Source organism: Physeter macrocephalus, chromosome 6 (genome assembly GCF_002837175.3).
Source record: "Physeter macrocephalus isolate SW-GA chromosome 6, ASM283717v5, whole genome shotgun sequence".
NCBI classification, from domain to species: Eukaryota; Metazoa; Chordata; class Mammalia; order Artiodactyla; family Physeteridae; genus Physeter; species Physeter macrocephalus.
This window is the reverse complement of record NC_041219.1, coordinates 4,762,855-4,834,943: the sequence shown is the minus strand read 5'-3', so window position 1 is coordinate 4,834,943 and position 72,089 is coordinate 4,762,855. Positions and strand designations below refer to the sequence as shown.

Below are 72,089 nucleotides of genomic sequence, written 5' to 3'. Positions count from 1 at the left end.
CCTTGATTTAGGACATTCCTCCATTGCTCCTTGTGCTGTATTTGGAAATTGAGCGTTCATTACCGCCCTATAGCTTGTTTGGTGCTAGTCTGCCAGAACTGATTCATGGGAGATAAATACTAATATTTCAGGCTGAACTCTGTCATGATTTTGGTTTTTCAAAACAACATTTTGACTTCTTGCTGGTAAAAGTGAAATGTGTTTATCATTGGAAATTTGACAAATAACAGAGTAGCAGACAGAGAAAATAACAGTCCATGATCTCATCATTCCTGGGTGACTTTTAATATTTTGGTTATGGATTTCTTGCCTTTGATCTGATTTATTATTTTTAAATGATCATTGGTTGCTGTATGGAGAACGGATTGTAGGCAGGCAGTGTGGATGCAGAGAGACCAATTGGGAGGCTCTTACAAAAGTCTAGGGAAGAGATGCTGGTGTCCTGGGCTGAGAGCTGAGTGTGGAGGTGGTGAAAGGTTACTGGATTGAGCATATATTTTGAACACAGGGGCAAGGGGACTTGCTGATGGATTGGATGTAAGGAAGGAAGGCAGGAAAAGGACGACGTTCAGATTTCTAGTCCCATTTCTGGTGAAATGATGATCCAGTTACAGAGGTGGAAAACAATGGGAGAGAAGTGTGTGTGTGGTAGTGGAAATCAAGAGTTTAATTTTGGATATGAGAAGCCTGAATGGAAATTTCACACCCCAGTGAAGATTTTGAGTAGGCAGTTGGATATATGGTGAGAGCTCCGGGCAAGAGGATGGGACTGGGCATTTTAACCTGAGGATCATCAGCATAGAGAGGATGAAAAAGAGATGACTGGTCTAGGGAAGTTAAATGCAGATGGAGAGGAAGACTGAGCACCGAGACCTAAGGCCCTCCAAAATGTATCTGTTGGAAAGAGGAGGAGGATGCAGCATAAGAGACCAGCCAGTGACCAGTAAGAAGTCCAGGAGAGGGGGCAGCGGTTGGTACCAAGGATAGAGGGTAGTTCAAGAGAATGAAAGTGCTCCCTCTCTCTTTGCACATGTAACACTTACATACAGATACTACATGTATGTACACATGCATATTTTTCACCAACTATGTATATTTTTACATAAATATAGGGCTTTTTTCATTTATCATGAGCATTTCCTCATGCCCTTAAAAAACCTTCTAAAATATTATTTAAAGTATTCCATCCCTACGGATGTAACCTTCAAAGAAACATCCTTATATGTTCATCTTGCATTCCTTTAGATTCAATTCCCTGAAGTGGAATTACTGGTGGATATAAACATCTTTAAGGCCTTTGATCCATGCTGTCAAATTACCTTTCAGAAAGGTTGTACCAAGGCTGTATACTCCAACCGCAGTTAGCTGAAACCAAGTATTTGGCAATAACTGTTACCATCAGAAAAAAAAGAAAAAATATATAATGCGATCTAATTTTTTCCCCAGTTGCGTGACCTGATTAATGGGGGTTGAGCACGCTTCAATGTAAGGCTTCTGTGTGCAGTCTGATGGTGAGCAACTTGATCCCTGTACCCAAACCTTAAGTATGAAAAAACAATGTAAACCTCACCCAAGTCAGCCATTCAGGGCAAGAGGGCTGGGGAGGAGGAGCAAATGGTTCCAGGATAGTTTCTCTGGTGAGGGGTGAGTAGATCTTGGTCAGCAGTACGGGAGATTGTGTGGTTCCCACAGCTCAAAAGGCTTCCTTCCCTCCCGGCCTGACTTCCTGTGGCCCAGCCTGGGAAAGGGCGTGGTCACTGACAGGCAGAAGTAACTCATAAGCCAGGCAGTGACGGCCCAGATGTGATAGGGGGTGGAGTCCCTGTTGCCCTGAGAACAATTGCCCAAATTGCCCAACTAAACAACAAACAGAGGGATGCAGGCAGCCTGCCCCACAGAGTGTCCCTTGCTGACTGGGTGGAGCCATTTCAGTTCCAACAGGCCTGGTCTCTGTGTAGAGACCTAAAGAATACCCCGCCCAGCCTGTCTGGGCATCTGTCCAGCTGAAGTGGAAAGACCCTCTGTGTTGTGAAACTGCCATAGGCCTCGGCATCTTTCTGTTGTTCTGCTGCATTGCAAAGGACAATTGCGCCATGCTGTTATGCTCTCGGTGTGGAAATTACAGATACTGAGGTGACAGGAATCCTTGAAGAACGTGTGGGACACGAAGATAGGTCAAAAATGGCGATTGTGGCAATCCAGTGTGCAATATCTCTCATTTTGTAACCATGCCAATAAGAACAGGAAATCTTAAAAAAAAAATGCAACCCAAAGGAAAAAAAGAAAGATCACAGTCCTTTGCTTTCTGGACGGCACTGACACTTGTAATCTTTTCTATAGTAGCCAAGAAAGAATTCCTGAGACAGAACAACCTTGGAAGTTAGCACATGCCCCAAATCCAAAGGAAATCATTCTGTGAGAAGTTAAAAATGAAAATGGAAAGTTTTCAATGGAAATAAGACTGGTACCCAGTTTCTTCGGATGTTTTTCTTTTTAAATTATAAAATAATACATATCATTATAAATCAACTCCTGGAGAAGTATATAAAGTAAAGCTGGTCTTTCCTTGCTCCCTCAAATGTCACTTCTACTTTCCAATACTTTGGTGTGTATTTCCCAGAGCTTTGTTCATGCCATTACAAGCGTTTATATAAGAGTATATTATATGGGGCTTCCCTGGTGGCACAGTGGTTGAGAACCTGCCTGCCAATGCAGGGGACATGGGTTCAAGCCCTGGTCTGGGAAGATCCCACATGCCACGGAGAAACTAGGCCCGTGCACCACAGCTACTGAGCCTGCGCATCTGGAGCCTGTGCTCCGCAGCAAGAGAGGCCGCGACAGTGAGAGGCCCGCGCACCGCGATGAACAGTGGTCCCCGCTCGCCGCAACTGAGAAAGCCCTCGCACAGAAACAAAGACCCAACACAGCCAAAAAATAAAGAAAGAAAGAAAGAAAGAAAGAAGCTTCCATTAAAAAAAAAAAGAGTATATTATATGGCTTATGTAGAGTATATTTACCAAACTGCCAGCATATAATTAGTGTTCCATAATATATACCCAAGCATATAATTTTGAAAATGAAATTATACTATACAAATTCTAAAACTTGTTTTAAATGCAATTTCTTTTTGCCTCTTAGCAGGTGGTTTACTTTGATCCATGCTTTATAAAAACAAAACAAAAACTTTTTGAGCCAAAGATTACCAGATTCATTCATTCAACTATTTGTTGCCTGCCAACTATGTATCAGGCACTGTTCAAGTTGCTAGGAGTACATGAAATGATAAAGAGCATTGCCCTCGTGAAACTTACCTTTTAGTGGAGGGAGGTCGACAATGAACAAGTAGAATACATGGTGATGTCAGATGTTGCTAGCAGGGCATGTCAGGCTTTGCAAGGCTAGGACAGGCCTCAGTGAAAAAGTGACATTTGAGCTGAGATCTGAAGGTGGGTGGGGTGATGCCAGGTGGATGTCTGGAGGAAGGGTATCCCAGGAAGAAGGAAGAGAAGGAAGGTTATCTGAGGAAGAAGGTGCGTGGCTTGCTCAGACAGTAAAGAGGCAAGTGTGGCTGGGGAATGGTGAGGGCAGGGAGAATAGAGGAGGTGGTTCGAAAGGATTGTGAGGGCCTTGTAGGCCAGCTGGGCCTTGGGCTTTTACTCTGAGTGGGACAAGATGTCACTCCGGGTTTTGAGCAGAGTACTCTCATGATCTGATGTAGGTTAAAATATGATCCCTCCGGGCTTCCCTGGTGGCGCACTGGTTAAGAATCCGCCTGCCAATGCAGGGAACACAGGTTCGTGCCCTGGTCCGGGAAGATCCCACATGCCGTGAAGCAACTAAGCCCATGCACCACAACTACTGAGCCTGTGCTCCAGAGCCCGTGAGCCCCAACTACTGAAGCCCGCACGCCTAGAGCCCGTGCTCCACAACAAGAGAAGCCACCGCAATGAGAAGCCCGCGCACCACACTGAAGAGTAGCCCCCGCCGGCCGCAACTAGAGAAAGCCCGCACACAGCAACAAAGACACGATGTGGCCAAAAATAAATAAATAAAATAAATAAATAAATAAAAATATATATGATCCCTCCAGCTGCTGTTGAGAGTAGACTCTAGGGAGCAAGGGCAGAAGCAGGGAGACCAGTGAGGAAGCTAGTGCAAACAAGGGGAATGAAGATGAGCTTTGGGTCAAGGTGTTGGCAGTGGAGATGGTGGCATTGTTGGATTCTGGGTCCATTTCCAAGGTAGAATCAACAGGATTTGCTGATGGATCTGATGTGGGATATGAGACAGTGCAAAATCAAAGATGACCTATCAGGACAAAGCAACACATGAAGTATTCCTAATGAGAGAGTTACTCGTCAGTACAAGAAATAAAAAACAAGAGAGTATGGATGACAAGGGAGACCAGAACATGGAGACCTGGAGGAGCATTACGGATCCTTCCTCCTTCACCTTTTGCCTCCACAATATCATGTGCTATGCCATGTATGTGTCTTGTCCATACTAGCATTTCTCAACCCTTACCCTAAGACCCCCAAAGGCAGAGAAGAGTAACCAATCATTCCCAGCTGTCTGAGCCAGAGCCCAAAACTTGTGATGCCTCCCACTACAAGTAAGGCATCGCATTATTGTCTTATATTTTCAAAAGAATTGTCAGTGTTGGATTCTACTCCAAAATATCTGTGTTTCTTTCAATATATTCATTACTTATAATCAAGTTAAATTGCTAGTCTTGTATAATGGGTCCCTGACATACACCAAGAACCCCTAAGGAGATATATAAGGTTTTAAGATGCCATTCCCAGTGTATGCCCAGGGGGACCTCCTTCTAAGAAGTGCTCACTTATTCATTAATTGACTGGTCCCAGAAGCACCTACATGCTCTTGGGACCACGCTGTATACCTGTGCTGAGAAGAGCAGGTAACAGGTATGGGCACACCACCCAGTATTCTTCTCACCAGCTTGGGCTTTTTCATCTCTACACCACAGTACAGGCCCTTCTTTACAAATAGAAATATATCTTTCTTCCTTTCTTTTACCTGACAACATTCTACCCATCTTTGGCTTTTTAACCTTTTAGAGCCTTACTCAAATTTCACATCCTATTCATGATGCCTTATGTTACCATCAAAGTGATAACTCACTCCAGTGAATTCTTACAGTGCTTATTTTCTATGCAGAGGTATTATACACACTGGGAAGAGCAAAGTTTTGGAGTCAGAAGAGCAGAGCTTTGAAATCAGATTTACTGAAATTTTAATGCAGGTGCTGCCATTACCTATCTGTGATTTTAGGCAACTTTCTTCATCTCGCAGTCTGTAAAATGGAGTTAAAAGCAGGGCAGGATGATTAAGTGAAAAGCACATGTGAAGCCCTAGCGCAATGTATAGGCATTTGGTAAATGTTAGCTCCCTTTCCCCCTTCACCTCTTAATTTGTCACTTTTAATATTCTACCATCTACGATTCTACCTTTTGAATTGTTACATGTTGTCTCTTGAACTAGACAATAAACGCTTATAGGTTAGAAACTACATCTATTTCTTGACATTCCCAAGAGCATCCATCATGGTGCCTTGAACGTGGGAAATGATTAATAAATTTTTGCTGATAGATTGATTGATGGTTTCTTGGCAAGGTTAAAGCTGAAGGACATATTGCTCTCTGGAGTCAAGCACATAGCAATGAGCTTCAAAGAAGAAAATGAGCCTCAGCGTTCGTGGGGGAAGGTCATTGCCTAGCGCCTCCGGGAGACACGCTGCTGATGGATGAGGAGGATGCTGGACCGGCTCTGCTGTGCAGGTTGCAGATCCTGCTGGCCACTACGGAATGGTTACCCAGCCACACAGGGAGATCCTGATCACCCCACCACGACCAAATTCTTTTGGCCAAGCATTTCGACAGGCTGTCATGGTGGTACATGGATTGACTGATTGCACAGCTGTTATTGTGTGCTTACAAGGGAAGTTAGGAGTAATTAATGGGCTGGGGATCAATAGCAGTACTATATCGCAGGGGACGATTTAATTTTCTTTCTGCACTAAGAGGGAAGTGCAAAGATCTCACATAGTTAGAAGAGATGGATCAGAGTCATAGATATGAGCTGCTAAATTTCTTGGCTTATATAAAAGTTTAAATTTTTAGTTTCTATTTACTTTTTTAAAAGGTAATGAATGCAAGCACATGGGAAGTCAATACAAAATGGTATAAAATGGTTGCTCCCTAGAAGCAACCATTGCTAGTGTCTTGGGTGTTCGTCTATAAATGATGCCGTGTGTGTGTGTGTGTGTGTGTGTGTGTGTGTGTGTGTCTGCGCGCACGCACGCGTGTCCCTTAGATAGAAGGATTTTCAAGAATCCAAGAACTTCCTGCAGGTCTGCTATGTCTTTTTGGTTCATCCCTATATCTCTGGTGACTAGCACAGGGGCCAGCCCGTACGGTCCAAAATTCATCATCAATAATTATCTGTTGACTGACTAGGTCTATTTTAATCTATGACTGACTAGATCTATTTTAATCAGTGACTGACTAGATCTATTTTAGTTTTTAAGTGATTTGCATTAGCTTGGTACATCTTGTGAATTAACAAAAGACATACAATTTGACATGTCTAGAGAATAGAGCATCTTAATTAATTCGAATGTATTGGTACAATAATTTAAAACCACTGATGCAGAAACTGCCTGTTTGAATATTCTCCACTGACTGGAGGAGCTCTTTGGAAAATATCTACCACCTGAGTTTAAATAAGGATTGGCTAATAAGCAAAAAAGAACATTAAAAAATATGTCAGAACACATGCAAATTAGTGTGCTTATTGCAAGTTGTTACTTTAGGAGACTGTATACTTTAATTGCCTCTGAGTTCATAAACCACATGTTACTATGGCTGCTGCTACATCTATTATTGCTATTGGTACTACTACCAATATTACTATTTATTTAGTAAATAGTATGTACCAGCACCATGGAAGTATTTTACGCATACTATCTCATCACATAGCAACATTATCAGGTAGGAATTATTATCACCTGCATTTTATAGATGAGGAAACTGAGGCACAGTTGATTTCACAACTTGCTTATATTCACAAAGCTAATAAAATAGTGGAATGGGGATTGGGGTGCGGCTTGATATCAGAGCACAAACCTCTGATCAATACTTCAAAGTCACATCTCATTTTTGACTAGCAATGGAGCATTCTTATTGATCAAACTTCCTATTTGCCAGATTTAGCTCCAAATGATGTTTGATTCTATCAACAAATGAAATCTGTCTTCAAAAAGAATGATGTTTTGTTAGCACTGTGGCTTTTCAAAAGATATGTTATCAGTTGCTAAAATCAATTCAAAAAGAGGAACTCCCAAAATGGTTTGCATCATTAAAATAAGTGATCAGCTTCCTAAGTTTTCTACTTTGAAATGGGTAATACCCATTTGTGTGTATATACATGCGTGTTTGTGTTTTAAAAAATCTGTCCTTATATTTATTGTCACATCTCATATATTTATTTAAATAACAGGGAATTTGGGGAGTTTCCTGTCAGAGTTTTATAATCAGAAAATACCAAACTGCTTGTATTTCTTCCATTTCATCATTGGGGCTTTATGATCCAGACAGTCCTAGGCAAATCTGCAAATTATGCAAGATGTGTCTTGCCGCATCCCCTTTTTTCAGCACTTCCCTTTAATTATTTCTCCATCTACTCTCTCCTTTCCTCACTCAAAAATGCCAAGGGTTCAGAGAGCCTCAGCAACCACGTGTAGAGCAAGTTCAAGGTCCCACCCTGTCCTATCCTTTCTGGGTGCTCCTTTCATGTGCTGCAAAATTATTCTTCTTTTTAGCTATCTGACCAAAATTCTATTCTGACAGGATAACCAATAGCATGTAATTTTTAGGAGAAAAGACAGCAGAGGAAAATGAATCCACAGCAAGGTGTGAATGACTGATAACTCTAGCTAAATATAGAGGTCCTGGCACTAGCACTGGTATTCAGAAAGAGAAATTTATTAGGCCAAAAGGAGTATATTCATTCTGGGCTGAATACCATTCTTGTCCTTCCTCAATTGTAACAGATCCTACATGGGGACCTTTCTTGTCCTCCCTCAACTAAAGCTTATCTTACATCAATGGTTGGACATTAGTCTAAGATGACACTAGATACCTGCTTCCATTTTTGGAGTATTGTGGGAGCACTTACTTATTTTGGTTGGCAAAGAACGGGGAGGAGGAGGTGGGGGGAGGCAAGTCTTCCAAGGAGACCTTCAGGTGTGTCCATAAGAAATGCACTGAATTTATTATTCTGGAGAGGATTGTTTGTTGTGGTGGTGGTGATTGTTTTTTGTTTGTTTTTAATAGGAAGAAACTGAAAACCTTAACTGGTCTTTACCTTGTTGCCTCTAACTATGCTTTTGACTTACAGGGTGTCTGTGGTTCCCTGACACACCAACTTTTCTGCCACTTTCAAAGTGAAATAGTATTGGGGGCATGCCACCTAGTGGCGATAGCTTTTGGTTTATTCCTCATTGGAAGAAAGTAAACCAAGTCCTAGTAAATCAGTCTCCTAGGCTTGAAAGCCACACAGAGGCCATCTGGGTCATCCTTTAGCTTTTACGTAAGCAGGCAAGTACATCACCTTTTTTGTGGACCCGAGACAGAAAAGACAGGCAGTTCAAAGCCGCTGGGGCTCAGAAACCCACTGACTCCCAATTCCCTGGTGAAATTTGAACTTCAGCGGCCTGCCTGCCTGGGTACACAACCCTGTATCCCCATAGGCTTTCTGGCAGTCCCAGCAACAAATGTTTGGAAGACGACAAGGTTCTTTCTGGGTCCTGGCCTCGACTTACTGCCTGTCCTCTCTCTGACCTCTTTTCTTCCCTTTCCCTCCACCCATAGCCCCCTTTCTCGGCTGCTGCTGGCTTGCTCCACATTCCCTTCTGCGTTTACTGCTTTTCTTCCACGGTCATTCTTTATGTCCCTAAGAATCACCATATAATTCTTCTAAAAACTTGCCACAATTTCCTTTTTAAATTTCATTTTTACTTTTTCTCCCGAAAAGGAAAAGGATTTATTCTTAATGCGGAACACTTAGAAAATGGAGAAAATCACACACAGACACCACACCACCATCATCTAGAGATAATTACTGTTAACATTTTGGCAAAAATCCTTACTGCCCCTTTTCCCTTATTTGTGTGTGCCTGTAGTTTTTAAAAAACAAAGAACAAAAATGATATAAAATACTTCTAACTTAGTGATAGATCATGAGCATTTTCTCATGTCAAAAAATGTTCTTCTATTACATGATTTTAGTAACTGCATCATAGGATACACCAGAAGGTACTTAATTACTGTTAAATTCCAGGAAAGTGAGAATGGTGGGGAATATTTTAAATTCATAGTCACATTCAGTTCATACTCTATTGCACATCTGTTGTGTGCTATGCTCCCGCACAAGGCAATTTTCATATTCATAATTACATTTAACCTTCACAGGGTCCCTATGACCACCTACGAAGCACTGCGATGCCATTTTGCAGAAGAGGAAATTGAAGGTCTGAGAAGTTAAGTAGCTTGCCGTGGATCACACAATCTGTAAGGGGGACACAGAGAAAGAAATCTTTGGTCCTTGGATCCACAGGCCCTCAGCCACTTCCTGAGGTCTCAGTAGATCCTAAGCATGAACATAGCTTCTCTGAGATTCTCTCTTTGTTCTCGTGATATGACTAGAGAGAACCCCCCACAAGGAGGCTAGCGTCAAAAGGCCTTAGAGCGAAGGTGGGGAATGTGAAATAGAGTATGAGAAAGTGGAAGGAGAGCCACCTAGGAAAGGACTCCTGGGTTTTCATAGCCCCCAGAATAATAATTGCTAAGTGCTCTGCATACATTCTCCAGTTTTATTCTCACAAAACATACTAATATAATCTTATTTTAAGGTTAGAGCAGTAGTTGGTCCAAGGTCACCCTGCTGGTAGGTGGCAGAGGCAGAATTAGAACCCAGTTTGTCTGACTCCAAAGCTTTCTCAACTGCTATACAAACTTCCTCTCCATGTCAACTAGTTCTAAGAATTTTATAGTGATATGGACACAGGTCTTATTACCCCTGGTTTTGAAGGTGTATTTGAAGGGAGCTATAGGACAGATGAATGAAGAGGAAGAGAGTGAGACAGAAGACTAAAGTGAAACAAAGCCCAGAAAAAATATAAAAAGCCTGAAAAAATGCCATTTGCAATGAAAGTAACCTATGGGTAACATGGACTGGTAATCTTCGACACAAAGTTTGGAAGGCAATGCTGACCCGCTGAAAAGGCTAAAATTTTGGCTTTTCTTGTTTTGTAAGCAAAGGCGAAACATGTGAAAAGTAGTTAGAAATGGTTTTCCCTCCATTCAATGCTAGTACATTTTTCAAAAATGATTAGCTCAAAATACTCATATTACTTATCATGAAACCAATGAAATAGTCTTTCATACTGATTATTTCACAAATTTATACTGTAGAATGAAAGATGAGCAGAAATACTACTTTTCAGGCATTGTGCCCATTTGGACTGCTCCTGTCTTGGTTTTTTAATCTCTGAAATAAAATCGAAAATATTCTCTACTTCACAGGCGTTGTGAAAATTAAAGAATAAATACTAAGAGCTTGGGGAGGGATTAAAGGGGTATGTTAGCATATGCTATCATTATATCCTCATTCCTATTCTGAAGTCATAATGCTCTGATGGTGACATGGTTAGTCATCACCATGGAAACCAATGATATATGCTATCTTTTGCTCTGGGGCCTCTCTCCATCCTCCAGGCAGTTGCAGAGACTGCCGCAAAAATAAGATTAACTCCCTCTTCTTACCGTTTTTAAGTTCTTTCACTGGTTTACAAATGCCTTCTCTACTAAACTTTTCCTTGAATGCATTCCTATACCTCCACCACCATCTTTCTTCTCTTGATTATCCCCTACTCATTTCCATAGGCATGATTCTGGGCAGCATTTTTTTTTCGATTCCTTTGTTCTCTTTTACCTTGTTCTTCTTTTCCTCCTTCTAGGTGGGAACAATCTTTGTTGATTCACCAAGTTGTTCCTTATCGCTCTTAATGTTTGCATGGAGAAGCCAAGCTTAATGTTATGAACTTTGTTATTGCAGCCAATTGCTGCGATTTCAATGTCTGTGCGGTGTTTTGCTTTTCCCATCCTGCAAATAATCCCCTTTAAAACATTCTCTCACTTTGGTTTCTCATTCCCAGCAGGAGGCTAGCATCTAAGCGGCTGACATCTTGCTGCAGAGTGGCTGCGAGTATGTGAAAAGCACTACAAAGCTGCAGGAGCGGCTGGCTAAGCCTCTGACGGGGAGGAAGAACTGGGAGCTTGGCTGTAAAGTGGGTGCCCTGAGGACACGTTTTCCTGTCTCTCAAATCTCTGTACCTGGCCTGGTTCTAACTCAAGTTCAGGCCCGAGTAAAAGCAGGCCTGTGTATCTCCTGAAGTTCTGGGCAGCGCCCAGTGCAGGGGGCCAGTGGGGGCTGTGGGGCAGGACTGAGGGGCCAACTTCCCTGAGCCTGCCAGTCTGGGGCTGGGAGTGAAAGCCTTGAGTTGACGTGAATGTCTGGCTTAACTCCTGGTGTCCACATGCGCCTTCTCCCTCTATACCTGCCAGATGATCTTCTTCGTGCCGCTGGTTCTCCTCCCAAACGCCAAGCTGAAGGGGGAGTAAGTCCTTGCATTGCTCTCCCACACCCCAGCATTTGCAGGGGGCAGGTGACCAGAGGCAAGGCTGGCTGAAGCCTCATTTAGTTCCTCTGGTTTTGCAGGCACAAAGGAACTAGAATGAGTTGAATCTAAAGTTAAACTAAACCAGAGGACAGAAAGCCATTTGCTGAGTGTCCTCTATGGTAATCTGCCCTTTTAGAATAAGAGACAAGTGGGCAGCAGTGGCCCTCATGGTTCACAGCGGGCCCCAGGACCTTCAGCATTTCCTGCATTTCCCTCCCATCTCCCTCATTGCAATGAACCCTGTAACACTCCATGCCAGGCACTGTATTAAGTGCTTCACATACATCTCTTAACTGTATACCTACAATAATTACTATTATTATTACTTTCAATAAACACTATTATTATGTGTTATTATTTCATTTTTATAGATGATGAAACAGAGGTTCCCTAACCATTTTGTAACTCAGGGCTTGATACATATTGAGGGCTCAAGAATGTTTGTTATTTAACTGAAATTTGACCAGTTCTAAGGAGTTAGTCCCATCACGGTAGAAACCCTGGACTGGGATGAAGGCAAGTGTTTTCCTTAAGAGTATGGAGATATTGACTCAACACTAGTCTCCAAGAGTTTTCTGAGGGCTACTTTCCCTTGACCCTCTTATAGTCTTTGGCTGGGTCTGAAAATTAAACTGACAGATTAACATACCAAAAACAGCATACAAATTTATTGAATATGTTTTATGTGATATGGGAAACTTCATAAGGAAATGAAGATCTGAAGAAAGAGTTAGACCTATGTAATTTTATGCTAGGTTTGATGAAGAGTGGTCAATGTAGGAATATGATACATTAGGGAGTATGAAGCATGTATAGTAAACTGGGGCAAACTTAGCAAGGTCTGTTTGTTAGGATTCTTTAAGGGTCCATTTGTCTTCGGAGGTAATGGTGTTCGTTTCCCCTGGGGTATAGGGAAGGTACCTCTCACATGAGGGTTTTATGACTTTTCTGGGGAGAAGGCTGTGGAGAGAGAAGGTGAGGGTGACCTTCCTGTTTCTGCTGTTTTCTCAAACTCTTTCAGCTGAAAATATTCAATATGCCAAGATGCCATATTTTGGGGTAGCAAGTTCCGAACCCCATCAGGGTCAGTCAGCCTTCTCTTTACTGCTACTTGATTACAGAGTGGCTAGAAAAATCCCTCCCAATTACTTTGTAATGCTCAGATTTGTTAGGTTCTATTTCAGCACGCCACAATGTGTTGACAGGTGCAGCTTGTAAAGACATCTGTGTGGCCCAATATACTGGCTTCAATCAGGGAAGATGGTTTCTTCACTGCAGGGCCTCCTCCAACCTTTAATACGCTAACATGCATTGAGTAGCTCCTAAACGGGGACATAAATGTTTCATCAATTCTAAGCAGCACTTTCCTCCCACATTTTGTCATCTCTGAAGCTAGGATGCTTCTTATGCACAGAGGCATCTTCCAGTGGCTGTTCGTCAAGCAGCAGTTGTGCAATGGTGGACACTGCGTGGGCACATATGAACTTGGTCAGAGCTGTTGTCGTCATACGTCAGTTGAGTTAGGAACATTCTTAGAACAACATATGTGATGTTTAATTGCTCTTTAAAATGTCTTTATAAAGATGACACCATGATTTGGCGCTGGAATGAAAAGTTACTGTATATGCCAAGAGGTATGGAAACAGAGCAGTGGGCGTGTATGTGTGATGCTACAGCAGCCAAAATTCATCATGCAGGGTTAACAGCCATGCCATATTTTCTTGCAAAACAATAATAGAACTTGATAGAACTTAAGAAAGGACAATACCCAGTGGTTGAGGCTATAGTGTGTTATTGAGGTAGGTGCAAAACGATTGCCCACCACAGGCCAGAGTGCAATGCAACAAAACTCAGGAGAACTGCCAAATCCCTAGAAGAGCATCGTGTCTTAGTTTAATTGGCATTGCTTTTTCTTTCTTAGTGGTACGTAATTGATAGTTTATTAGTTTGATGAAATATGTTAGTGTAAAGCATTTCCAATCTTATTTGACCACAGACTCTTGTTTCCTCAGGAACATCTCTTGGAACTAGTGTTCTGTGAAATATAATTATGATGATACCTACCACTTATGATCGCCCAGTCACTTTAAATACTTCACCTATATTACTGAAACGAAATCCTCACTACCATCTCATGAAGTAGGCACTATGATTATCTCCACACTGCAAATGAGGAAACCAGGGCATGTGGAGACTGAGAAACTTGCCTAAAATCACACAGCTGCTGTAGTAGAGCCAGGATTCAAACGCAGGCAGGTGGCCCCAAAGTGTGCGTACTTTACCACCACAGCAACATAGTTGGGGAAACTCTGTTCTAGCCACAGACTGGAGGAGGAGAGTGCAGCCAGTCTGACCCATGGTCAAAAAATGAGTAAGTACCACAACTCCCACTGACTCTTAAAATATTCAGCAGGAACCTACAAGGGGGAAAAAAAAGATTTCCCTGCTCTTTGTTGATACTGTGAATACATTATTTCCTTTTGTATATACCTAGACAATCTGCATTCCCTCCAGGTTATGAAGATTAAGAAGAAAGTCACTTTCAGTGGAAGACAGAAGCATTACAAATGTAATGTGAATAAAATACCAGGAACAAACCAAATAAATATCAGCCCCAATTCAGGTCATACCTGAATGCTCTGAAAGGGTCCGTTACCTTACAGGTTTGCTGCTCTAGTGAAGGGTAAGCTAGTGCTTTTTTTCACGGGGCGGTGGTGGTGGTGATTTACAGAAATAAGACCACTTTGTGCCACTCTTCCCATCTCTTTTGACTATCTACTATTTGTGAGATAAATTTCAGTGAACCAGATGGACTTACTGATAGGTGTAACAATCTCCTATTAGCTCAGCCCCTAGGGAAGAGGCAGGTGACAGAATGATTTTGGCAGTGAAATGAAACAGAACAAAAGGTGGTGTCATTGCTTGCCGAGGCAATGCTCTTCAGGCCCCATCAGCTCAAGTTACACAGGCAGGTGACTGTGAGGACGATTCTGCATATTCCATCTCCCTAAGAGGTTCTGAACTCTGCAATGGGCTTTCTCCACATGTGGGCTGCTTCCTGAGATTAGTTTGGCCTTCCTGAGATCTGTCTGGCCTTATAAAAGCTGCAAGTGAATACAACAACTAGTACCTATGGTAATTTAAGGAAATTATACTCTTCAGGAGACAAAATGCTGTCCAATTGCTCTTTATCTGTGCCAGCTGGGTAAGAAAGGAAGATGATTCATAGCCCAGTCCAGTGGGACCAGTGGAAGGCTTGATTACACCTTGGTTCCAGGCTGTCTTCTGGAGCAAATGCCTTGGCGTTTGTGGGGTCCAGAAGGACTGTAATGATTAAACCTAGTCCAAGATTTAGCTTGGCATTGGCTTTTATGAGAGAAACACACAGGTGTCAGACCAGTTGTGGACAGGATCTTTTCTGTACATCACCCAAGGAGGGTGAAAGATATGGATTCCACTTTAATATGTGAATTGTAGCTACAAAAGAAATCAGACGGAGATGGCTATCTTTATGGCAGCTGGCTAAATGGCAGCTGTCTAAAATAAAAACAAAGGAGAAAATACAATTTCCAGGGTTAAGAGAAAGCTAACAGATGGAAAGTTCATTACAATAACTCATCCTTGTGTACAATAGCTGCTCCATACATATATTATGGTACAAACCAATTGGTAATAAAATTTTGACAGGGTTCATTACACTAAGTTTATAAGTCAAGCATTTGGGGTTAAGCATTAGGGACACTCTTTGTTCCGGAAAGCTGCAAACTAGGACTTGATAAGAAAGTACTAGAAAGAGTCCAGCTGTTAGATATTATCATGTTTCCTTTGAACATACTATACAAGGCATGTATAGTTACAGAGAGAGTATCTGAGGAGATTAAAAACCATGGTTATATTAATGCACGCCTGTCTCAGGGGAACTGCATTCACTTTTCTGTCACAATGTATGCTTCCTGCAGCTTCTCTGCTTCATCTGGCAGGTTGCCTTTGGAATCTATAATGCCTCAAGTCACTTTCAACCGTGTTGGAGGATAGAAGCCATTAAGGCAGACTAGATGCTAAAGGCAAGACAGCGAATAATCCACTTGAACGCCAGTCAAGAATGCCTGTGGCAGCTCAAACCTCCTCACACGCAAATATTTTTCTGGAGGTAGGATGACATATAACTAACTACTGTTTCAAAGTGCTGTTAATTGTTTTTAATAAAATGAAATCTAAAGTTTCCCACCTGTATGTAAATCATCTGAGCTTAGCAAAAACATTTTCAAATACTAATGAGGTGGTATGAAATATTAATTATATTACAAGCTTCTTAATTCTCATTTCATTTTTTAACTTACTACTGTAAGCAAAGATAACCATTTCAAGAACTTTTTAACCAGGTCTGCAAAACCTGGGTGGCAACCAGGGCAGATCCTCTGAAGGGCCAGCCTCTTACTGGGCAGAGTTTTCTGAGGTAACAGGCCACTGTTTTTCCCTCCTCTAACAAAAAGCCAAGAGGTACAGATTCCTATTCAGGCCACAGAAAATGACTGATTTGTTCAACTCTTCAACTCACCACCTTAGTTGTGTGCTGGAGACAAGCTACAGTCTTTCCTTCATACACAGGAGGTGAAGAGTGTTGCGGGGAGGGGAAATCCCAGCTTTTGGGGATGGTGCTTTCAGTGTTAAGAGGGCAGGCTGTTCGGCCAGCCATGGAGGGACCACTTGGCCCTATTGCACTCTCTTCTGAAGAGTGAAGACCTAGAGTTCAGGTAGGTGTGGACAAGTTGTTATTTGCGGGGAATACTTAACTGATTTTCAGACACAAGTTAATACAGCCCTTCATCATTTGTATATATCCAAACTGTTCCTTGTGGCAAGATAAAAAAGAGAGTATGTGACTTTCAGAGCATGCCACGGAACATGAGCCTCCTTCTAGGGCAGGGCAATTGCCAATTTACACAGTTGTTATTTCATAACAACTGATGGTTTTGGTTGGGTGAGCTCTCAAAGCAATGCTAGTGACCTCACTTATAAAATGGGAGTGGGGAGGTGGAAGGTGGGATGAGATGTTTTTTCAGGTCATCTCTGTGATTCATTTAGAATCAGAGAAATAAAGAGAAGACAAATTGCATCTTTTCTTTTTTTTTTAAGTGATCCCTATTAATTACTTTCCCTTCACGACCCAGAAATGCAGTTATTATATTTTGTATAACTGAAGTGAGGATGAATCCTAGGATTTCTTTTCCTTGGGTATTCAATGTATTTTCTACAATATAGTCTTCCTAGATTATATTTTGCATTCCTTCACATATCTCCATATGTGAAGATTACTCTGGGTCAGCAATCCATCATGGGCGAGTTAATTAATCTCTCTGTGCCTCAGTTAACTTGGTTGTAAAATGGGGATAATAATATTTCTACTTTATAAAATTATTGTGAGGATTAAACAAATTAATAAATGTAAAACTCCTTAGATGAGTACTTGGCATATAATGTGTATTATTATTATTATTACTATTATTTTATATTATCATCAAGGTTTTCTGAATCTTTACCATTTACTTATGTCTTCCCTATGTGTATAGTAGGGAAGAGGTGGAGCAGGAACACTGAAGTTTAGGAAACGTTACAATCTTCCAGGATCTTATCTAATACACACAAAATATGATATATATTTAAAACTACATGGAGTAATATGCTACAATATGTAATCCGAATCAAATCTGGTTTCAGGTGCTGCAGTAACATAAAGAATGAGATTAAGTGGGTTTATGCTCTTCAGGGAGAGGGTTGAGTTTGAGGTGGGCTGAAGAACAGGTAGAACTGAGTTGGATCAAGAAAAGTGAGGAGGGCATTCCAGATGAGGACAACATGCAAGAAAGCAGAGGCCAGAAAGAGTGTGAGATGGTCTTGGGGCAATGGGTGAAAGAGCTGGCAAAGCAGAAGAGTGGAAGGAAATAAGACTGCACAGAATGGAGCTTCATTATGGATCTATTTAGAGGACTCTCCACCTTATGGAAGTGGAAACAGAGGAGAACAGTAAGCTTCTGAGTGAAGGACAGAACAACAGACAGAGACTCTGAGAAGATTTCCACGGCTCGGGGGTTGGAGGCTGAGCCCGTGGAGACTACTGAGGAGGTGGCTGCTCTGGCTGTGGCAGTGTGAGGACATGGGGGCCAATGGGGGCCAGTCTGGGGCACGGCAGAGGGAGGGAGAGTAAAGAAAAAGAGTGAGTGGCATATTGAGGAAAAGTCAGGCAAGTTAGCAAGGCCTGTCTGTCACTGACTGGATAAAGGAAATTAAGTAGAAGGTAAGTCAAAGATTATTTCCAATGTTCAAATCGGTGGGTCTGAGAATTAGAGACCCCGTAGAAAACTGGAGGAGAACTGATTAAAGGGGGAGAGAAGCAAATGAGGAGTCTGGTGTTGTATAAATATAGCTGGCAGTGACAGTATGACCTCCAATAATGATAGCTAATGCTTATTATTTACTATGTGCCAGGCACTATGTGTTTTACACGTGTAAACTCATTTCATCCTCATGGAAACTGTTTGAGAGAGGTACTATTATTATTCCCATTTTATGAAGGACAAGAGGTTAAGCAGTTAATGCAGTTTATAGAGTTGACTGGGATTTAAACCCAAGCCGTCTGATTCCAGTGCTTGTGCTAGACCACCACTGTGCTTAGTACTCTCAGGAAGTCCAAACTCTGACAGGAAGTGAAGACTGAAAACAACAGTTGGGAGTCATCAGCACAGAGGTGTTAATTGCAGTTATGGAAACGGATTAGCTTTCTGAAGAAGGCAGGCAGATAGGAGAGCAGATGGCCAAGAATGCATCCTGGGGGAGGCCCACCCTGAGAAGTCGAGCACGGGGAATGTGCAGAGCCCCAGTGAGGGCAAACAGACTGTATGGGGCCAAGGGTGGGAGCCAGGAGACCATACCAGTTCAGGCAAACATTTTCGGTGGCTTAGAGTTAGTATAGTATCAGTGGAGATAGTGAGAAATGATCCGATTATTGATAAACCTTGAATACATATCGGACAAGACTTGCTGATGAACTGGATGCCAAACGTAAGAGAAACAGAAAAGTTAAGGATGAAGTCAAGGTTTTTAGCCTAAACAACTAAAAGGATGGAGGGGGAAACTCTCAGATGCAAGGGTGAGAAATTAGGCGTCATTTGGATTGACTAATATTAAGATGCCTAAAAGACATACAACTGGAGATATCACATGTATTTCTTTGCTAAATAAATTTAGGGGGGCGAAATTGCATGTTCAAGTTCATTCTCATCAATACAATGCATCTATCTCAAGGGCCAGACTAGTGAACAGATTTTAAGGACCATTTCCAACCCTGAGACTTGACAATCCAATAGTCCTCTCTTCACAACTAAAGTACAAGTTATTGATTCTCTCCTTTTAAAATTCCTACAGGATCTTTTCTTCCCCATATGTATTCTCTTCCTTTGCCACATTGCATATACCACTTACACGTCCTATACCACTTACAGTGGCTCTATTTTCCTGACAGAACCATTCTGATATAGTATATACAGTCCTAAGAGATGTAGCAAGCACTCAATAAATATTAGACAATAATAACACTAATCAGAAAAGGTATGTTCATAATAAACTTGAGACTAACAGATTAATGATGTTAGAAATGGGTGGGACTTCCCTGGTGGCGCAGTGGTTAAGAATCCACCTGCCAATGCAGGGGACACGGGTTTGAGCCCTGGTCCAGGAAGATTCCACATGCCGCAGAACAACTAAGCCTGTGTGCCATGACTACTGAGCCTGCACTCTAGAGCCTGTGCTCCGCAACAAGAGGAGCCACTGCAATGAGAAGCCCACACACCACAATGAAGAGTAGCCCCCGCTTGCTGCAACTAGAGAAGCCCGCGTGCAGCAACAAAGATCCAACACAGCCAAAAATAATAAATAAATAAATTAATTAATTAAAAGAAAAAAAAAGAAATGGGTGAAGGGGGTCAAAGGTACAAACTTCCAGTTATAAAATAAGTAAGTCATGGGGATGTAATGTACAGTATGGCAACTATAATTGATAATACTATATTGCAATTTGAAAGCTGATCAGAGTAGATCTTAAAAGTCCTCATCAAAAGAAAATAATTTTTGTAAGTATGTATGAGAATAGATGTTAACTTATTGTGACGATCGTCTTGCAGTATATACAAATATCAAATCATTATGTTGTGCACTTGAAACTAATATAATGTTATATGTCAATTATACCTCAATAAGAAAAGAAAAAAGATTGTTAAACCATGTGAGTTCCACTGTTTAGGAATAGCAAATATGAGGAGTCGTATAAAAGGAGACCATTCTTAATACCTAATAACAAGAACTTCTCACGCTTCTATAACTCTTTTCAATTCACAAAGTGTTTGCACATACCTTACTGCATTTGGCTAAGATGAAACACATACTGGAAACAGACACTTACTTTCTTAACAATAAAAGCCCATGATCTAGAGAACAGTACAACTATAATAACAAAGTGGTTTATATTGTAAAAAGAACATTTGTTTTAAACATGGATTTGTTCCACAGAGTTTTCTCTCATCAGAAGAGAATGAAGCGGCCCTCTGGCTCATGTGTTCTCTCGTGCTATGGTGTGACCCTTGGATCACAAGGAAGTAGTAACAAACCCTAATGACCATCCATATTTCAATAATTGCAGAGTTTAGCTTTCCAATTAATTTACTGAGCACACACTTGATGACATGTATGGTAGTAGCCAATTTATAAATGACTTTAATTGGAATTAATTTTAGGGAGCCAGTATTTTTTCTCTTTTTGGCTCACCAATATTGATAATTTTCCTTAATGCTGTGTTTTAGACACCTATAGGTAGAAAGACAAGTTCTGGGCCGAGATCCTCAGGTCCAGTTTCTGTTTTCCTTGCTCCCTTATAAAGTAGGGTGTTCCTGTGCTCCTCTCAGCTCCGATTCCCATCCTTCTTTTGCCTTTTGTCCAACTGCCATCAGCAGGATGTCCTGCTGGTCCTTGGATCCAGCTTTCCTAATTGTTTGCTTGGCAACAACTCTACCAGAATCTCTGGAAATACAAGGCTATGGATGGTCTTCTGCAGAGGCCCATATAACACCATGCCACACGGTAATGTCGAGGAGACCAGCCGAGTGAATGAACGGGCACAGCGAAATTCAGGCCTAGTGCCTGAAATTAAGGGTACTAGTGCTGACAGGTACCCATCTTCTCTCCTGAAGGTTTGGGGACTAAGACTCTAATGGCTGCACTGAGACTAGCTCCCAGTGGGAACAGAGGTTTTTTGGTCTATGGCTTCAAATATATGCTACTAGTTGGGAACACTGACTGCGTAGTAGGAAGATGCTTACAATGATGCGCTGTCCAAAGCCTGCTGCTACTGGCTGTGCTCTCTGCTATCATCCCCCTTAGGGATCACCTTCACTGCAGACAGCCACCTTGTCCAAGGCCATGCCCTCCCTAGGGAAGCCTATTATGGCCCAACGCAGGACAACTCTGACAGGCCATGTTAGTTCTGGACTCCACAGGGGGTTGCCTGAGGCTGTGGTCAGGCCTGCCTTGCATCTTGACTTCTGCTCACTCCTGCTCCCTTGCTCTGCCTCCACAGGTATGGACCCCCAGGGCCCTAACTAATAAACATTCAGCACATGCAACTTCATCCTGGAGTCTGCTTCCCAGAGAGCCCAGTCTGCCACAGACGGCTCTCCATATGGCCAGTATGTGTTGCTATCTCTATTTTGCCATTGTTGCCTCTGCCTTTCTCTTTGACCTTACCAGTTTGTACCTGTTTTCCTCATTTACTGTCATTTTTCAGAGTTTTAAGAGGGACTGGAGATAAATGAGAGTGTCTAACCCACCACTGTGCGAGTCAGAGTTAAACTGCAGAGAACATAATTTACTCTAGCAATTCAAAACAGAAAGGGTATTTTCAGAGTATTCAGTGTTGACGCAGATTTATTGCAATAATGGCTCCAATTTTTCATTCCTCCTTTACCATGTGACTTTCTAACTCCTCACATCAAGGGATTGAGTCTATTTCCTTACCCCTTGACTCTTGCTTTGGCCTGTGGAATGTGGTAGAAATGGTGTGCTGTTTCTAAACCTAATCCTCAAGAGGCCTTGCATACCTTGCTCTTCCTCTTGGATCTCTATCCAGGCTAGCTTGCTGGAAGATGAGGGCCCACATGCAACACTGATGAGTTGTCCTAGCTGAGGCCATCTGAGACCAGTCAGCCTCTAATTAACCCATCAGCTGACCACAAATACATGAGCAAGCTCAGTTCGATCAGCCAAACTCATCCTGGACCAGTAGAACTGGCCAGCTAACCAAGAGATTCATGCAATAATAATGGTTACTGTTTTAAGCCGCTGTATTTAGGAATGTTTGTTATAGAGCATTATTGTGGCAACAGATGATTGATACGAGTAGCTTACAGAATCACTGGGAAGTCTGAAGAAGTAGACTCTGGGGCCATGTCACATGACAGAGTCATTAAAGTCATGAAGTTGTAGAACCAGGAAACTCCCTGCTAAGTTGACAAGCCACTGTTACAAGCTCTGGTTCCAGAACCCTGTCACTTCTCCTGTAATTAGGAAGCTGCTAACTCAGAACCAGGCTGCTGCTGTTATTGCCATGATTTACACCATCATGGTAGATGCCTGTGCTTTGCCTTTCTTCTAATTCATTTTCTTCCATCTAATTCATTTTATGTAAGTGCTTCTTGTCATCAGTATGTAGGTTACACCTGAACTTCAGCTGCAACGGCATCTAGGGTCAAAGGGATTTTTAGCTTTCTAGCTTCTGCAGGACATGAGAAGGAGGTTGGAATGGATTTGGAATGAGTCAGCCTCAGTATCTGCCACAGCTATGATTAACTAAAACGAGCATTATTTCTAAAACTTATTTCATAGGCATATGATCAATGATACTGAAAACAACTTCTTTAAATTCATACATTCAGTGTATTTCACAATTGGGCATATCACTCTCTACACTGCCAAACATCATTAATTCAATTAACAGAAGTTGAGAGTAAAGGATGAACAATGTAGTACTAAGATTTTATGAACTCATTGCTTCAGCAAAATTCAAATAAAAATTTCTTAAGGGAACCAACAATTACAAGTCACGAAGGAGAGGAAAACTGATTTATGTTCTGAAAAATTCTTGGTCCCTTATGATATTTGATATAGCAATGCTAATGGAAAAAAACAGTGATTTCAGAAGGAATAATAAGAGCTATTTGGTCTTGATCCGCAGTTATTAAGGTGTATATACACAACTATGTGATAAAAGAACATTTCAAAATTTATTTTGGCATAGAGCAGACATTTACAAGGTTCTTAGGAAGGCAGGTGGGTAGCGTCCTCTGATCTGACCTAAAGACATGACATCTGGTTTTAAGTGGTGAGAGAATTAAAGCTTCCAAATCTGCCGAGTTAGCAACTCTAGAAAAATCTGTAGGGATGGTGATTTAAGACAATGACTATTCAGTGAAGAAAAGGGAAGGTAATTCTTAGATAACAGCATCTTCAACAGTGAAGGCCTTAAAATGAAAGGAATTTTGTGCCCCCAATATTGTTCTGTGTCTTGTTCCATGGAGGCACAACATTATTATGGTATGTAAGGCTTGCAGTGGTTTATGCATTACTGAGAATTACTTTACTCACTATAGCCTTGTATGGCAAGGAGTCCCGCAGCCTCACACACACACACAAGTCTGTGCTGTTAGGAGAAGCTGGAGTCCCTCCAAAAGGTGCCCCACTGATTCAAAAGCCAGACACTTCTTTGTCAACAAAGGCATGGGGGCTAAAAGTCTGGAGGGCAAACTGCACTTGGCTCATTGGTAAATCTTAATCACAGACCCTGTTTATTTGTTTCTTACTGACATTAATGTGAAATACCAGCAATTTTGCTTCCAAGACAGAATCCACTGACTTAATTTTTTCACTTTTTTTTTCAGTTGTGCAATCAGAAATTCATTCATATGAGGAAAAGGCAGTTATTACCTATGGAAAAATGCCAAAGAAAGCAGTGGTCAGACTGATTGCTTTTTGGCAAAGGCTGAACTCAAGATTTACCAAGGGAAGCCCATATAAGTGTGACCTGAGGGGAAGTTACAAGTGCCAGAGCATTGCTGAGCCTGGAAACTGGAATTTCAGTTACCTTGTAAGGTATTTCAGAGTAAATTATACACATGCAAATACAAGGATGACATATCACCATGTTGCTAAAATGGTGATTTCTAAACCAGCTTTACTCTTATTTCTGAAGCAGTAAGGTAAAAAAAGAGAGACAACAGACAGCAAGTAATTTACCTTTTGGGGAAAGAATCTTGAGCAAGTGTTAGTTAAAATCTTCCTGATCTCTGGCCTGGATTCAGCTACCTGGGGGCATAACAAAAGAGAAAGTGAAAGGTCACCTAGGTCAGGTGTTTCCCAGGATGGAATTTAAAAGCAGCTGCCTTATCCTGTCTGCTCTTTAGTCCCGAGGCTTAGATCAAACTTGCTGGCTCTAGATTTAAAAGCATCTTCAGAATACCAGGGTGCTCACATTTAGCCCCTTCTTTGCTTCCTTCTCTCTATCATTTCCTGTGTTCTTTGTGTACGCGTCTGTTCCCTCATTTGATTGCAATCACATTTGAAGGCAGAGGCTGTGTCTTACTCACTGTATCTTCTTTCTTCAACTTTGTTATCTGTATGTGTTTTGCTTATAGATAACACAGTTTTGTTTGTTAAACGAAAATATAGTTAGAGGCAAATACAAATTCTCCAATCTTTCAATTCTTACCGAGAAAATGATGGGAGATTGTTAGATTTGTGAAGTGATCAACTTCCTGTTTTTAATAGAGTAGTATATTTACACTTCAAGTACAAATAAAAGTTGCTTTAAACGATTTTGATATGTTTTTGTCTCTAAAAGAAGCAACAGCCCTATTGGGATATATATATAAATCAAAGTGACTCTAGAAAGGGTCAATGGAAACCGTCATTTTAAATAGCAGGACAGCCTTAATGATAACTATCAATACCACAAAATTTCCATGTATTAGAAACTATGAATAAAATGCTCATCTTCATAGCTGCTGCCAATGTAGTTAGACTCATGAGGGTAAAAATGTCTGTGAATGATGCCATCGTGACATCATTTTTCCTTTTTTTGTCTGTCTTTTATCCCAGCTGACGGTATACTACTCAAGCTCTTCTACAACTTGCCTTTCTTTTTGGCAGGGGGAGAGGGGGGAATCACTCCATGTTAGCTCAAGAAAATGCTTCTTTCTTAAGGGTTGCATGGGGGCGTTCAATTTAATAAGCTCTTGTCTCAATTCTCGTCTCACCCTTTGGAATCTGAAGACCCCTTGGATCCTGCTAGCTCCCTGTTAGGTGTGCTAAGACAGACTCTAGAGACAGGAATGCTCTCTTTTACTAGCTTTTCCTCTCTGCAGCCCCTTAATGATGACCTTTACCTCCATGGTGCCAGCTGGTTGCAGTCTCCTCATTCCCTTCCCTTCTGCCTCCCTTTTTTTTGGGGGGGGGCAGCCTCATTTTGTCCCCTCAGAGGCACCAGCACCACTAGGCAGTGACTCCTTCTCAGAGGTCTGCCCAACTCTCATGAGGTGTCACCAGCCAGCCTGGAGCTGTGCTCGAGTAACCTCAACATTTTCCCTCTGTTCTGCCAGACCCAGGGTATGAGCCGCTTCTCGGAATTACTATGCTCTCTTTCTCCATTTAGCTTTTTAAAGTTCTCCAAGAGCTAACCAATAGCTCATATTAAGTTTTCTCTGTTGAAATGCTTCTGGTAGTTTCTGTTTTCCCTACCGCACCCTGACGGATATAGTGTGTACTTGACATCTGCTGGGTCAGAAAGCCCAAAGGAACAGAGCAGCCTGCACTGCCGTCTGGACCTGCTGCACCGCCTGTTCCCGCTCTGGTCCCTGGAGGAACCATCATGTATTTAACTAGTACCCTGCAGATGGACATTTAAGTTGCTTCCAACTTTTGTTACTATAAACAATGCAGTCAACAACATTAAATGAATTGGTTTTTCACATATGGGCACGTATATCTGTAAGATAACTTACAAAAGTGGAATTGCTGGGTGAAAAGCACTGCCAAATTGCCTTTTATAGAGGTTGCATCAGTTTAGTCTCTCACAGGCAATAAACAGAAATCTGTTTGCATGAGAAACAGAGAAATCAAGAAAGGGAAGAGGTAGCCAGTTGTGACACCCTCATCTCACGGAGTTCGGTCCATCATTTGAGGAATTAGTTTCTGGCCTAGACCCAATGGACTTCACCTTGAGTCCTTTGGAGAGAAGGAAGGCTAAAATACAAGTGGAAAAGCTCTGTAAGACACTTTGGTACTCATTCAATAGAGGGTAACACAAAAAATGTATGGAGGTGCTTTGCCACAGATTCCTTCCAGGGTTGAACAGCCCAAGGAGGTTCCATGCTGTGCCTGTGGTAACTCAGGCCACAGGAAATGTTGGTGGCCAGCAAGAAGAGTGACACCCAGAGATGTGTGGCTATTGGAAGAAGTGTCAGTGCTGCTGGGCAAACTATATGTGGTAGCTGTAAGCACATGTGAGACACTTCCTAGGACTCTCCAGAACACTTGGGTGGAACTTTGTGGGGTACCGGGTCTGCTGCCTACAGTAGTGGAGAGTGCTAGGAGCTGGTAAAACACAGGCCACAAAACTCTCCTTTAGCAACATTATCGCTTTTTTCATTTCTACATCTTTGGCTCATAAACTGAACTAGGCTTTTCTTAAAAATAACAAAGTAAACTATTTGTCTTCCTTGAGTCCTTATAACACATCTCAGCAAACTCAGTTTGTGACTAAATCATTTTTTACCATCTGCTGTTTGGTTTTCTTGTCATTTGTTCCCTGCTCAGCAGAGCTCAACTATAGTTATCATTGCCCTTGTTTGGCAGACAGGCTACATTCTACATACTTACTTTTACTGATTTCACCTTAGCATTATGTGGTAACAAAGCTTTGTGTACAACCAGATCTGTGTCTTTCCTATCCTGTAAGATCTGGGCTGCTTTCCTGCAGAGGACTTTTGTTTTATGTTCCACTGTGTCTTGTTTGTGCCATTCTTAATTTACACGACAGAGATGCTGTCATCACCAATTAACATTTATCAAGGGCCCTCTGGATGCATGGCTGCATAGGGACTAATTTAATATTCTCTTTGTTTCATATATCAGGTGGCTCCTTCAAATGAAATTTTAAGTATCTCAGTGATGATGATGAAGAACAGAGACATCAATTAGGATTCAGAAGACAAGCCTCTGCAGAAAGGATTAATAATAATATTAGAAAGTTTAAAAGAGGGTATCCTTTTCTTCAGTCAACAAATGACAAAAGTAAAATGAAACTGCATTCATTGTTCTGGAAAAAGCCTGGCAGCATTCCATTCAGACATCTGCCCTTTGATTGTCCCATTTTCCTCTTTACTTACTTCAGTTCTTCTAAACTTCAAGGCTAAGTCTGAATATTTCTTCCTGAGGCTTTTTCTAACCATCTCTGCCCTTGGGGATGACTCCTTCCTCCAATTCGTCTATCATTTATACCTCTCATTTGGAAATTTAGCACATGATACATTGTACAATAGTACTGAATAAATATATGTTCATTCTCCCTAAGCATATTAGAGAACTATCTGGACAAATTATGACTTTTCCATCGCCAGGGTCAGCACAGTGTTCTGTCAATGGTAGAATCTTAAGAAATACTGATGATGGCAAAAATCTGTAAAAATCAAGTGGAATTTTATTTTTTAAAAAGGGTGAGAGGAGAGACAAGTCTGAAGCTTTGGAAGCTGAGACTCACAAGCATCATTAACGAATGTTTCCTAATCTAGGAGCTACATGTACATCTTTTTGGGCGGAGGCGAGGGGAGGGGGTTGTGGGAGGCAAGAACATCACTGGGAAGTCAGCAGTTTGTCTTTCAAAATTCAGTAAAAAAAAGTTTTTTGGCCTGCCTAAGCCATATTTATTTTCTGGCCTCTTCCTTTTGACGTGACAGTAAATAGTGTAGCACGGTTGTCGGTGGGAAGAATTGATATTCGAAAGAACAGACCTGAATATTTTCATTTCATACAAAGAAACATTCCGTTCTGTCATACATGTTGGAACTAAAAACACACCTTCCTGTTTTATGACGTCAAGAACCTGGGTCCAGCGAGGCCGGCGACTCACGAATCCCAGCGGCACGCAGACCCATTGTTGCGCAGGATGCGACAAAGCAGACGCCGTCGAGCTCTCCTCAGGACGAAGCTCCCGCGGGGCCCCTCCCACTCCGGGCCCGGGAGCCTCATTGGCCGGCCTTCCGCCCGCCATCTCTCTATCAATCCCCGGGATTTGGCTGGGGAGGCGGGCGTTCTCCTTTCCAGCACTGATTGGTCGAATCTTAATGGCGGTGCGGGGCTCTCCGAGTCTCTATTGGTTTTTAGGCTTCAGAATGGGCGGGGAAAGGCAGAGAGGCACGGCTCAAGGAGGCAAGCGCGGAGTGCGCCGGCGCGTAGTCGGGGACGCCGGGCAGAGGTTTTTGCTAGGGAACCTCCTGTTGTCGCCCCGCCCCTTCCAGGCTTTTTGTCCCGTTAACTGTCGGAGTGGCTGGGGCTCCAGCGCCGGGCGACATGCCGGTGCGCTTCAAGGTGAGGCCGGGGTCCCCGGGGGCCGAAGCCCGATGGGGGGAGCTGGGACAGGGCGGGTGCAGGGCGCCGGAGCCTCACTGGCTTTCTGGGCCGCGCCCCTCGTCCCTGCTGAGCCTGTCAGCTCCCGATCCTGCCTGTCACCATCCTAGAGGATGCTGCTCTTTTCCTCTTCCCTAGCCCCCTCTCCGCTCACACTCACTTCCGAGTTGCCGAGTGGAATAGTTAGATGGTTTGAGGTGGATTTATTTGGGTGGGTGGGGGGGAGCGGGGAGAGCTCAGAGGCGTGTAGATGGAGGGCACTTTATAATGGGAACTACGGCGGCTTCAGATTGGGACACCTATGGACCACATTACAGCTTAGCTTTTAACACCCCTTCCCTTTAAAACTTTAAAGTGTGTTATGTCTTTTAAAGGCTTGGGACCCTGACAAGATAAAGACAGGGTATAAGAAATACACATTCTTCATAATTGTGCATTTGTTTAAGGTTTGTTAATAGTTCCAGGTAGCTGGTAGCTGTCATGGTCAAGCACCCTTCAACATAACAGTTGACCACAGTGTTCCACAAGCCCTGACTGTCTTCTTTTATCTTAAGGGTTTGCATCCAGAATGGGAGGGAATTTGTCTTTTCTTGGTTGACTTTACAAAACTTCAAAAGGGATTAGGCATACTATATTATATTGTGTACTCGGTGAGAACTTCGTTAGTTAGGATAATTATAGTGATGAGGATTTAGATTGCCACCCATTATCAGACAAGACCTCAGGCTTTGGAATCAGACAACCAGCAAAAGGGTAGCCACTATGAGCCTCAGAATCCTTGTAACATCTGCCTCAAGTGGTTGTGAGGATTAAAGGATATAACACTATGAACTGGTAGCACAGGGCTGGGTCAATGTTGGGAGCTATTATTAAGGACCTCTTCTATGTTTAATTATCAGTCTTAAGTCTTTCAACTCTTTTTAGAGGTTCAGAAATGATTTTTACTGATGTCTACTTTAAAACAACTTTCATTAATTACATTTTACTCAAATTGTACTTTGCATTACAGGGGTTGAGTGAATACCAGAGAAACTTTCTGTGGAAAAAGTCATATTTGTCAGAGTCCTGTAATTCCTCAGTGGGGAGAAGGTACCCATGGGCTGGACTTAGATCAGATCAATTAGGTAAGTTGAACAGCTAGTAGTCATTAGAAGTTGAATAAACTTTGGGGTTAAACTTGCAAAATGATTTATTAAAAATTTGTGAAGCATTGTTCAGTTGGCCTGGTTGACTTACTCGTTTGTTTAACAAATATTTATTGAGGGTTTACTGTAGGCCATGACTATTCCCCTCTTCTAGGGATATAACTTTGAACCAGACAGAGACCCTTAACTGTGGGGAAAACAGTAAACAAGTAACTCAATAAATAAACCAGGGGATTTCAGGTTGTTATATGAAATTGTAGGCTGGTGTGATAGATAACTGGAAGGAGGGGTGGGTTGGAGGGAATACGCTTTAGAATCAGTCATCAGGAAAGGCTTAGTTGAAGTGATATTGGAGCTGAGACATGAAAGCTGAGAGTGGACAAGCGTGGGGAGGGGTACTCCCAAGGTCTAGAGGAATGGAAGCTTAGATAGATTAAGCAGTTTGCCCAAGGTTCACAGCCCCTAAATGAACCATGATTTGAAATCAAGTCTGTGTTGTTCAAAGCCTGTGAGTTTAGAGGCCATGTTCTTGTCATCACACCTGCTTCCTCCCTGTATCTCAGGGAAGTTAGAACCCTCGGCCAAGGTTTCCCAGAGTGTGGTAGAGGGGGAAAGAGACAGACTGATTCCATTCAACCTGCTTGCTTAATTCTCCCTCACTAGAACATAAGATCTCTGAGAGCAGGGCTCTGTCTGTCTGTCTTCACCACCTTGTTCCTGCCTAGTGCATGACACAGGGCCTTGGCATACTCTGGAGTTTATTAAACTTCATTTTTGAATGAATGAATAAACCTGGGTTTGAATCCACATTTGCTGTGTGACTTCGGGCAAACTGGGCCTGTTTCACCAAGTGGGACTTGGGAAGCCCATTGCACAGGATTCCTAGGAGGGATGAAATGAGATGTTCCTGTTAAGGGCTAGGTGCATATATACAGATGAGTGCTTGGTGCCCAACCTGTGACATGTGTGAGAGTGCCAGATGTGTAGTATATAAGTTCCTCCAACCTTAGATGTTTGAAGCCAGGAGAAGAAAGACTTACACGTGGGGTGGCAAGCCTGGGAAATTAGTAAGATGAGAGTGTTTCCAGGATTAGGTTTGGAGAACAAAGGGAAGAGTGGACGAGAGTGGGTGGTTCTTTTAGGATTCCTCTGAATTGTCAGGATCCTTTGCCCAGAGCCTGGCTTCAAAGACTGGGTGTCACTGCATCTTGGGCAGGGTAGTGCTCATAATCCTCTCCAAATGACCAGAAATTCCACAGATTCGAGGCTCCATTAGATTAAGAATCCCAACATATATCTCTCAAAATGTAGCTAGCCCACTGAGGGCCTTGAGGGATATTATGACACGGGGCATTGGTTAACCACATAGTTGCCCCCATGTAACATTTTAGCTTAGATCAGCTACATGTGAGGGTAGGGGTGATGAAATGAGACAGCGGGAGCAGAGCCACTTTGGACTATGGTACCTTGTGAGAAAGGAATGGTCTAGGGGGAGGCCTGTTAACAGGGAGGTAAGGGGGAGGGGCAGAGTGAGAACTCCAGGTTGCTCAGAAAGGGAGGTGGGGGCCAGGAAAGAACAGCAGCGGTAAGTGTTACCGAAGGCTGGCTGGGCGTTCTGTGCTTATTTTTCCTCATAGTGTATTTTCCACAGTGCTAGGAGACAAGGGTGGACCACTTGAGAATCTTCCCTTTTCATTTTGCTCTTCTTCCACCAGCCCTGCTCTGTGTTAAAGAGAGAAGTCTAGGGCAGTGATCTTCAAGCTTTTGTGCTTTCATACCTGCTAAAAGAATTTAGAAAGTCTTATCTCTCTTCACATTTTAAAGTTGATATTTAATTTCTTTTTTATCAAAAGTGTAATGAATAGTTTCAAAGGATATGATTTCTAGCATATTGAATATAGTGTATGTTTTACATGTCTTTTGTTAAAATTTTGGAGCGAGCAATTGAGCTCAATTTATGGTAAATGTTCATCATTTAATTTGTAAAGTCAGTCCTCACTAGAAAACTAATCATGTAAATTAGAATTATTTTCTGTGAGAAAAAAGTCTGACTTTATTTTTTGGTCCACATAAATGCGTTAATATGTATATATGCATTTCACATAATGACTGTCTTACACCTGAATTTTAATTCTAAGATAGGTAGATGGAAAAGGTGTTGTGCTGGATAAAATAAGGCACTGTTCCTTTGTTATTTCTAATCTCTGCCTTTGTTGCTTTGCTGTCAAATACTCTTCCTCAGGAGTTGTGCTTTCTTGAATTGTTCCTTTGTTTGTCCTCCCCACCTATGACAATTTTTTTATTCCATAGGGTGGTTGAGAGGCGTGTCTTTCTTGTATGAAGTGGGAAGAGGGTGATTATGAAGGGAGTGGTGAGAAAGGAAACTACAGATGGCAGATGCAGCCATTAGGCTGTCAGGAAGTAGCACATATGGAAGTTAGGATCTGGAAAGTGATTCCCTTAAGCTGCCCATTTCTGCTCCCGCCCCCCACAGAATGTCTTTCTGTGCCTCCAGATATATATACACCCAGTTTGAAGACCATGGTCTAGGGGAGACTTGTAAGGTTGGGGACCCTGGGTTTGATGGCCAGAACATCCATGATAGAGGCTAAAGGGCTCTGGTTTTACCTAATGCCAGGTTGTCTGTCTACCTTCCCTTCTCTTCCAGTCTTAATCTTTCTTCTCTACCCCACCCTGCACTGTCTTCTTTCTTTTTAAAGAATGGCTCCAAACTAGGGCAGTATCTCAGTGACTGTCATTCCACAGAGCTCCTCTTACTGGGTAGAAGGTTAAGTTTTTTGGACATTTGCTTGCCAGACAGAAATATAGAGAAATAGTATCTTAGCGCTTGTCAAAAGGGTTCATTCTTTTTACTTCTCAGGAACTCAAGGCAAATGTAGAACTAAGATCCAGCATAATGACATCTCACCCCTTCTCATCTTGGTCTGCTGTACATAAGAGAAGCTTTGTGAAAAGTTCCAAATTTTGACAGCACCAGGGCCCATTGTTCTGTAAAGTAGCACAGGAAAGTAATTAGAAACGGAGGCAAACACATTCCACCTGGCTTGCCAGGTCCATCACGTTGAGATTCTAGCAACTTGTGTTAGGATAACTCGAACATTGTGACCCCAATTTAAAAATTATGGTCAAACTTTTAATATTTCTTTAAAGCAAAATTAAAGATATTATGTTGAAAAACTGTACTTTTTAAAATCCTGTAACTGGAAGGATATTGTGTATCTCAACTGAATTTTAAATTCCATTTCTCCTCTCGTACATGTGATTAAAAGTTGTCTTTGTAGCTTGATGCTTTGGTATCTGCTATTTTTGTATATTATATTTTGTAGGAATAACAAAAGAGCCAAGTTTTATTTCCAAAAGAAGAGTCCCTCACCATGACCCACAGATTTCAAAATCTCTTGAGTGGAATGGAGTTACCTCAGAGAACGCTGTGGTTGTATCACCAGAACCCGAAGCCCCCAGAACACCAGAACCACAGGAAGCAGAACAAAAAGAAGATGTTAACCAAGAAAGGGTTCTTGCACTAGACGCCTCCAGGGTTCCCAAGAGAACCAGATCTCACTCTGCAGACTCCAGAGCTGAAGGGGCTTCAGATATTGTGGAAAATAAGGAGGATGTAGTAGCAAATCATGTACCAGTTAATGAAAATGTGGAGCTGGAACATTCTACCAAGCTTCTTTCAGAAAACATAGATGGTGGGGTAGGTATATTCACTGTATTTCCTTTCAGAAGCATAGAATTCTTTGTAAATTTCATCATCATTTCAGTAATATTACATTTTGTGCTTAAATTTTTCCATTATTTGTTTTCTTGTCCAGTGTCTGTAGAAGAGTTGATAAGAGGCTGTTGACTTTAGTTATTATGACTTAGTTCTCTTCTTAATAGTTGCCATTTTGTTGCCATTTGTTTGTTGCCATTTACTAAGATATCCCTTCGTTGGTTGCACAGCCTGCCTCTGGATTTTATTTATCATATATCAGCACCTGAGTCCTAAGGGACAGATCCAGTTGAGACAGAGAAAGGGAGTAGGCCTACCTCTGGCAGGGATGGTGAGCTGACTTATACCTAGGCCCTTTTCAATTTCTTATTGTGTACTAGCAGAAAAAACAGAGTCTCAATTGACAAAATGCAAAAGAAAGGAGAGGTCTGGCTAGATCTCAAAAGATCTTGCAGTTCTTCTCTCTATGTCCCAGCTGGCCTGCGGCAGGTCCCTGCGAGCACATAAGCAGAGGCTGCAGGGACCCGTGCAGACGCCTCACTGCTTCCCCATTTTTCTCCACTCTACTGCTTCCTCCATCTCATGTCCACCGCTGACTGGAACCACGGAGAGGCATTTAGAAGTGTTGGAAAACCCGGGGGCATGGGAATCAAGGAAGGTGACGTGTAAGTCTGGTGGGCAGGGGAAGGGGTGTCCCCAAAGCAAGCTGTGGACGAGGTAATGTGCTGTTGTTTCTTAGTAATATATTCAATTATGCATAATTGGTAGGAAGGGACTGAGAAATGTTATCTACACTTGATCTTAGCCAAAAGGCCGAGAAGCGATGAGAGAAATGTTATCTTTTGCTGGGATGCACAATAATTCCTTGACGGTATTAGGGGAATTTTAAAGAGTTTGACAATTTAAAGGAAGATTAACAATTGAAGAAAGGTTTCTGTATGATGATGTGCATATAGTTAATGCTACCTTACTGTACACTTAAAAATGTGTTAGGAGGGTAGATTTTTATGTTCTACGTTTTTTTACCACAGTTAAAAAAAAAAGTTTGGGGCTTTCCTGGTGGCGCAGTTGTTGAGAGTCCGCCTGCCGATGCAGGGAACACGGGTTCGTGCCCTGGTCCGGGAAGATCCCACATGCCGCGGAGCGGCTAGGCCCGTGAGCCATGGCCGCTGAGCCTGTGCGTCCGGAGCCTGTGCTCCGCAACGGGAGAGGCCACGACAGTGAGAGGCCCGCATACCACAAAAAAAAAAAAAAAAAAAGTTTGAATAGAAATTTTTAATAACTTTGAGTGGGATTTTTTTTTTTCCCTAACAGTTGGATAGACTTCTACAGAAAAAAGCTGGACTGACTGTTGTTCCTTCACATAATGTCTTGAGAAATTCTGAATATCAAAGGCAGTTTGTTTGGAAGACCCCTAAGGAAACTGCTTCAGCTTTTGCAGCCAATCAGGTAGTTTAATGGATGCAATACATTTTTGAGGAATATCATCTAATCTAGTGTTGCAGATTTACATAGAACTAAGAACTGAAAGAAATTAGATACTTAAGACGGCCTGAAGGTAGGTTCTAGAAACATGAAAATGAGAGTTTTGCTAAAATCATCCTATTACTTCTGATTTATAGTAGTAATATTATACTGTCCTAGGCTACTGATGATCATTGTTGCCAGATCCATCACATATACTAAATATGAAACAGGGTAATGAAAACTTGAGGACTGGTAAGTTTTTGCATGCTGTGAATTTTTTTTATTTATTAAAAAATTGTTAAATTGATTTTATGCTGAAATGTTGAATTTTGTTGACTAATATATTGCATGTTTTCTGTCTTCTAAGAAAGGTGTAACTGCGTTGGATATTTATTTTAATAAGTACAAAATAGGTTGAAAGTGATGCAAGGTATATAATTTTGTCCTTATATCAAATGAGCAGTGATAGGAATTGTCAGTTTAACTATATAAATTCAAAAGCTATAATGGTAACTAAATGTGATATTAGGTTTCATTGTATCCTCACACAATTTTAGTATTAGACTACCATTACTAATATATACTCTGTTGTTTTACTACTATAATTCTCCAGACAGTTCTTAGCTCATTTATGTTCTTAACCATACTCCTAGGCTTAGGTAGGAAATACTTCCATTTAGAATATCCCTAGAGGCTCATGACAGCTTAGTCTTTTCTTTCTCACTCACCTGTATACGTTGTATACCCATAAGGACCGAGAGGATAATTAGATTCAGCAAGACAGTAACATGTCATCTTACACTAAGATAGTACCAGCGTTATACTACAAATTGTAGCAGCTTTAGGCTTACTTGCTTGTTACCGTTGTATACCCATAAGGACCGAGAGGATAATTAGATTCAGCAAGACAGTAACATGTCATCTTACACTAAGATAGTACCAGCGTTATACTACAAATTGTAGCAGCTTTAGGCTTACTTGTTACTCAGTTTTTAAAAAACTGAAATTTATATAACGTTTTAGGGACACATAAAATAACATAAATCAATACATACCCTTTATAAACCTAGTGAATAGAATCAGTACTTCTTTTGCTGGCTCACAAGTGTTGTTGGATAGAAAGTGTACCTACAAAATTACTTACAGCCTAAAAATTGTGCTGTTCAATTTTTGTAGAATATCTTACCTTTAAGGTAGAGGTGATTCAAATCAAAGCCCTATTGACAACTTCTGCATACTTCAGTGAAAGCATTGTGTAGAAATGTTCTTTTGATAGTATCAGAAGTATAATATAAAATAAATCACTAGCAATACCTTCACTACTAGCTTTATTGCTTTCATTAGTGAGGGTTTCAGAGAATTTTTTTTGGAAGCAGATGCTCTTTGTTAGTTGAAAGCATATCAGTTTTCAGGTCTGTGGATTGAAGAGCTCTGTGACAGAAACTTTCAAAGCTTGTTGATAGGGAACCTCTAAAGGAGCTGTTCCGTTCTATCAGACACCTGTTTTCTGAAAGGATGTCTTATATTAATATGTAAAGGAGTCAGAACAATTTTTGGCAGAAGAGTCCTTGAGGTTATACTGTACTTAAAAAGACATACTGTTTGGTTGTGATCTGTATGAAGATGTATTATTCAGCGTTGTGAAGCAACAATATACCTTATTTGAACTCCATATCTTTTCTATTTGCTTTCTTTGTAATCAGTGGTAATATACCATGAAATGGAACCATATTATGAAATATTAAGGATAAAAGAAAACATTAAAAAATAGAAACATGATAATTAACTGTTTTTTTCCTTGCTTTAAGCTAAAAATAAACAAAGGAAAAAACCTGAGCAAATGCATATGTCAGATATTCAAAACGTAAGACTTTTTTATTGTTGTAAGAGGAAAAAAAATTCATGTCAAGGAGGAAAAAAGCCCTGCAGAGCTGACAACAGAGTTGCTTTGTAAAGCTAATGTGTATTTTCATATTATTAAAATCTGCCTATTTTACTATTCTCATTACCAAACTAATAGGGGGGTAGGGAACTTGGGGGAGAAAAGATATGGTTCATTATTTCTCTTGGCTTAAGCTTTATTTGATTACAATAACTATTATTCAAAACATAGTAATGAGTAGAGAAAGTTGACCTTTGGATTTTCTCTCCAGCTTTACTGAGGTCTAATTGACAAAAATTATATATTTATGATGTACGATGTGAAGTTTTGACGTATGTATTCATTCTGAAATGATTACCACAATCAAGCTAATTAACACGTCTATCACCTCACATATTTACCATTTTTGTGTGTGTGTGGAGAGAACACTTAAGATCTATCCTTTTAGCAAATTTTGAGTACATAATACAGTATTGTTAACTATATTCATGCTGTACTTCAGATCTCCATAACTTATTTATCCTGCATAATTGAAACTTTGTACCTTTTGACCAACATCTCTCCATTTCTCCCACCCCCTGGTCCCTGGCAACCACCATTCTATTTGCTGCTTCTATGAGTTCCTTTAGATTCCACATATAAGTGGGATCATATAATGCAGTATTTGTCTTTCTGTGCCTGGCTCATTTCACTTAGCATATGTTCTCCAGGTTCATCCATGTTGTTGCAGGTGAGAGGATTTTTTTTTTAAGGCTAAATAGTAATACATTTTCTTTATCCATTCATCTGTCCATGGACACTTAGACTGATTCCATATCTTGGCTACTATGAATAATGCTATAATGAACATGGGAATGTAGATATCTTTTGAGATACTGATTTCATTTCCCTTGGATATATACCTAGAAGTGGGGTTGCTGGATCTATTTTAAATTTTTTGAGGACCCTCTATACTGCTTTCCATAATGGCCATATCAATTTACATTCCTACCAACAGGGGACAGGGGTTCCCTTTTCTCTGCATCCTTGCCAACACTTGTTACCATTTGTATTTTTGATAATAGCCATTCTAACATGTGAGGTGAAATCTCACTGATGTTGATTTATTCCTTGGTGATTAGTGATGTTGAGCACCTGTTCGTGTACCCGTTGGTCATTTGTGTGTCTTCTTTGGAAAAAAGTTCCTTTGCCCATTTTTAATCAGATTGCTTTTTTTTTTCTATTGAGTTTTATGAGTTCTTTATTATTTTGAATATTAACTCTTTATCAGATATATGATTTGCAAATATTGTGTCTTGGTTTGATGTAGTCCCACTTGTTTATTTTTGCTTTGGTTGCCTTTGTTTTTGGTATCAAATCCAAAAATCCATCATCAAGACCCATGTCAAGGAGCTTAGCCTATGTGTTTTTTTTTTTTTTTTTTGGTGGTATGCGGGCCTTCCTCTGTTGTGGCCTCTCCCGTTGCGGAGCACAGGCTCCGGACGCGCAGGCTCAGCGGCCATGGCTCACGGGCCCAGCCGCTCCGCGGCATGTGGGATCCTCCCATACCGGGGCGCGAACCCGGTTCCCCTGCATCGGCAGGCAGACGCGCAACCACTGCGCCACCAGGGAGGCCCTAGCCTATGTTTTCTTCTAGAAGTTTTATGGTTTCAGGGCTTACGTTCAAGTCTTTAATCCATTTTGAGTTAATTTTTATGTATGGCACAAGACAGTGGTCCATTTTCATTCTTTTGTGTGTAGCTGTCCAGTTTTCTCAACACCATTTATTGAAGAGACCCTTTCGCCATTGTATGTTCTTGGCTCCTTTGTCATAAGTTAATTGACCATATACACGTGAACTTATTTCTGGACTCCTTATTCTGTTCCATTGATCTATATGTCTGTTTTTATGCCTCTTTGTCCATTTTTTAATTGGGTTGTTTTCTTGCTATTGAGTTGAGTTCCTTAAATATTTTAAATATTGACCCCTTATGAGATGAATGCAGGTATTTTCTCCCACTCAATATGTTGTCTCTTCACTCTGTTGATTGTTTTCTGTACAGAAGTTGTTTTAGTTTGATGCAATCCCATTTGTCTGTTTTTGCTTTTGTTGCAATGGATGTTAATTAGACATGTGAAATGAAATTACAGTTGTATATAATTTTCCCTTTTTTGTATCCTATGATTCAACTTTATATGTGAAATTTTTTAAGCAATTGAAGAAGTTCTGTATATTTAACAAAAAACTAAACTAAAGTAATTTTTTTTTAAGGTTTTCCACAATAAAAGCAAATTTGTTCCACAATTCAAAGGTAACTCAGTCATCCATGAAACTGAATACAAAAGAAATTTTAAGGGTTTCTCTCCAGTGAAAGAACCAAAACGAAGAAATCATTTGAAGAAGAACGGAAATTTTGAAACAATATCTCCTGAAAAGAAGGTATTTGTCAGTTCTTTAAACAAAATAAAATCCTCATGATTTGAAACTCTCCACATTTTCTTTTACTTACCACCATTTGGAACTTTACAAATTTCCTTTTACTTATCACCATTTGAGATTTTGCTTTTAACTAGTTCACTAATTTGTTTATTTATTCACTAAATTTCAAATGTTCACCTAGCACCTGGTAGAAACCAGGCACCAGGTAGGTACTGAGAATACAATGATAACTACACTAAGCCCTAAGCAGTTCTTGGGTCAGTGGGGAGACAGATCTAAATAATTAAGTGTAATACAGTGCAGCAAATGCTTAGCAGTACAGCAGGTGAGTCTGCTATGTCTAATATCAAATGATTGTCCTTATAGTAATGTGAGCTCCAGGGGTTACAGTGGTGTTAGAAACACATACTTTAAATTAAATAGTGGAAATCAGATAGAAACACACATCCACACATGTATTTTAAACCATAGCTTTAGTATGCCAAATTATAGCCAGTATAATTCACACGATTTACCTTGGTATATACAAACACCTACTTCTCTGTGTGAAATTACAGCTGTTTCAGTTACAGCATCAGGTTAAAATTATTGTAAATTATAGGTAAATCAGGGGTAAGTCCTATTTTTTGATCTCCTGGAATGTCATACCTGAAATGTTATGGGTTCTAAGAATAAAAATTGGGCTTCCCTGGTGGCGCAGTGGTTGAGAGTCTGCCTGCCGATGGAGGGGACACGGGTTCGTGCCCCGGTCCAGGAAGATCCCACATGCCGCGGAGCGGCTGGGCCCGTGAGCCATGGCCACTGAGCCTGCACGTCCAGAGCCTGTGCTCCGCAACGGGAGAGGCCACAACAGTGAGAGGCCCGCGTACCGCAAAAAAAAAAAAAAAAAAAGAATAAAAATTATATGACTAAAAGTAAAATAATTTATATATATATAACTATACATATATAAAATTATATATGTATATATATAAGTCATTCATATATATTATATTTGATGTATATGTTTAATAATATATATACTCTTTGGACCTATAATGTTCTTGAAAAAAAGAATTGTTAAGTTATTCAGTAAAGCTGTGTGCTAACTTACAGTAATTAAATGGAAGGTCCCAATGAGTAACAATTAAATGTAAACTTAGAATATCAAGGGAAAATGTAAGACCAGTGTTCAATAGGTCGTTAACATAAAGTTTATTTATTTAGATGTTTGTTAATTAAAATTTTTTCCTAGCCAAGTATCTAAAATTTTTATTGTTAGAAAATGAAACCATACCCTGAACTATATACTTCAAGAAACTAACCAGATACACTAGTTTCAAAACTTGCTTGTTGATTTTTTATGATTTCTATGTTATCTTTAGTAGTTAAAGCTTACTTTTAAAAACAGAATTGTAATTCAGTATCCAGTTATACTTTATAACATCTGTGTTTTCACTTTAATGTATAACATAAATTGAGCATAAAAAGTTTAAATTATTTTCATTTTAGGATAATAAAACAGATGATCCTTTAAAATTAGAAACAGAGATGGAATCAAAAGACTCAAACCAGCCTAAAAAGAAACTTACTCCTTGGAGACATCAAAGGCTTGGGTATGTATTTTGTAAGAAAAATATCATGGCATTTAGATGATCAACATGGTGAAATATTTACTCTCATTTCATTTCTGTTAGGAAGGTGAATTCTGAATATAGAGCAAAATTTCTGAGCCCAGCCCAGTATTTCTATAAAGCTGGGACTTGGACACGTGTGAAGGAAAACATACCAAATCAGGTGAGTATATAAGCTTAGGAAGCCCACATGTTCTTTGGCACTATATCAGTTTAATTTCACAATAGTTTCACCTAGTAGAGACGACAATATGAAAATGTATGATGCGGTAATAGCACTAAAAGTATCAGGAACTTAAATTGTATGTATGAGGATATAGTTTATCAGTGTGTTTACTTTTTTTTAAAATACTAGCTTAGAGATTAGTATTATTATAAGGTCTTTAAAGTTAAAAATGTTTTAAAAATCAAATATTTATGTTAATGAAATCAGTTTATAGAATTGTAGCATTATAGATTTGATTATTTTATAACCTTCAGACCTCTACTCTCTCAATTCAAGATTGATTAATTTTTCAAGATTAGTTTATCTGACTGACGTGCCCTGTTAGCATGTACTAATAGTGCAGTCTGCAAGCACAAGGAAGGAGTGGCCTGTGTTGATAGAGGTTTGAGTTCTAGTGTTGGGATACCCTGACATATGGGAGAAATTCTGAGGATCCTAAAGAAAGGTTGGAAGAAAAGGGTAATTCTAGAATTGGTGAGTGCTAGTTTAGTACTAGCTTCTTATAGCTAAAGGATAAACGGTGGAGCTTTTTTGGTTATTGTGTAGTTAGCATCTTTTAAACTACATCTTGATGGTTTGCTCCCCTTTCTGTGTGAATAAGCTAAATGAGAACATTTTGGATTAGACATTATAAAGAGAGGGATAATTTGGATGGGGAATGAATCTTATTTAGCTCCATACTTTAAACCATGGCTAACAATTATGTGTAATCAGCCTCTGACACTTTGAGCTTCTGGCTCTTGGCTCTGGCAGCTCCCAGACCTATGTCCTAGTGACAATATTGGGTTGCCCAAAAAGTTCATTCCAGTTTTTCCATAAGATGTTACAGAAAACCCGAATGAACTTTTTGGCCAACCAAATATTACTGGGGGCAAAATTCCTATACTCACCCTGGTGAAATCAAGTTAAAAATGAGAGCATTGAAAGCAGCCATGACAGAAGAAAGGAATCGAGTCAGTTTTGAATTCTTGAGCAGTTTCTGACCATGCCAGACCTCGGTGAGGATCTCTGTGCCTGAGGAGTCTGATGGGCAATGAGGGAAAACCCCAGGCAAAGGCAGGAACAGAGTGTGGCCATAGAGGGCGTGTGTGGCCAGTTGATAGGTGTCAGCCACTGCCCTGTCGTGTTCCGGTACTTCACTAGGTTGGGTTCATGAGAAGCTCCTTGTTTTGGAAAGATTATCCCTTAGTCTGAGACTTCTTTGAACTAAGATGAATTGGTATTTAGGCCTCAGATCTAAACATTTAATGGACTCAGAGGACTGTTATGTCTGGAGCCGTGATAATGTGACAGTCCTTATCCTGCCCTTGTGGAAGAGAACATTTTTGTTTTTGTTGTTAACGTAAGATCGGTCTTTAAGATTTCCTATTATAATATCTTGGTAATGTGACTTTTCTAAGGTTTGTTTTATTAATTGCTATTGGTGGGTGAAAATGTTTAAATTAGTAGAATAGTTTGCCTTAATTTCATGGTCAAAATCATTCAAAAAAACAAATTGGAGTTAGAAAAGAATAAGAATTTTTAGTTATGAGGTTAGTGATAACTATCACTGATAGTGATAATAGTTTTAGTCGATCAGGTCATAGACATTTAATATGGGCCATATTTTCTTATATCTTACATTTTTTTCCCTGGAAGATACTTACTGTATGTGGCTGATTTTGAGGTACCTGCATATAAGGTACTCCCTCATTTTCCTACTTCTAACATTTCATGGAATATTATTCACACTCGTCAAATGCATTTGGACATCAGTGACTTTTTTTATCATTAGAATATTAATGCACTTTGAATCATGTTACAGTTTTCTAGTCCATGTATCATCTTCATTTCCCTCTTTCTTCTTTGAGATATTGTACTTTTAAAATCTATTTATAGTCTAGTCACTAGATATTTTATCCTGTGTCCCAAGTTCCTATTCACATAACATTAGGGTAGTTGGTTTTATTTGTCCAGTGGTTGTATATTTGTTATCTCTATACTATAACCAGTGGCTCTATTCCTCTTTAAAATGCTCACTAGAAGGCTGTTTTTTAATAATAATCAGCAACTGCAACTGTTAAGTCCAATCCTAGAATAACTACTGGATCTGTGTTAAATGTCTTTTTTTCCTGATTGTTAGGTAGTCTTCTAATCCTCCCAACTGCATTGGTTGAGATAATTTTTTTCTAATGTGTCTTCCAGAAATAGGACTTTGTTTCAAGATGAAGTGCCACATTGAGACATTCTGTAATTTGACAGACATTGTAAGGACTTTTAGGTATAAGATGACTCTTCATTTTCAGGGGATGATTTTGGGAAAAAGGAGTATTTTATTCCCGTTTTCTGAGTTTGAATTTTTCACATATAAATTTTAAACAACTTAGTTGAATTCTTAATTTGGGAAAAGAAATCCAGAAAGGAAAACGTTCTACTTATAGCATTTAATATTATGTAACCTGATGGTGTTACTTGACCTGAAAAGGGGTGTGTGTGTGTGGCTTTAACTGAGTTAGGCATGGTTTATTCATATCCTTTTTAGTGGCTCCTTTTTTTGGCTGTAGGGATTGTTTTTAATACTGAGTTCACACCATTGATTTTTTTTCTCTTTCTAGTAGAACACCTTACTTTGGAAATATCAGCATCCTATTTTTTTCATCTTAGTTTAGGATTACAGAAGTTTAAAATCATGTATTTGTAAAATATAACATTAGTACTAAGATTATTAACAAAGATTGCTGATAAAGTCAATTTAAAACATTGAGTTTTGAATGTCAGTAACAAATAGAACTGAATAAAGTTTTACAGAATTTCTGTATCTCCCCTCCCTTCTTTAAAAAAAGTTGATGTCAGATAAAACTGGGTCACTGTGTACATGGAGGGGATGTTCTCCCATCCTCTCATTTCATCAATCAGTGAGGTCCTCCCGCATGTATAGAATGCAGCCTTCTCTGCAGCTCCTTCCTGCTCTACCCTACACACAGTGCAGGACTGGTAGGACCCCCTTTTGAAACCACTCCTTCAGTTTATATCTCATTTGTTTATTATGGCATAGATCATACCAATATTATGATAATGATTTATCATATAGGAGGAGGTCGGCCTGCTGTACCAGATTGTGAGCACATTGAGTGCAGGAACTTTCTTGCTTATCTTTGCTACCAGCCGTCTAGCTCAGGCCTAGCGCTTAGTCCATACTCAGGACAGGTTGTGGAATCAATGTTGAAAGGCTACATTCTCCCTCACTTCAAGGAGTTCATAGGTTAATGGAAAGAATGACACAAGCAATAATTCCAGAAGAATGAAATAAGTACTAGTGGGGATATACACCAAGGGCTTTGAGAACCCAGGGGGGAGGAAGTGATCCTAAGGCATGAAGATTTTATCATGTAGGTGATGGAGTGGCCATGATACATTTGAAGCATGGGGGTACTATTAGAAATAAAATCTGGATTATATCAAGGCGCTTTATTACAAGGTTCCCATGCATTCAGAATACACTGGTTAAGAGTTCAACAGACTCAATACCTATTAAATGCAAAAAACATTATTAGTAATTTTCTTTAAAGTATAAGAGTTGAAAAAAATGATAAATGAACATGGCTTAATTTTTTTAACAGTGAAGAAAACAGTATTTTGAATTATCTTTTAGGAATGTTTCAGGTTTGGTTCATTAGAGCAGTAGGACTCTGTTGGGATTATGTGTTTTCTTTTGCCCTGGCAGGCACTGTCCTTTGCTTTGTCTGATTCCCTAGAGACGTAGCACTTGCATCCCTCTGCATCAGTAGTATTTCCTTAAGGAGCTGAGGATATGTTTCTCCAGTTGCTTTTGCAATGCCAATTTTCATTATTTGCTTTTTTGCCTTTAAGTGAGAGAAAAGCAGTTTTTTTTTGCTTTTATTGTTTTAACTTTTTATTTTATATTGGAGTATAGTTGATTAACAATGTTGTGATAATTTCAGGTATACAGCAAAGTGATTCAGTTATACATACACATGTATCTATTCTTTTCCCATTTAGGTTGTTACATAATATGAGAAAAGCGATTTTAGCAGACAGTATCCAGGTATCCTTTTAAGGCTAATATTTGTATTTATGATAGGAAAAAATTATACAGTTTTTTGAGAAAAAATTATTTTAAGCAGATTATTCAAAACTATTTTAAGCTGCAACTTAATTTTTTTACATTGTGGAATTGTATTCAGGGAAGCCAGAAGGTGGCAGTATGACGTATAAAATGAAAGGGTTTCAATGAGTATAAAAGACTCCTTTTCATGTGAAAATATGTTATTTGCATATTAGGGAATTCAAGTCACCTTATATTAATAGTTCATCAGAACTTTTTTTTGGTATCCTGTTGCTTTGTCGAATATATTACAGTTATTATTTTGTGGGATATTCTTTTAAATTATGTATTTAATACTGGTTTTGCTGATTACAAGGGAATGTTGAGGAATTTGGAGGGGAAAGCCTCATGACTCTCTCAGTGGAGCTTCTGTAGTAGTAGCAGCAGGTGTATATAAGCCTAGAAGTAAAGACTGGGGCTAGGGGTTTCTGGCATGTCAGTACTCTTCCAGAGGTGGGGAAATAGTAATTAGGTTACCTTGTCGCAGACAGCATTCCACCCATGCAAGAATGTGGTTGATTTTCAAGGCAATGTTAAAGTATCTTGTTACTGAATTAAATGTTACTGAAAATACTAAAAAAAAATTGATTGACAAGTTTGGTATATACTTAGAAGGAAAAATAATAAGGTATTTCAGTGATTCCCATTAATATTCAATTATGGCATTAACCTGTCATTAAGTATGTTTCTGTATTCCTCCCCTAGGGTTCTCTAAATGCCATGTGGTATGCGGAGGTTGGTTGCTTTTGAGTTTTTAAATCTGTAATAATGCATAGAGTACTTGTGTAATTTCAGTTGAAGTAAGAAGTAGGTGTCACTGTTTTTCTTAGCTGCTGCAAATTTCTCCCTGCCTGCTGGCCTGAAGTAAAATAACTGCATTGTGCATCAGCTTGACTGTTTTAATTTCTGCTTAAAAATGCACATAGTCTGATGAATGTATGTGGCTACTTTTGCCTTTCTTTCTTCTTGGTCTCTGGCTGTATTTGTACAATGTCTTGGATATGCTACTTGGTGATATTTGCAAAGGAGCATTTACAGTGATACATGATATCTCAACTCTCCTGCATAGGTTAAAGAACTCCGAGAGAAGGCTGAGTTTTATAGAAAACGAGTTCAGGGAACTCATTTTTCTCGGGACCATCTGAATCAGATTCTGTCTGAAAACAACCGCTGTTGGGATGTCTCCTCGACCACGAGCTCAGAAGGAACCATTAGTAGCAACATTAGAGCACTAGATCTTGCTGGGTGAGATGTTATTTGTGGATGGTGGAAAAGTATGTTATAGATTATGTAGATCATGGAATTACATAGGAAACTGATATGAAGACTCAAAAGTTGTCTAGTCAAATGGAAATATACCAGCCACTTATTACATTTCATTATTTTTAGTTTATTCTCTGTGAAAAGTAAAGCTATACATACTTGCTTTACACACTTGGGTAGAAATAATACATAATTTAAATCTGGAAGACTGCATTTTATAATATTCCTTCTTAGCAGTTAAGAGTAGACTAGGGATGACTATACAGTAGACGTAAAAAACTTTAAAAAGTAAAACAAAAAGAAAAAGGTAACAATAATAAAAACAGAGAATATTATCTATTAGTACATTTCCATTATCATTCATTAATGGATTTTTGTGGTTAATATGGAACTTCCACCCTGATTCTACAGAAGAATTCTCTGCTATTTTGGGTTTTAAAGTGAACACAATTTAAACTGTTTCTAAGAGGAATAGCACATCGATTTGTAGCAAATAAAATAGTTTTTGGTTTTTATAGTGTATTAGTATAGGCATACATACCAAATTAACTATAAATTCTAATTATGTGACATCTGATTTTTAAAGTTCATCACAAAATCTGTTCTTTAACAATGACTTGAAAAGATTGATATATCTAAAATATAAAATTTGAATCAAGTTATTTGATCCATAAGTACACATGAGTTTGTGTACAAACCCTAGTTGAGTAACTGAACAAGTTAGACCATGTGAGAGGGTCCTAGTTTATGTATGCAGAGGCCACTCGAGAGATACATGTGAGTTTTATCAGCAGTGATGCAGGCATGTATGTGTGATGGGAGGAGTAAAAGGAGATAAATATAATTTATTTTGGAATATCTTAATAGATTGTAACTTTAACTTCTATTGTAAAATGAACTCTTAATTTGATTTTTTTCTTCAGTATCTGGGCAAGGCAATATCAGTGGGAAACAGAGTTGTGAACCATGGAAGGCAATGACGGACTTATTAAAATAAGTATCAATTAGAAACCTCAAACTACTCAATTTAAAATAAAACTTATTTTTGTTATGCAGAGATCCTACAAGCCATAAGACTTTGCAGAAATGTCCTTCTACAAAACTAGAAGAAAAAAGACCTATCTTGGAAGAACAGCCCCAGAAAACTACCACAGAGAAATTGGGTGTGTCAGATGCTCCCATACCTGTTAGAAGGCGTCTGGCTTGGGATGCAGAGAACACCACTGAAGACACACAGAAACAGCCAAGAGAGGAGGAGGAAGAGGAGGAAAGGGACAAGCAGGTTAATGTGGGAGAGCTAGAGAAGTTGGAAGTACAGGAAAAATCTAAAGCAGACAAGATAAAAGAAGGGTGAGCGTTTTAAATTAATCAGTATATAGACGAATTATTGTTCATAGTTAATATGTATTTCGTTTTGTCACTAATTAATTATAGTGGTTTACACTTTTGGTTTTATGATTAATAAAGAGCAAATTTTACTTTAATGTCACGAAATAGGCATTTCTTTATGGTTTATATAATTTAATTCACTCAGGTATTTGAGTCACCACTACTTGGTAATTGAACATTGAGCTACTTGGGGGGGAAGTAGTTAGGGTTATTTTCATTTATATCCTGCTAATTATGATTTGCTAGATACCTCTGGAAGTATGACTTTATGACTTGAAGAAAATAACTGATATTCTTTACTATCAGATGGTTATACTACCAAAAAGAAAGAAGTTTTGTAATATTAAAATAAGTGACTTCCTACCAAATGTAAAATAGATAGCTAGTGGGAAGCAGCCGCATAGCACAGGGAGATCAGCTTGGTGCTTTGTTTCCACCTAGAGGGGTGGGATAGGGAGGGTGGGAGGGAGACGCAAGAGGGAGGAGATATGGGGATATATGTGTATGTATGGCTGATTCACTTTGTTATAAAGCAGAAACTAACACACCATTGTAAAGCAATAATACTCCAATAAGGAAGTTAAAAAAAATTTTTTTTTTAAATAAAATAAGTGATTTCTGCAAATAGCTAATTTCCATTGATTTATATGCAGATTGCTTTGGGGAGTGGTTCTCTACCATTGGTTATGGTATTTTTTTGTCCATAGTCCAATACCCTTATCATTCATTCATGAGTTTCGCAGCTAATATGGAACTTAGGTTCTGATTTAATGGAAGAATTCTCTGGTGTGTCGCTGACTTGCAGTGATCTCACCTCTTTTCCAATATTCAGTTACTCTTAACTGTGTGTAGATTTGTTTATTTTTTTCCGAAACAAAATGTCCTTCTCTTATAGGTTTATAGTTTAATTGCATAATGATGGCAAAGTATTTTTTTATTATATTTTCTGGAGGACATGCTTCATAATTGTTTTAATTTGTAGGTCGGAGTCGTCTTCTGTGTCCTCAGGAAAAGGAGGCAGGCTTCCTACTCCGAAGCTAAGAGAACTTGGTGGAATCCAGAGGACTCATCACGATCTTACCACTCCAGCTGTCGGTAACAGGCAAACACTGTGCAGTTCTTATTTCACCTGCTTTCTCTACATGATAATTTAGTTTAATCAAAATATAGCATATTTTGCATTTTTCCAGGTGGTGCTGTTTTAGTGTCTCCATCTAAAATGAAGCCTTCAGTTGCAGAACAGAGAAAAAGAATGTCCTCTCAGGATGGCTTAGAAACTTTGAAGAATGATTTTAGGAAGGTAAATATTTATATTTTGGAGAAAAACATCTCTTCAGGAAGTGATTATTTTAGTCACATGCAATAAGTGAATGAGAGTTTCCGATTTTAGAAAATTCTGCCTATCATATATGGAGATGATGCTCTTAACTTACTTTCAGAAGGCAAAGGCATTGAATTGTTTTTTTGGGTAGTGGCACTGTATTTCTGCTATACTTTCAATTTTTGTCAATAGTGACAACAGGAAGAGAGAGAAGAAAAACGATACTATTGATTGAGCACCTTCTGTGGCAGTTTTGTTCCAGCTATGTTCCAGGCGCTGATTTAACACTAGAGATGTAGCAGTGAAAGGAGCAGGTAAAAATCCTGGCCTCTCCTCCTTCTGGTGGAGGAGAGAGACAATAAACAGGCTAACTAGGTAAAATACATAGTATTTTAGATAGTGATGAGAACTAAGGAGAAAAATAAAGCAGGGGAGGTGAGTAGGAAGTGGCCAGGGAAGTTCTCACTGCATAGGTTAAAGTTCTCACTGAGAGGGTAACATTTGAGTAGAATCTGAAGCAGGTGAAGGACTGACCCATATGCATATCTAGGAAGGCATTCCAGGCAAAAAGAATAGCAAGTGCAAAGTCCTCCAGGTGAGAAGGTACCTGATTCTTTGAGGAACAGGCAGGAGTGGAGCTGAGAGCAAGAAAGGGAGAATAGGATGGGCAGTGAGGTCAGAGGCATAATGAGGAACTAAATTGTGTAGGGCCTTATAGGTCATAGCAAAGACTTTGCATTTTATTCTGAATGAAAGGGAACGCCTTTAGAGGGGCAGAGGAGTGATATGATTTGACTTGGGTTTTTCCAAGGTCACTCTGGCAACTGTATTGGGAATAGACAGTAGGGGTGCAAGAGCAAGGGCTTGAAACTGGTTAGTCAATTACAATATCCAGGCAAGAGGTGATGGTCATTTGGATCATAGCAGTAGCTGTACCAGGAGCTACATTTGGTTATTTTCCATTGTCTATCCCTTGGTTGCTGGTAGGCAGAGGAGTCATTAAACTCACTGAACACAGTTATTTTTTTCCTTTGTTTTCTTACAGAAGCTACTATTATAATAACATTAAATCTGTAAGTCATTCAGTTTGCAATGAATTATCCCTGTCATTCAGTTGCCCTTGGTTGATATCATTCTGTATCTCTTTTTTTTTACCATAGGAATTAGGAAGACTATATTATATTATCTAGAAATATTTTCATTGTTAACTTTTAATGACATACTTTGAATTATGGGAGTGTCGTGGGGCAGCAGCAATTTGGGGAACTTCTGTGGGAATGATCATAACAGCTAGCATTTACTGAGCACTTACTGTGTTCTAGGCTCTGTGCTAAGTACTTTACATGTGTTAATTTGTTCAGTCTTCATAATGGTGGAGTAGGATTTGTCCCCAGGCAGTCTGTTCTCAGAGGCCACATTTTTAACCCCTAAACAACACTGTCTTACAAGACTTGAGAGTAGAATTCTCATGATATTGGTTTGATAGTCAAGTACCATCTGTACATTTTAAAAATGATATTAAAAACCCAAGTGTATGTTAGCTCACTTCATTCATTCAGCAGATGTTTCTTATCCATTTACTTACATGCTAGATGCTGTGGTTGTGATAATGAGCAAAAATAGACTTGGTACATGATTTTGTTGAACCTACAGTCTTGTGAGAATCACACCCCCAAAAAAGTAAAATTAAAACTAATAATAGTTTCAAAGAAGTATATAGTGCTGTTCTGGAAGGAATTGACCTAGTCATGGAGATCAGGAAGCTTCTTGAAAGTCAAGGATGCTTCTTCAAAGAAGTCATAATTGAGTTGAGATATAGAGGAAGAAGAAGAGTTAACCAGGTAGAAAGGGAGGGGAGGAGAAGCATAGCATATGCCACAGTCCCGTGGGAAGAAGGGGCATAGAGTTTTTTTGTTTTTAATTTTTTTTTTGATGTGGAACATTTTTTTTAAGTCTTTATTGAATTTGTTACAATATTGCTTCTGTTTTATATTTTGGTTTTTTGGCCACGAGGTATGTGGGATCTTAGCTCCCTGACCAGGGATCGAACCCGCACCCCCCGCATTGGAAGGTGAAGTCTTAACCACTGGACTGCCAGGGAAGTCCCATGGACATAGGGTTTTAAGAAACAAAGACCAGTACAGTGTGTGGCAGGGAGCAGGTGCAAGATGAGGCTGGAAGAGACAGCAATATTGAGGATTTCTTTCATCTCAAGTAAAATGGAAAACGACTGAAATATTTTAAATATGGGAGTGTTGTGATTGATTTATGTTTTGCAAGATCTCTCTGGCTGCCGTGGAAGGCAAGAGTGGACTGTGGATACCTTTGAGAGCCCATTGCAGTAGTCCAGATAGGAGCTGTGATAGCTTGGACTAAAGAGGGTGGGCATAGACGTGAGTGAAACTGAAGAATTGTGTAAGGGGAACAATGTCAAGGCCTGGAGCTGGGTTGGAGAATGACTTCTAGGTATCTGACTTGCCAAGCAGGATTGATGGAGAGTGCCATGCACTGACTGAGAACTCTGCACGAAAGCCATCTTTGGAGGGGAATATCAGGAGTTTCATTTTCATTCACTCAGTTCAGAATTTACTGTGCTCTTACTATGTATCAAACACTGTTCTGGGATCTGGGGATTCATTGGTAATCAAGATAAAATTCTTGCGATCCTGGAACTTACATTTTCATTGGGAGAAGTGGACATGATTTTTTAAAAAGGAATTTCAGATAGTAGTAAGTGCTATCAATTAAATAAAACTGCAAATGACCTCCAAGGGGTGGGTGAGACTGCTTTAGTTTGGGTCATCAGGACAGGCACCTCTGAGGAGGTGACATTTTAGCAAGACCTGGCTGATGAGGGAGGTGCCCATGCAGAGATCTGGGCCGGAGATTGTTTTCCAGGTAGAAGGACCAGCAAGTGCAGGTGAACAACAGTGAGCGTTTCATCGAGAGTGAAAAGGCCTGTGTGACTGGAGCCTGGAGAAAGCAGAGGAGAGGGTGGGGAATGAGGGTGGAAAGGGAGTGGGCAGGGGAGCTGGGTAAGGAGTGGGATGTTCTTCTAATGGCACTGGGAAGCTCTTGGAGGATTTTAAGCAGTAAAGCAAATATAGATCTCTGCTACACTTGATAACTAAAATCACCCTGGCTACTCAGTGGAGAATGGGCTATACTGGGGGAGAGTAGAAGCATTGAGGCCAATAAGGAGGCTTTTAGGTTCAAGAACAGATCATGAATTCAGTTAAATTAAACCTGGGAACCCCATGTATTACAAATATTCTATAGATTTAATTCAGGTTTTAACAATAATGAAACCAATTTGACAGAAATTCCAAATTCTACATATCTGTGTACAAAAAGAAAAAACCAAAAGAACGATTTTCATAAGAGATCTTTGTAATTAAAAAGGGAAGCAAGTGGAAAATTTGTGCTTTTATCTTAGATCTTGATTTTAAAATATTTGTTTTTTGAATGAGACCCCAGGCTATCTCCCCTTTGAAGCAATAAGCCCTCTAATTGCAGAAAATGATGCCTAAGGTCAGAAAGCAATGTTTTGAACATTACATTGATAAACAAAGTTAATAACTAAAGGCAACAATTACAAGGAATGATCAGGAAAGTTTGGAGCTATATTTGATTTTACTTGTTTACATTCTCCTAAAAAGTAAAATTATACAGGGACTTTTCTATTCATGATATATTATCATTGTAGAAAAATAGAAAATACTGACCAAACCAAAAAAGAAGGTAATTCATACCTACTGTTCAGAAACATCCGTTGTTGAATTTGAGTTTAGATATATAGTGTATTTGTTTATTATACTGTAGATAAGTTTTCATAATATATTTTTCTCCCCTAGCAATGTATTGTGAACATACTTCCATACCATTAATTTATAATCTGATTTTTAATTGTGACATGATGTACGATCTGTAGTTATACTATAGCTTTTTTTAAACTAGATGCTTATTGTTGAAATGTATTTTTTAAAACTAGATGCCTATTGTTATTTCTTAGTTTTACTTTATTTTGAAAAAATGCTCTAAAGAAATCCATTCTTTACCTGAATTTTTGTTCATATTGTTGTTACCTATTTTTATGTAAATACTCCCTAGGTATTAATTGTGTGGTCAAAGAGCCACAGTATTAAGGTTTTTGCTATATCAAAGAGCCACAGTATTAAGGTTTTTGCTATATTTTGCCAGCTCCCCTGGAAGGTTGTCCTACCAGTAACACTGGATAAGAGTGCCAGTTTTTCTACATCCTTGTCAGCTCAGGGTATTATAGTTTGTTTGTTTGTTTGTTTCAATTTATCTTTGTAATTTGGTAAGTGAAAAATTACGACATTGCTTTTATTTTGAAATTATTTGATTATCAGTGAGGTGTGGAATATGTTTGCTATTTGTAATTTGTATGTATATGAATTGCTGATATGTATCCTTTTTCTACCTTTAAATTAGGTTTATCGTACTACTTTTAAAGAAATATTTATGTAACAGTGATAATAATTCATTGTCAGTCCAGTAAGTTGTATATTTTCCCCAAGTTTGTCATTTTTCTTTTATTTTTTAAATATTTACATATTTTTTGTTTTTATTTAGCTAAATATCTTTATCTATATCGGTTGTTAGGCTTATAAAACCTTCCCCACATGGAGGTTACATAAATTTTCCCCATATTTTTTCCTACTGCTTTTATGGTTATATACTTTTGTATGTTTAAATTTTTGTTTTGTTTATATATGTACACACGCATATATGTGTTTTGTTTCGTTTTTGTCATTTAGAAAGAAAGTCGTGCTATATCCCTCCAGACTTCTCCAGCTGCTGGTCTAAAAACAATTGATCCCTTGCCTTTGAGGGAAGATTCTGAACCCAGTATCCCCAAATTTGCTGAGACAACTCTTCCAGTTTCAAAAATTCCAGAAAATCCAACTAACACACCTGGGCAGTCTCCATCTCCACCCTGTGCCCCATCCTACTGGCATCCTTCTCGTCGAATTCAGGGCTCCCTGAGAGATCCAGAATTTCAGCATAATGGTAATTACTTGGATTTTAGTTTTTTGTCTATTAAAATGAAAGTGTTATACTGATAGCTACAAAGGCTCTGAGTATATACTATATATTAATAAATTGTGTTATTTAGTTTTTTAGTTAATGTAATAGATTTCTTTAAATAGAAAAAACCTCATCTCTGGAACACTCAGTTGTGCTGTACCCAAGTTCACTTTGGTCTAAGTGTGAGGTGTCTCTCGTGTTCCTTCCCATAAACGTACAGGCAACCCACTAGATGCCATAGCACCTCTTCCCCAGGCGTGACAACCAAAGTTGTTTTCAGACATTACCAAATGTTGCCTGGATGTAGAATTCAAGGTCATAAAATATTTTCCTTTGGTTTTATTAGGTGTTGCTCTGCTGTTTTCTAACGTCCACTATTATTACTGAGAAGTCTGAAGCTCTTTTTATTTTTGATCTTTTGTATGTGGCTTTCTTTTTTTTCCTGGCAGCTCTTGGCATCTTCTCTTTATACCCAGTGCTCTGAAATTTTATAGTGGGTCCCTTTTCATTCATTTTGCTGGTACTCACTAGACCTTTTCAGTCTGAAAAGTCATGTTCCTCAGTTCTGGGAAATTTTCTTAAGTTATTTAGTCAGTAATTTCTTCCCCTCCACTTTCTATTTCTTCCTTCCAGCACTACTATTTTTCAGATGCTGGACATGTTGAACATGATCATTTCTTATCTTACCTCTCCTATTTTCCATCTCTGTCTTTTTGTTTTAATTTGAAAGGGTCACTAATTTTTATCTTCTACTTGAGTTTTTAAATGATATTTTGCTATGTTTTTAATTTCTAAGATTTTTTAAGCACTACATACTCCTTTTATACAGCATCCAATTCTTATTTCATGGATGGCATGTTTTATCTGTTTGAGGAGATAAATGATATATATAATACCCCTATTTTGAATATGGTTTCCTTGCCCCCGGTTGAATCCGGTGTCCTTCAGTCAAGGTAGCTCTGATAAACCTTCTCTAGCAATGAGACCTCCATTCCTCTTTTGGGAGAGTTACCCTGCTGTGCAAATTTGAAGAAGGATCTGGCAGACTTTTGTAGAAAGACTTTCAACTAGATTCCTGATTCAGTTTTACCTTCGCTCCAACTCTCAGTGGTACTCAGAACTCCCCAAACCCCAGCCATCAGGGGAGCAAATTGGTTGCTTCTTGGCTTCCCTCCTCTGCTGCCTTAGGACTCAGCTCACTTGGCTATGATGACCACATACTCACTGTCCTTCCATTTGCTTTCCACTTTCCAAGATTTTGTTGCTGTTTTCTTGTTTCCCATTTTCACTGTCCTGTGGGTTTGTATCACTTTTGTAGATGTGTGTAGTCCAACTGCCATCTTTAAAGAGAAGCTTACTGTATTTCTTTAAAGTTAGAATAGATCAGTATTATCATTGAAAAGAATCCCAGGAGATTATCCATTGTTTGTTTACATATTTGCTAAGTACATTATGAATTAATGAATGGCCCTTTGGCAGTAATTTCTATTAAAGTTATAAAATTAATAAATTTTCTGACAGCCTACCTTCACTTAGAGTTGACTATAAATAAGATACACTGTTGGGTGGCTTTGAAGGATAATTTCTTCTGGCTTTTTCTTTTTTTAAGTGGGAAAATCAAGGATGAACAATTTCCAGTTACCTCAGCAAGAAGCCTTTAATGATGAAGGTATTTTAATAGTCAAAGAACACAAGATAAAAGTATAATGTTTTATTATATAGTAGTTCATAATAGTATGATTTTACACTTGGTTAGCACTTTATAGTTTACAAAGTACTTCCACAGATGTCATTTCATTAGAACCTTGAAACCCTGTGAAGAGGGTGAAATTATCCCCATTTTATAAACGAGTAAACTGGGAAATAAGCCTTGAAGAATCTTTTTTAAAGCAAACAGTTGGCAAGAGATTGTGCCTAGCATCACACCTAAGGTCAGTACTCTGATTCACACCCTGGGTAGCTGGTGGCTCAGGAATTCGGCCTAGCATTATATCCATCATTTTTTTCATATGTCTGTATATTCTTAAAATATATATAATTAGGGAAAATGAATTTTTTTTCTTTCGTTTTGACAAATTCATTTGCTTCTAATAGTGGCAGGAGGAATTTTGAATTCTCAATGTTGAACAATTGAAATTACTACTTTAAATTCACCCTAAGAAGTATGAAATTACTAAATTTATAAATTTCGAATTTGAAAGTAAATTTGAATTAATACTTTATGTATTATAGCTTCACACACATTAAAGGTTTTCTCTTAGCAAGTTGGAGACTTTTTTCAGAATTCAGTGAGCTGGAAATCAAGTTGCTGTGTTTTGAAATGCCAATATCTGGACACTTTGAATCCAGTTCTGTTTTCTTTTTAATGGAAGAACAGTGTCTGCAAATAACTTGATAAGAGATTTGCTTGCTCAGATTGTGGAATTTCACTAATAATGAAGGGTAGCGTGTTAAAGTCAGACGTTATGTCTACATTAAGTGAAATTATTTTAGAAATGTGATGTGAGTACCATGCTAAGGTAAGGCATTTCATTTTTAAAACATTAAAGTTCTGCTCAAACAGCTGTGCTTTTTAAAGTAGGACAAGACAATATGATGATGACTCTTCCGAGTAATACTGAAATCACAGGCCAAGTGTTTAGGTAATGACATAGTGGGATTTCAGGAAGGAAACAGAATGCTCATTTAACATTAAAATGTTTGATTTCTAAATATGATAAACTTGGAAAATTACTGTGAACTATCCTAAAAATGTTGATATCTTATATTTTAATAGATTACTGGTTTCTGACAGAGTCAATATTGACATTACAAAGCTTGATGCTTTTAATTTGCTGTTAATGTTTTGAAACATAGTATTTTTATAAGACGTATTTTTTTACACTGAATATAATTCTTTCATTTCAGATGAGGACAGATTATCTGAGATTTCTGCTCGCTCTGCAGCTTCTAGTCTCCAGGCTTTTCAAACTCTGGCACGAGCTCAGAGAAGGAAGGAGAATTTCTGGGGCAAAACATAATTAGACATACACCTAGTTAATTTGCTTTTATCTAGGGGAACCACTGGCGTAATCTTCTTTATTGCTTTACTATGTTAAGACTGCAAGTGTTTGGATTTTTTTCTAACATTTCCTACCTAAAAAGAATTGTTTGATTTTTCAATAGCCAATTCAATTTACTTGGAAAATTTTTAACATAGGTTCATAAAAATTTAACTTTTGAAGAATTCGTTTTGCATCTGTCCCAAAGTACAAAGACATAGAGTATATAGTTCTTCACATGTTCCAACTTGTATTAGGTGTCGGGGTAGCTGGTAGAATTGTGAATTTCACCTATCCAGAGAATATTCTTAAAAATGAATAAAGTGAAGTAAAAATTAAGATAAAAGTGTGAAGTATACATTCCCCCCAAGATTGGCTTTATGTATGTTTACAGTTGTAGATGTCATAAAATGAATTTGTTGTTCCTTTAACTTTTGCTGTGGTGTTTATTTTTATTTTAGTACCTTCTGTATATGGTTACAGTGTTAAAATAATTGTTCTTTAGATTGAAAATACCAGCTTTTGTACATACTTTTCTTATTTATGTAACAAAGTTTGCTGAGAGAATATGTATATTTTTGATCTTTGTGTGTATTCTGTTTGTATAAGGACTTTGGCTTACATTTGAATAATGTCTGAATTTTGAAAAATTATTTGTATAATGGAGAATTATAACTTTGTAGACATTTTGAAATAAAGATTGATCAAGTGTTTCAGTTCTGTTTGTTTCAAGGGTTTGGCTTCTCTAGAAAGTTATTATCTGGAACAAATAATTATTTTTAAGAACATTCTACTCACAACAACTTAAACACATCATACTTCTTTTGCAGCTGTCCAGATGCAGCAAAACTGAGTCCACAATGTTTTTGCACAAATGTAGGAAAAATGTAGAATTTCCAAGGCAAACTCATTTTTTAAAAATTTAACACAAACTTTTCTTTCTTTTTTCTTTTTAAGAACTTTTTTTTTGTTTTTGATTTATTTATTTTTGGCTGCATTGGGTCTTCCAAATGTAGGAAAAATGTAGAATTTCCAAGGCAAACTCATTTTTTAAAAATTTAACACAAACTTTTCTTTCTTTTTTCTTTTTAAGAACTTTTTTTTTGTTTTTGATTTATTTATTTTTGGCTGCATTGGGTCTTCATTGCTGCACATGGGCTTTCTCTAGTTGCAGTGAGCGGGGGCTACTCTTCGATGCGGTGCACGGGCTCCTCATTGCGGTGACTTCTCGTTGCAGGGCACAGGCTCTAGGCGCGCAGGCTTCAGTAGTTGTGGCTCGTGGGCTCAGTAGTTGTGGCTCGTGGGCTCTAGAGCGCAGGCTCAGTAGTTGTGGCGCACGGGCTTAGTAGTTGTGGCTCGTGGGCTCTAGAGCGCAGGCTCAGTAGTTGTGGCACACGGGCTTAGTTGCTCCGTGGCATGTGGGATCTTCCCAGACGAGGGCTGGAACCCATATCCCCTGCATTGGCAGGCAGATTCTTAACCACTGTGCCACCAGGGAAGTCCCTAACACAAACTTTTTGACTATACTTCTTTACTCTTAGGACATGTTCTGTGGTCTTACTCTTTATCTTGCAAGTCATGATAAACTTAATTTTCTAAAAAATATGGATTTCATAAAATATTTACAATAGATAGAAGGTACTGAAGATGATACACAGAATATTCATGCCTGTTGGTTAGAAAGCAGGTGAACAGTCTGTTCTAAAGTGCTTAATTTGGTCGAGTGCTTTTGCTAATCACTGATTCACAATAAGAGTCTTAAAGATCTTATGTTACCATGAGGTTATAAAGATCTGTGGTCATGCAAATTATTTGCTTACATTTCACAGACCTTTTAAAAACGTTTGTTGATTTAAAAACTTACTAAGGCACTAAAGATGGAAATAAAAACTAGAAATTAGTGTATAATTGGATTTTAGAGCACAGAACACAGATCATCTTGGCTTCTATACAGATGTGTACTGAGGCATATTAGTTGTAAAATAAATTTGAAACATTATTTTTCTGGAAGCTTAGACATATCATTGTCTTCTTTCTAAAAAGTTAGTTTAGTTGGTTAGCATAGAGTTTTCAATGGCTGACCAGTGATCTACAGTAAAGAGGAATTATAGCTTGCTTGCAGGGAATTGTGCATAACACACAGTCTGTTTTATTTAAGCCACAGAGTGTAGAATCTGGATACACCCGTTGGATAAGTCAGACCACATGAACTTGGTCTATCAGGTGTTAAGATGGATTAGGGCATGGTTCTCATGAGGCTGAGGTCATTACCCCAGTCTCCGCATGACACTTTAGCTTCGCAGTATACTTCTGACTGCCTCTTAAAAGCCCTATTCAGAGGCCCAAGGGAGAGAATAGTGTTGAGGGATCAGTACTATTTCATCATTCTCCCTAAAAGAGCAACTCAAAGGACATGCATTTGAGTTGGTGAGTGGTTTTAATTACAGGAGAAATGCTCCATGAGATTTGCTGGCATCTAGGAGTTGGAGTTGTTCATTCAATTTTTTATCAATTTTATTAAGGCATACTTATGTATAATCTGCAGTTATTAAAAATTTTGCAGCTCAGTGAGTTTGGAAAAAATGTGTACATCGTGAAACCATCACCACAACCAAGATACATTGCATTTCCATCGTGGAAAAAGTTTCCTCATTTCTCTTTGCAGTTCAGTCCATCCCTCCACCCGTGGTCCCCAAGGCAATCACTAATCTGCTTTCTGTCAGTATAAATTAGTTTACAAGAATTTTATTATTTATTTATTTTTGACTGTGTTGGCTCTTCATTGCTGCGTGGGCTTTCTCTAGTTGCGGAGAGCAGGGGCTACTCCTCATTGCGGTGCGTGGGCTTCTCGTGGTGGCTTCTCTTGTTGTGGAGCACGGGCTCTAGGTTCGTGAGCTTCAGTAGTTGTGGCACGTGGGCTCAGTAGTTGTGGCTCCCGGGCTGTAGACCGCAGGCTCAGGAGTTGTGGTGCACGGGCTTAGTTGCTCCACGGCATGTGGGACCTTCCCAGACCAGGGATTGAACCCATGTCCCCTGCATTGGCAGGTGGATTCTTAACCACTGTGCCACCAGGGAAGTCCCACAGAATTTTATATAAATGGAACTATCTTTTATATATAGCTTTCACTCAGAATGTTTTTGAGAGTCATCTATGTGTTGGGCACATATGTTTCCTTTTAATCCACTCATTCACAGTGGACTTTTGGGTTATTTGCAGTTTCGGATTATAATGAATATTTGATATCTGTGTGCAAATCTTTGTAGACATATGCTTTAATTTCTCTGGAAAATCCTAGGTAATTCCATTTTTATTCACCTTTAATATAACTTCTTCTTTACGTATATGGTACACACCCAAATCACTATTATAAACTGGTGGTTTGGTCTTTTTGTCAAAATTGGTATCTCACAAACTAGACAGGGGAGCAAATGTCAGGATCACAATGGAAATAGCACACCTACTGCCTCTGTTCTTCCTTTACCCCCATCTTCACCCCAGATCCTGAGATTCTCATGTGTCCCTGGCTGAGAACCCAGATAAAAATGCACAAACACACATATATGGGAGACTTTGTTCAATTCAATTTCATACACGAGTATGGGAAGGCATGTTCATGTCGGATCTCATCTCGATCTCTGTGTGGGAGTCTGAACTCCAAGTTAAGCACTCTTAAAGGATGATTTTGAGGATTAAGGGCAAAGAACATGATAAACATGCTTAGTACATGGCAGGAAATGTTACCATGAGATTTAAGTATAAATATCCTGGTTTTACAGACGGGAAAACCCTCTTAGGTTAAATGACTGGACCAAGACTTGATAGCTGGTGGAGTAAATCTAGGTCTTTTTCCTTGAAATCTACCCACGCTGCCTGCTCTGGAGTGTTTATACTATAATTGTGAGTCCTACTGTGATTCAGTTCTCTCTGGTTGATTCATTTGGGAGTTAATTTAACTTTGTCATCTTAGAAGATAAACATCTTTATGTCTAGTCGGGAAAAAGAGTATATGGGCAATGAGTTATTGTACAAATGGATTGAACCAGAATAAAAGTGAGTTAACGTTCAAAACAAGTTTGTTCTCATATAAGTAGTGTTGCAGTTGGCTACTCAGGGAGCTCAAGGATGGATTATGTACCTTTGTTGCAGTTGTAGATACCCCCAAAATATCACAACTTCTGGAAGTTTACCAAAGGAACAAATAATCTAAAATGGTAAGTGATCTTAGAATCATTTACATTTGGTTTGGGAATATGTTTTTGGTCCTTTTCCATGTAGTGGCCTTAGTCATGATAGTGTGCTCAGGGCCCAGTCTTTGTCAAACTGCCAGCGTCGTTGTTTCCTAAGATGAGTCAGTGGCAGAAAGGCTACTCCAGGCAAAAGAACAGTCTCTGTCATTGGATGAGCTAGGGTTGTGCCCTGCCTGAGAAACCAGCCTGCCCCTCTAGCCTAACTCATGGATTAAAATCAAGCCAGTGGTATCTTCACTATGGTATCTTCGCTAATGTTGATCCTGCACTCTGACTTGACCTTATGTGTGTTTCTCCTGTGGAGGCACAGAAACACCCAGCCCTTTTTGGTCCTCTCAGATTCAGAGCCAAGCTCCCTTAAACCCTGTTTCATGTTTCATTCCCACCTTGTCCTGCAAGGCCTGCTAAAGATAGCAGCCTTTCTCAAGCAGAGGGCGGCTCACCTGCTGTACTGCCCCTGCTATAAGGCAGGTAAGAAGAAAGAGTAGTCTTCCTAAAGACGGCATCCACTTCTCTTCCACTAAATGCTCCCTACCCACTACTCCCTTCAGTGGCTTCATCACTCCCCAAGCCCATATCCGAGCATGTCCTTAGAAATTGAGTGAGAGATGAGGACCGGGGCCACCGAGGTCCCTTTGGAAGTCAGAGCAGGAGACCAACAGATAGACTGATGTTTGGGGAGGTCACATCCAACTCGGACCACGCAACTAATTCGAGCCATCTAGTGGACAATATCGATAATGTTGGGAAATTGTTCAGTTCCCCCCCTATGTATTTTATACCCAGTAGTATCCTATCCTGAAGCTGGCTTTTGGGCCAATTGTTAAATATTCAGAACTTTTGTGAGCGGGTTGTTAAACCATCAGTACTTTGAAATTGACAATTTTGAAAATGGTGGGAGTATTTACACCACAGAAATTGGCAAATGCTATAGACTAGGGTTTCCTCTCCATTACCCCCAGAGGCAGTATACAAGCTCACCATGGCAGCCACTACATCAGCCTCTGGTTTTCTTTCCATATCATTTGCCTGATAGAGAAAATGATTCATTTCAGGAAGAAGAAAAGAGCAGCTCAAGATAAGCTATGAGATTTATTAAACCATTCACATCTTCCTTGGCTTATAAAAATAAAGTACTTTGGTTTAATTTCCTTTCTTGGCTGAAGTCTATCTAGAAAATAAAAATAAGCCACAAATAGCAGATACTAGACTATACAGGGACACTACCCATGATCCACCCACAGAATTACCCAGAAATGGAGCCTGGGAATCTGTATGTGTCATCCTCAGGTGATTCTGATATTCATGTAGTTTGGGAACCACTGGCTTTGGGGTTATAATAAGCTATGGCTGAATCCCAGCTCAACCTGGAGCAAGCTTGTTAAATCCCTTTGAGTTTGTTTCTCATCTACAAAACTTATGATTAAGGTCTGTAAAGACGTTTCATGTATGTTACCCAAATGTCATTCTGGAACCAAGCAGAACCTCCCTCCCCCCAAGTACAAAACCGAGCAGTTAATGATTAGGACAATAGAGTCACAGACTCAGTGTCTGATGCACATTCCTGAGTTGTTTTACAGATACTATAACTGCCTCCAAGGGAAAGAAAAACAAAAAAAAAAACTGCCTGATGACCAGACTGTAGTCATCATATAAGCTTCTTCATCTTGAGCAGTTCTGAATCTACGGCTAGCACAGTCCCAAGAAACTGGCCTCAAGAGAATGGGATTAACATTATTGCTCATAATAATCTATATCTTTGTGGGCATCAAAATGATTGTAGCTTGCTCTGCCCATATATGTAAGCGGGCAACTAAAATTGTCAGCAAAGAGATGCTACAGACCCAGGCTGACATCTTCCACTCTTGAGAATATGGTGCCCTATGTCAGTATGAAGATGTTACAGAAGATAGACCTTTGCCCTTAATCCCTTGGAAATGGAATGATGTTTGACAGTGGGGAATTGAAAGCAGCTCTTCGCCCCTTTCCTGTTTGCCATTTCTATTCCCCTCTAACCTTAAAAAAACCTAATTATAGGAATGAGATCGCTAAGCAGTTGAAACTAACTCCTGACTTATGCTCTCCTGCACGTACACCATGCCTTGCCTAAACTATTGATTCTTTTCCTAGATGAAAAGAAGTAAGAATGAAGAAATAAGCAGTTAAAAAATGATTAGCTCTCTACACCCAGCAGCCCCCTAAGCAATCCTGCAGGCAGATCACACAGGTAAGACAACTTCTGAAGAGAGAGTCAGCCAGTCTACACTCAATGGAGAATGATATAGAACCTAACCTCCTGCCTCGATGAATCACTGAGATTCTTCTCCCCCCACCGCCATTTTTTCCTTTAAAAACTGTCATGGCTGAGCAGAACCTTTGGAATTTGTCTCTGGACTGAGTCCACCATCTCCCCAGATTGCTGGGTTTTCTGATTAAAGTATCTTTCCTTTCTACTGACATTTGCCTCTCGAATTACTGGCTTATGAGCTGTGAGCAGCCAAACCTGGATTCGGTTACAATTCAATTGGAAATGTTAGTTCTGCTATTTTGAAGGCAAATTTTCATTAAAACAATGGTAGGGGAAAGGTGTGTTTTAGAGAGGCTGAATTTAAATGAAAAAGCCAGAGGCAGTGTATCCTGAAATCGCGGCATCTCGCATCACAGCCCTGTCTGCCATGACCTACATTCAGCTCACACAGAGGCAGTTTGGGGCAGGGGTGCTGAAATGATTTGTCTATTTCCGTTATGTGGTAAAGCAAAGAAGTCTGTGACTACAGTGTTGTGACTCAGCGATTCTAGAAGGTGGAATCAATTACTCGATATATGCAAACTGTATTAGAGGAACCATGAATTGGAGATGTTATCAGGTATGAGCCAGACATGCAGAGATAAAGGACCCATGATAATTACTGATGAAAGGAAAGATAGGTAAGGTTGGTCCCTGAATGAATGCACAGTCAATACCAAAGATTTCCTACTTTTGCTACAAGTTATTATTTTTTTGGAGATGAATTAAATAAAAACTCAGAGTTTTGTAACTTCAAGAAAGAAATATAAACTAACCTAAATGCCACACACATTTTCCCATAGGAAATGTAGAAACATTACACTCATAAATTCAATTACCGTCAGACTTTGAACATGTCACCCAGGAAAATTTTGCCCACAATGAGTACCTTAGCAGTTAATGTTCCCGTTAAAAATTATTCAGGTCAAAACAGTTAAGGTTCTGGAAAAAACCAAAGAAAATTGAAAATAGGTTTGTATGACAATACTCACACTTTTGTTCCATAAAGAACCAGTAATAAGGTTTAACTTGTAATTTTGCAAAGATGAAACGTCCAAAGTACTATACTGATTTGAGAGTATAACCTGGCATTAACAAACACTCCAGACTGATCACTTTAATTACTGTGAATTGTAGCTGCCAAGACTTTAAAAACATCACAGGTCACGGCTCTAAGAACATAATCAGTTTTTTTCATCATTCAGAATCAACATGTGAGGACCAAGAAGAAAAATTTTTAAAAATTTTAAAATTTAGGTTTGTGTTTATAATTTGAATATAAAAAGATAGTAAAGACTAATATCAACACATACAGTTCTTTATTTAAATAATATGTTAGAAAACCTTAGAAGCAGAACACTTTTGATTAGAGAAGCTCCTAAAAATCTGGCAATCCTTATTTTATAAATTTAGCGACTATATTCATTTATTCATTCATTAAAACTGCATGCAAAAATTCCACATTTTCTGCTATGCACAATGTTAATCCTAGTGTCTCTTTAAGATTAAACACAAGTCACAGTTGCAAGTTACAAAATAATCCACCCGACATTTAGATATTGTTTTTTTGTTAATTCCATATAAGGAGAAAAATCATTTTCTACTCATGATCCATGGATTTCAAATTTTCTGTAACAATTAATTTCCGTTTCCTTCTCTGGAGGGCATCGTAACCAGCCAGCGAGTCTTCCTTTTTCCTGTGTCAGGTTCCCTTTGTTAAACTCTTTCCTAGTTGCTAATAACAAATTCATCAGTTACAGCAAAATATGGTATGCGTGGTTTGTGTGTGTACCTGTGTGTTTGCATGTATGTTACTGATGATAACAACACACTACCTCAGTTACTTTATGCACACTAAATAAGATAGAAATAACAAGTCTTGCATCCTTTTTCCTCTGTCAAATCAAGCTGCTTTAAAGAACATTTGCCCTGTCTCTGCCTTCTGGTTTTCCTGGGCTCCAAGGTGCCGGTTACTCTAGAACTCACCTTTTCCTTGGCCTTTGCAGGCCATCTCAAAACCAGATTCAGCAAGGACACAAGGTCAAATGTGTTAGAGTATATTACCATGTTTTTCTCTGGGTGAATGGTGCAATCCCCACGAGGCTTCCTGCAGTAGATTTTCTTTAACAATTGTAACAAGACTACAGTGAAGCTGGAAAAAAGAAACACTCCCAAATACTTGTTTTTAAACAGAGCTGATGCTCTTGGGTCAGGCGAGAGGATGTTTGAATCTTGGTTCTGCCACTTGTTAGTTGTGTGATCCTGGGCAAGTTACCTAACTTCTGAGCTCCAGTTGATGAGTATGTTAAATAGGGTAATAAGCATAAGTCATTTCAAATTGTTATTGTGAAAATTAAGTAATTCTGCGCACCTGAAGCACTTAATGCTGCCACATAGAACTCAAAAATTATAACGATTATTTTCTACTTCACTTCCTAAAATTGCTCAATTTTATTGGAAATGAGGGAGGCTGGGAGGAATGAAAGTTATTCTCACGTAGCATTTAAAACATTTTTAATTAGCAAGTGAGACAGGAAGTCAGGGCAGTGGCCCAGAGGCCAAGGAGGGTCAACCTTAAGAGGTGCACAGCAGCTCATTGGCATCTTTTTGTCTGGACCTCGAACATGGTCTCCTCTGACTCCTTTCTACCACCCACCCAAATGGGACTAGAAAGAGAAGTTTAAAAAAAGAGAAGAGAGAGGACGCTGTTCACGCGGAAGCCTGCAACTGCAGCAATGCACCTACCCTGGAGATTCAGACAAACATCCAGGAAAGGGGTATATTGTTAAACCAGCTACCATGCTGGGTGACTAGAGCTCAGCACAGCTGGGAAAACTCTGGGAGCTCGTATCTGAGCGCTGAGGGTCGAAGGAGTTCCCATCAGTCACTGACTGAAGGATGCAGGGTGGGAGGAAAGTGAATAAGCATCAATAGCATCAATGCTCTGGCAACTCCTGCGTGGAAGGGATGAGATAGCCCTCAGGCCAAGGTGTGCACTAAAGAGGTGGAGGGGTAGGTAGAAGGAAGCGCCTAGTGTCTGCTGCAGTGCTGTGTTCTTCTGTCCTCTGTCCTGATTCCTTGAAGTCAAGCTCTACAAGTCTGGGTCCTGTCCCACAAATACCTGCCTTGTCAAAAGTGCAAGTCTTTTTCAGTTGGCTTGGGCTGCCATAACAAATTACCACAGACTAGGGGGCTTAAACAACGGGAATTAATTTTCTCACATTCCTGGAGGCCAGAGGTCTGACATCATGTTGGCAGCAAGGTTGGTTTCTTCTGAGGTGTCTCTCCTTGGCTTGTAGATGGCCACCTTCTCCCCGTGTCTTCACATGGTATCTCCCTGTGTATCAATCTCCTCTTCTTATGAGGACACCGGTCATGTTGGATTAGGACCCACCCAGGTTATCTCATTTTAACTTGATTACCTCTCAAAAGACCCTCTTTCCAAATACAGTCACATTCTCAGGTACTGGGGGTTAGGACTTCAACATATAAAATTTTGGGGGGTGGGGAAGAGGAACACAGCTCAGCCCATAACAGGTATATATTAAAAAAAACATGAAGTTTGGGGATCAAAGAATGTATACATTTTATATTTATTGAATTGGTCGTATTGCCATCCTGAAAAAAAAAAGGTTAATCTTCATAATCGAGAAAAAAATGAAATTGTGTTTCTTGCACACCTGAGCTTGTAGCCTGAGCATCTACTGAAACCCACATCATGCCTGCATCACCTGGGGAATGGGTAAGGGGTGTAATCCTTGGCAGGCAGTGCTGGTGGGAGTGTAGGAGGTAAGGAAATTCTCTGTAATATAGCGAGCTATTATTTTGATATAGTAAATATAGATCCTTGCCACTCCCCCGCCCCAACCTGGTATTTTCTGTTAAACTGTTTTTCTCCCAATTCAGCACTAACTAGACCATAAGCTAGTATTACCTATAAAGATGGTCATTGAATAATGGGAGTAGTAGAGTTATTTTATTTTGGGTTTTTTCAAAAGATAAAACTGAATATTTTTAGCCCCTGAGAGAGACTCAAAGTGGCCAAACTGGGGATGGAAAAGGGAAGGAGAGGGGATGGTTGTTGGGGGTTTCCTGAGGAGGAGCCCCTCCTTGAGACTCTCCTAGATGGAGCCCTGGGTTGAGTGAGCGAGTGAGGATTGTGGACATTTGTTAGCTTGGGGCAATGGTGTGCTGGAGCCGCTGTACCTGCTCATGAGAGCCAATGGTGGCATCTCTTCTCAACTCCATGTTCAGTGCTCTCATGTTGACAGCTTGGAATCGGCCACAGTAGGAGTATTTACGCTGCAGAATTGGCAACTGTGACAAATCAAAGTTTTCCCCATGGAGAACTGATTGTTAAGCATTTACCAGCACACCACTAGTATGGAATCTACTGAGAAGAAAGGGGCCTTCTGCCTCACTTCCTGGGTAGCATCTAGAGAGGTGGAAACCTTTGGAAGTCTGTCTCATGTCCACCCCATGTCTAGCAAAAAATCGAAATGACTCTGGGGCCTGTGTATTGTCTTAGCAGAAAGGCTATGAGACAGCATCCTAGAATTTCCCATGGCCACAGAGGGGCAGGGGAGATGCTCAAATTTGTCCTGTATTTTCAAGAGGGACTCAAGCAATTGAAATGAAGCTGAGCCTGTGCTCTTTGATGATCAACGATCAGTCAGGAAGATCTATCTCTCAGTAGATACAAGGTGGAGAGCTGACCACAGAGGACCAGGTTCCTCCCTGCCCCCACTGGTGGGCAGGGACGGGACGTGGAGATAACTCCAGATGTAATAGATAAGTGGTAGGGATTAATGGATTCTGATCACTTGGAGTTGACTCCACTCTATCACCCACCTGAAAATGAAGTTCCATTACAGAGAAAAACCGTGTGTTTTGCACGTCTAGCCTGAGCTTTTTTTTTTTTTTTTTTTTGCGGTACGCGGGCCTCTCACTGCTGTGGCCTCCCCCGTTGCGGAGCACAGGCCCCGGACGCGCAGGCCCAGTGGCCATGGCTCACGGGCCCAGCCGCTCCGCGGCATGTGGGATCCTCCCGGACCGGGGCACGAACCCGTGTCCCCTGCATCGGCAGGCGGACTCTCAACCACTGCACCACCACGGAAGCCCTACCCTGAGCTTTATACGCACCACTTGAACTCTTAAGAAAGTCGTAATACTATCTGGGCTGTTTCTGCATACACTAGTTGAGAAACACTTCCCCAAGTCTTCTCATTGTAAAAGTTCTAAACATTTGATAAGTAAAAGCAACACAGTATTAATTAACTTGTGATTTCTTTTTGAAAAAGCTTGGGTGGTGCAGTGGTTAAGCAACTGAGCTGTGGAGTTTGACTGACTGGGTTCAGATTTTTCTGTGTTGACATATTGATGTCATCTCTTAGGCAAGATACTGAATTTCTCTAAACCTTGTTCCTCCCCCAAGGATTAATTGAGTAGGTCCATAGAGGATTCCTACACAGTGCCCTGTACACAGCAAACATGCAGTAAACGCTAGCCATTATTAGAAGGGAAATGACAGTAATCAATGGGTTTTACATGACTTGTCCTTTGCTTACGTTATTCAATTAAATGTTCAGAATGATCTTATGAGTTTATCTCCCATCTGCCAGTAAGAAAATTGAGGCTGAGATAAGTTGGAATCCAAACCCAGCTCTTGTAACTCTAAAGCCTGTGTGTTCCTCTCCATGCTGTGGAGCAATGGACAAGGGGCACCTACAGCCTTCTCTTAAATCAGTTGCATTTCAACTGATAGTTAAATGCCAGAGTTAATCTGACTGCAACAGATTTCTGAGGCCCTCACAACTAGCAGGGGGCAGAGGAGGAGTTTAAAGTGAGGTTGATCCAGTTCTGGCCTCAGCACAAAACCAATGACGCCACTCTCTTTCATTCCACTGCCTTTTCCATTCTGCCTCTCCAGATCAAAGGAGGCTCCCCCCATTTTCTGATACTTCAATCAATCTCACTACGGACTTGATAAACATCCTTGCATGCACGTTGATTGCAAACACTGATTTTTGAAAATGCACCATTGCCAAACTCCTTGCAAAAGTAGGCCAGTCAAGGGCATTGATTCCAATAAAGGTCTTACTAAATTTGATTCCCCTTTGAAAAATTGCAAAATAGTCATAAAAACACCCTTGGAATTAAGTGGGCTGGATTTCCCTAAATGAGATTCCCAGAAAAGCACCAGCCTCTTAGAACTTGAGATGTCTCAGAAGGTAACAGATAAAGGCCCCTGCATTGAGGTGCCAGTGCAGTGATTTCTCTGGGTAGTGGCTCAGTTCTTAGTCACCACGTATAGTATTTACTGTGTCTCCTCTAGGGTATAGATATTACTGTTATAATGAGCAATGGAATGAGAGAATGGAAGAACCAAGGTGATTATACAGCAGCTGGAGCCAAACTGCTTACACCTGTCAGAATAGCAATTATGAAAGACAACAGACGGCAAGTGTTGGCGAGCATGTGGAGAAAGGGACTCCTCCTACACTGTTGGGGGCAGTGCAAATTGGTGCAGCTATTATGGAAAAGTATGGAGTTTCCTCAAAAAATTAAAAATAGAATTACTGTATGATCCAGCGACCCTACTGAGACAAGAAGACAAGAGTACAGCCATCTGGGAAAAGGACTGGGGAACGGCCTTGGGCAAAACAGGCCTTGCAAGCTAAAAAAGACCCTGAGGGCCTGAGTCCCGGCATTGGCGGGTGGGGGGGAAACCAAGCTCACAGGAATAAACAATTAACTTGATCTGTTACACTAACAAGTGTCCCCAGTTGCCACAAGACAGGATGCTCAACTATTTTAACCTTATCTATTCTGGTGCTTTCCTGCAGAAAATTTTCATGCGTCCCTTTCTCCTCACAGAAGCACTCTCCTTGTTCCTGATAGCCACCAGGGAGCTAACTGCTGCTGATCAAAGAAGTCTGACGATTTCTGGAAATCAGTGATCCTGAGACAAACCCTCCCTTTTGTTAGAAAAGCAACTCACCCCTTCTACTCAGGGAGTTGACATTTTTCCCACCTTCTCCCTTGTGCACAAGCTCTCCCTTTTAATAAAAGCTTTGCTTGCCTACGAGTCTTGTGGAAGCGATATTCATGCCTGTGGTATTGCTGTCCAAGAATCTGGAAAGGGTCCAGTAACACTACTTCTGGGTATTTATCTGAAGGAGACAAAAGCACCGTCTTGAAGAGGTATCTGCACTCCCATGTTCATAGCAGCATTACTCACAATAGCCAAGACATGGAAACAACCTAAGTGTCCACGGAGGGATGAATGCATAAAGAAAATGTGGTATATACATACAGTGGAATATTATTTAGCCATAAAAAGAAAATCTTGCCTTTTGTGACAACGTGGATGGACCTTGAGGGCATTATGCTAAGTGAAGTAAATCAGATAGAGAAAGACAAGCCATATGATATCAACTGTATGTGGAATTTTAAAGAGCTGAACTTATAGAAAGTAGAGTGGTGGTTACCAATGGCAAGGGGGAGTGGGAGAAATGGGGAGATGTTGATCGAAAGTCCAAACTTTGAGCTAGAAGGTGAATAAGTTCTAGGGAATCTAATGTACAGTGTGAGTCACTGAATCAGGTTCATCTTGCCCTAAAGCACAGCAAGTCAAAACACTGAGATGCTGAGGTTTGCAGCAAAGAGAGAGTTTATGGGAAAACAAGCCCTCCGCCCTCTGCCCAACACCCCTAAGGTGAGGAGCGAGGGGTATTTACAAGATGAGGAATAAAGCAGCAGGGCGGTCCGAGGGGTGGGAAACGTGGAGAGCATGGGGAAAGATGATTGGGAAAAGGTGTGATAATCGTTCTTCTGTGTTCTTCTGTGTAACTAAGCTACAGGCCTCCACACATTCAAAAGATCCAGGAGAGTGGACCCTTGAGCATGCCCAGTTGGATGGTCAGTGGTCCTATCCAGTCTTTATTTTTTTAACATCTTTACTGGAGTATAATTGCTTTACAGTGGTGTGTTAGTTTCTGCTGTATAACAAAGTGAATCAGCTATATGTATACATATATCCCCATATCCCCTCCCTCCTTCTTTCGTCTCCCTCCCACCCTCCCTATCCCACCTCTCTACCTATCCAGTCTTAGCCAGCTCAGCTCCAACTAGACACAGCTGACTCCAAGTTCCTGGAAAACAACTCTGGCAAACATCTTACTGTTTAGGCTATGTGCAGCTTGGCGGATCTGCAAGTCTTAAAATGACCTTGATTAGTGAAGGCAGGTGAAATGAATATTACCCAGGGTTTCACATGGTGACTATATTTTTATCAATACTATATTATATGAAAGTTGTTAAGAGAATAGATCTTAAATCTTCTCATCACAAAGAAATGGTAATTACACGAGGGAAAGGAGGTTGTTAACCTCCTAATCTTATTGT

At 39.8% G+C, this 72,089-nt stretch overlaps 1 protein-coding gene across 4 annotated transcripts; it reads left to right on the top strand.

Moving 5' to 3' along the window:
- Positions 1–28,317: 28,317 nt before the first annotated feature.
- MDM1 (Mdm1 nuclear protein) lies at positions 28,318–57,508 on the top strand. Of its 4 annotated transcripts, XM_007106251.4 has the most exons (15): positions 28,318–28,447; positions 29,496–29,610; positions 32,979–33,352; positions 34,685–34,819; positions 38,971–39,138; positions 40,630–40,733; positions 40,815–40,914; positions 45,788–45,817; positions 46,152–46,327; positions 47,402–47,695; positions 48,717–48,829; positions 48,925–49,034; positions 53,837–54,089; positions 55,717–55,776; positions 57,015–57,508. In XM_007106251.4, the coding sequence occupies exons 1-15, from the start codon at positions 28,430–28,432 to the stop codon at positions 57,125–57,127; spliced, it is 2,163 nt and encodes a 720-aa protein (XP_007106313.2). In that variant the 5' UTR covers positions 28,318–28,429; the 3' UTR covers positions 57,128–57,508. The 4 variants fall into 4 exon arrangements, with proteins under 4 accessions (XP_007106313.2, XP_007106315.2, XP_007106314.2 ...); XM_007106253.4 differs by lacking the exon at positions 34,685–34,819; XM_007106252.4 differs by lacking the exon at positions 45,788–45,817.
- The last annotated feature ends 14,581 nt before the right edge of the window (positions 57,509–72,089 follow it).

Excerpts from the sequence above, each read along its gene's own strand:
- MDM1 (XM_007106251.4), top strand. Across the intron at positions 34,820-38,970 it reads CAGCTTTTGCAGCCAATCAG|GTTTTCCACAATAAAAGCAA; the intron begins GTAGTTTAATGG and ends TTTTTTTTTAAG. Across the intron at positions 39,139-40,629 it reads CAATATCTCCTGAAAAGAAG|GATAATAAAACAGATGATCC; the intron begins GTATTTGTCAGT and ends TTTTCATTTTAG.